This window comes from Schistocerca cancellata, chromosome 6 (genome assembly GCF_023864275.1).
Source record: "Schistocerca cancellata isolate TAMUIC-IGC-003103 chromosome 6, iqSchCanc2.1, whole genome shotgun sequence".
In the NCBI taxonomy this organism is placed as follows: domain Eukaryota; kingdom Metazoa; phylum Arthropoda; class Insecta; order Orthoptera; family Acrididae; genus Schistocerca; species Schistocerca cancellata.
In genome coordinates this window covers 706,494,242-706,566,330 of record NC_064631.1, presented here as the reverse complement: position 1 = coordinate 706,566,330, position 72,089 = coordinate 706,494,242, and positions in this window count along the sequence as shown.

The window sequence follows — 72,089 nt, the reverse complement described above, 5'->3', positions numbered from 1 at the left end:
AGAAAGGAGCCACATTTAATTGGTTAACAGAATGCAAAAAGGCAATGGAAGAACTTAAAACTGCTCTAACCACAGCCCCAGTGTTAGCATATCCGAATTTTGGTAAACCTTTCATTCTTTCAACCAATGCATTCAATTTTGCCATAGGTGCAATCTTGTCTCAAGACGTTCATGTCATGAACATCCAATCTCATTTGCTTCCAGACAATTAAACAAAGAAGAATGTAGTTATACTACTGCTGAGAAGGAGCTTTGTGTTTCTTAACAGAAAGAGAATTTACAGTTATTACAGATCATGCTGCACTTAATTGGTTATTGAGCTTAAAGGATCCAAGTTCCAGATTAACAAGATGGGCATTAAGACTGAGTGAGTACCAATTTAAGGTTATTCACCGACTTGGTAAACAACACGTGAATGCTGATGCAAAGAGTTGTGTTACAATAAGTCGAGAAGAAGAGTTAAAGGCAGCCCAAGAAGAAGATCCACAATGCAAATTATGGAAAAATGATCAATGTTTTGTCGAAATAGATGGATTATTGTACAAAATCACTAGTAAAGGAAACCGCCTAGTTATTCCAGAAAGCATGAAAGAGCAAATCATGAGAGAACAACACAATTCTTTATTATTGGGATATTGTGATAAAAAAGCAACAAACATGAAAATAGCTCAAATGTTCTGGTGGCCAAGCTGCAAAGTTGACGTTTTCAAGTTTGTTTCAGTGGGATTCCTGTAACAGACGGAATAATGTAGGAAAAAGTAGAGCACCATTGCAAGAACTGCCAGAGATAAGTGAACCATTTGAATGAGTAGGGCTAGATGTCGTAGGACCGTTGCCTAAGACTACAGATGGAAACAAATACATATTGACAATATTAGATGTTTTCTCTAGATACCTTCTCATCATTCCGATACCTGATCAGAGTGCTGAGACTGCAGTTAAATTTTTTGTGAAAGAATGGATTCTTAAGTTTGGATCACCATTAAGTATAATTAATGATCAAGGAATGAATTTTAGGAGTGTGTTACTTGAACAGACTTGTAATCTCATGCAAATAGCTCAGTTAAGGACTACACCAGCACACCCTGAAGGAAATGAAAGAGTCAAGTGATTCCACAGGACAATTATTAAAATGGTTAGCCATTATGTGAGCAGCAAACATGACAATTGGGATGTCTGTTTACCATACTTGGTAAGTTGTTACAATGCCAAAATGCACAGTTCAACTGGCCTAAGACCATATGAGAACGTCTACGGAAGAAGAATGCATTCACCCTTTGACTTTGCACAATCGATTGCCAGAATCAGCAATGAACATGTAAGGGATCTAGCACGCAAGCTAAAGGAAGCATGGAGGGGAGTGAAACAGTCAAATCGTCAATCCTTTCTTCAGCAAGCAAGATAGCATGACTGCCAAGTGGCAGTGCCACAGTATCGAGTTGGAGATCTTGTGTATCTGAGCAATGTGGTGAAACTTCCTGGCAGATTAAAACTGTGTGCCCGACCAAGACTCGAACTCGGGACCTTTGCCTTTCGCGGGCACACTCCGCTGCAGAGTGAAAATCTCATTCTGAGCAATGTGGTGTTAAAGAAAAGTCACGTCAAAAAGTGTAAGAAGTTTGGGAAAGGACTATATCCAATCTTGGAGATGTTGTCGCCAGTCACTCTTAAGCTCCAGCTGCCCTTTGGTTCGATTGTCGTTCATCTCAATCATGTAAAGCCATTTCTGGGTAGAGTTCCTGTAGTATCGCAAGACGACGAGGACCAACCGAGAGGCAGACCTTTTGTTCTCAAACCCAGGAAGCGAGAATTGCAAAGTCGCAGTCCAGACTTCGAGGCCGAGGCATCACATTCCAAGCGATCCTGTTCCAGACACCCCTACAATCTGTGTAGTGGGTGAGAGTGGAATGTGTGAGTTTATTTCAGCCATGTGCTTGTGTGAATGTGTTGTGAAAATTTAGTATTGGAGCTATTACAAGAGTGCACAAGTGAAACTAAACCTTTTATTCCACAGGTTACCACAAGAAACTCCTTTATTTTATGTTCATTGTTAACTCTAGTACTTAGAACTAATTAACCATGTTCATTTTTATTCTAATATTTGCTATAATAGTATATTCTATAATGCTGTAGTAATAGTACCACAGAGTACAGGTGTTTTGTTTGAACCATGATCAAACATGGTAGTTTCAACAAGTAATGAAAAACTTGTACTTAAGTACATTCTGAGTGAAATCCATCAACAGTTCAATTCTGTAAACAAGCGAATTGATATAATTCATTCTGTTAAGGGTAAAGATACAATTTTGGAAATGGGTACATCTTGGTATAATAACTGGGTCACAGCCAAAATGTAGGTAGAGTCTGCATTTGCTAATTATGAACAAGAGATTCACTGTTTTTTTATGCTTCTGCCACATAAAACTATAATTAGGTGTAAATGATTAATGGAAAATCTCATATAAAGATGTGAAACAAATACTAACAAAGAGATAGAGGGGCTGGCCAGTACTTACCTCAGCTCAGTACAGCCGATAGATACACACAAAACAGAACCGAAAATTTACGTTCCTAGCTTTCGGAACAAATGTTCCTTCATCGGGGAGGAGAGAGGGGAAAGAAAGGGAAGAGGGGAAAGGAGATTCAGTTACTCACAACCCAGGTTATGAAGCAACAGGAAAAGGAAAACGGGAGGGTAGCAAGGATGGATGCATGGTTGTCAGAGGGAGGCCAAAGATATTCTACTGTAAGTACTGTGCCAGCTTCAAACCAAAGAGGATGCATACAGAAGTAAAGAGGTATATAGTATAAAGATAAACACAACTATGTAGGATGAAAAGATGCGTGAATGGCTAAAGAGGAAAGGGAAAGAGGAGAAGACTGAAGAGTAAATGGGAGTGAGGTTGTTTAACGTAGGTTCAGTCCAGGGGAATGGCGGGATGAAAGGATGTGTTGGAGTGCAAGTTCCCATCTCCGCAGTTCAGAGGGACTGGTGTTGGGTGGGAGAAGCCAAATGGCACATACGGTGTAGCAGGTTCCTAGGTCCCTAGAATTATGCTGGAGGGCATGCTCCGCTACTGGGTATTGGGCATCTCCTAGGTGGACAGTTCGTCTGTGTCCATTCATGCGCTCAGCCAGTTTAGTTGTTGTCATGCCGATGTAAAAGGCTGTGCAGTGCAGGCATGTCAGTTGATAAATGACATGTGTAGTTTCACACGTGGCCCTACCTTGAATTGTGTATGTTTTACCAGTAGCGGGGCTGGAGTAGGTGGTTATGGGGGGATGCATGGGGCAGTTTTTGCAGCGGGGTCGGTTCAGGGGTAGGAACCGCTGGGTAGAGAAGGTAGTCTGGGAATATTGTAGGGTTTAACAAGGATGTTACGGAGGTTAGGGGGCGACGAAAGGCAACTCTGGGTGGTGTGGGGAGAATTTTGTCAAACTTCATTGAAGCAGCAAACAGAATTAAGTCCTTCGATTCATCCATAAATATTAATGCATATTTGATTGTCAGTATTGTGTTTTTATTGATTTTATTAGTTTGTCTTTTGTCAAAAGCATTTGTCATGTATGAAATAGTCATCCTGAAAGCACGCTTCTCTGTATCGAACATTACTGTGTCTGCAAATGAACTACATGGTGCAATGCCTTCTGATGCCACAAATGGCGAAATAGATTCATAACGCCCAGGAGGTCATTTTGAGCCACCTATGGTTGCTCTTTTTCTCTGGGGAGAGTGATGTAAGGGCCTACGAGTTGCATGCAGCCATACGGTACGTAACACGCGCTCGCCAGCCGACCTGTCTGGAATGCTGACAATTTGCTTGGTCAGTATAATGGCGTCTGGCTGCAGTGCGACGCAAGGAGTAAGCGACTGTCCGCTGTACATAGCGCGTGTGGTGTCACCGCCAGACACCACACTTGCTAGGTGGTAGCTTTAAATCGGCCGCGGTCCATTAGTACATGTCGGACCTGGGTGTCGCCACAGTCAGCATTTGCAGACCGAGCGCCACCACACGGCAGGTCTAGAGAGACGGACTAGCACTCGCCCCAGTTGTACGACGACTTTGCTAGCGACTACACTGACGAAGCCTTTCTCTCATTTGCCGAGAGACAGTTAGAATAGCCTTCAGCTAAGTCCACGACTACGACCTAGCAAGGCGCCATTAACCATATCTGGAGAGAGTCTCATTTGTATAGTCACGAGCGATGTACCACAAGAATGAATTAAAGTTAAGTAAACAGACGATACGTACTTTTCTTTATAGCATTAATTACGTATCCTGTTCCAGAATTCACGCCAGTCGGCGTGAGTTGACGCGCGCCCATTCGGTATCTCCGCCTTGTCTATAGACTGTCTTGTCTAGACACAGCAGCGCGCCGTATTATCTAGTGTGGCCTTGGGCACGAATATGTCTCTTTTCTTAGCTCACCTTGGAGCCTTTCGATACAACCATAATTAGGTTGTTAGACACATTGACAATGAGTGCACTTACTTCTTGGTGTTCACGTATTGCCGTACCTCAAGGACCCACAGAGATGGGGCTTATGGGGCATTCAGTGTGAGAACTTCCGGCATCTCATCTGTAACTTGACAATGTTTCCATCGATAAATGCAGTATTGATGATATCACATACAGTGTAGTGAGATGAACTTTTGCATTTTCAAACTCGCGTCCTCTTACAGAATGGGAAGAATACATCACATTTTTAATCTTGTGATCACTCTTTAAGATAACCTCCAAGTTTGTTTACAGTTGCACTTATGACTTGAATGACTACTGTTTTGTAACCATATGCTGCAAAGTCATTTCTAAAATCAGGCAGAATTCATACTAGCCTACAGTTGCTCACCTCAATTTTATCATCTTACTTGTGTAAAGATCTTTTTGTTGCATATTGTAACCTATTTTGGAGCTAATCAACTCAGAGTCATTTTATATGTTGTTAAGAGCTGAAATACTTGTTTCCTATAAAACCACTCATTTTTGGCTCTAATATTCAGTTTACGTAAAGACGAGAAAATGTACAGCAGTCAGCCACTAAAAGTCTGTTTATTGCAAATCTAGAATTCATTACAACAAGACACATGCAAGAATTGAAACATGTTGTAGCTTTATCAGATTTATACAGGTGTAGATAATAAAGTAACATACTGGTAAGATGCAAGCCAGATCATCACTATCACTTCCCTAAACAAATAGCCCCAGTTCGGCTATCCATATCAGTATTTCAGTTCACACTGATGCCACTGTTACAGTTATTGTGCACATAGCCTCAATGTATGTCATAATGGCCCACGGAGCTCGCTATAAATATTTAGTTTAGATTGCAAAATTTACTTGCCCTGTTCATACAGTGTTGGCTAATAACTGGAAAATGTCAAACACAACAGGCAAAAACATTGTTAAAATAGTTTAGAAATGTATTACTCAGAAGGCAGTCACAACCCATTTGCTCATCAATCTGCGCATGGAAGTTTCTGTGTGAACTAACAGTGGGTTGTACATACTGCTTTTTAAACACACAAAAAATAACAAAAATATACGATTAGTCTTGCATACAGGAATAAAACTTAACTAAAACGTTTTAGAACTAATTGATTCATTCCAATTCAGGTACCAAATAAAAATAAACTCTAGCAGGTTTAGAAACTACTATACCAGTGAAGAAACAAGAAATGCTACACTTTGCAACACATTCACACACAGAATTCACATAGGACCATGTAATTATTGGTTCAGTTTGGAGTGAAATTCATTGAGCCTTAGAGCAAGCTGGCTGTTGATGTAGATGTTACGTAATACTGAACATGTTTTCTTATGTGAGCCTGGAGGGATATTATCATGATAGGCCAATACAGACGCAGGGGCTAGGACACTGGACTCGCATTCGGGAGGACAACGGTTCAATCCCGCGTCTAGCCATCCTGATTTAGGTTTTCCGTGATCTCCCTAAACCACTCCAGGCAAATGCCTGGATGGTTCCTTTGAAAGGGCATGGCAGACTTCCTTCCCTGCCCTTCCCTAATCCGATGAGACCGATGACCTCACTGTCTGGTCTCCCCCCCCCCCCCCCCCCCAAACAACCCAATATAGGCAGAGTGATATGCCCAATGGCATCTGCTGTCACTAGCCAAGCCCAAGGTAGTTTTTAAAAATTTCCCAAAAATGGGAGTTCCTCATTGTCGCCTGCTCACTGAGCAGCATATTATGAGATAACTGCTGGTGGCAGAAAATTTCCAGCAGCACGCAAACGTCTGCCAACAGCAAAACCTGTCAAAGGTCTTAGGACGAATACTATGCAATACTTTATAACAACAAACTGCTTCCGATGGGCGTGACGTCACGACGGTTTATATTAGGTTCGTTTGAGCAATTGTCAACGGGCTTATGCGCATGCACAGTTGAGTCGCGTGTGGGCAGTACCTTTTCCCGCCTCTGGCTACTTGAAGCGCGGCTGTTAGCTGTATCAGCAATAGCGCCAAGCAGCCAGATGTTACCCAGAAAAATTTTTCTGGCTCGCCCAAGCTGTCAGATTCGCGCATGCGCAGAGCAGACTGAGTTGTAATGGGTTGAGGTGTAGTCTCCATGTGAACCGTGTTTACGTTTAGTGATTCTGCTGTCTCCTTTTGGCTTACATGTCTCACGTCAAATGAAAACAAAACGGATTTCTGTGACCGGGAGCTATAAAGTAAATTACAATACATTCACATAATTATGGCAGGCTAAAGTGGTTATTAGTTTCAGTTTGCTGATTGTATTTTGTTTTCAGGTTTTAGGCAGTCGCACATTAATTGCCTTGCAGAACAATGAATTTATTTTTGTCGAGTTGCTAAAAAAATATGCGTTCAATTGATCTTTCTTGTGGAGGAAACACTACTGCTAGCGTCAACTGTTCACGGAATATCAAGTGCACGTTGTTATCTTCTGGGACTTATGGCATTATGCCATAATAAAGAACTAAACATGAGATAATACAGAACTGGTACCCCAAGAAAATCTGCATCAGTGTGAATCTGGAAATGCGAATGTGTCCTTTAAGTTGATTTACGCCTTTTAGTATGGTTTACGAAAATCCGATACTTTTGGAGTATCCTCTGATGTCCTGTTTCATTTATGACGCAATGTAAGATCTCTTAATGCTATACACGTATGAATATACGGGCTACCTACGTCATTGTAGCTGCGCAGGCACAGTAACGCCGTTTTCTGGCTCTGACGATTGCTGAAACGAATTATAAAAGGTCGCGGAAAATATTGCAATTGGTGGTTTGAAAAGCGTTACTTTTTAAGTACATTTCATTTTACGCAATACGAGTCATGTTACGTGTGCGAACGTGTCTTGAGTTTCTTAGCTCACAGAGCATTTGACTCTCATTTAAAGTTTAACAGTTTTATGGCCAGTCACTTAGAAGAATGTCAATCACAGAAGACTAGACATTTACTTCATTACTTAAAATTCTACTGGCACATTTGTGTGATGTATCGAAGTGCAACACACGCAGAAAGATAAATATTATATGTGAAATCTTAGCTTTTCCTGTAGCTACACTATGTACATTAATTTAAACCTTTAACTTATTTTTACTTGTTTGTTCGCGCTACTTGACAGTGCTGTTGCTATAGGTTGACATCACGTATCCTATGCTCTGAATCACTACTTTTACATGCGACACATCTTCCGAAAGACGAAAACCAAATTTCGGAAACCATTTTTCGCTGCCGTATTTAAATGTTAAGGTCCGAAGCGAATTTGTTAGCCCGGTTGACCACGGCGCCTGGAAAACAGCTTATATAGTTTATGATCCAGTCAGCACACTCACTATTTCTCTTCAATTAGACGAGGTGTAAACAACTTCAGTCTAACATTTCGACTTACCCATCACTGTACTAAAAGCCACTGCGTCAATATTAGACGATTAAAAAAAAAAAAGACGAAACCAGACAATCCGAGTGAGTTTCAATACCGGTTGCGTTTACATGGGATCGAAAATCGATTGCAGAACTGGAAAACAGGCAACCAGAAGCGGATTTCCAGAATCGATTGTCAAGTGTTTATATGACCACTCAGAACTATTGGGAGATCAGTTTATGAAATCTGCGTTTGAGAGGCCATGTAAACGCGCTGAAGATTTGTAATCATCGGCTAGCGAGATCACGTGACATGAGCAATAATCGGCTTACAAAAAAGTACATCGCAGTCTCGATTTCAATGCTTCGGAAACTAACGTTCCCTGTTTGGTGGAATTTGACTATGAACTTCCGTAACACGAAAATATGTAGCCTACATGTTGCTGCAAATCAAAGATCTTTTGAAAACGCTTTTTTTTTCTGCGGTTCGTTTCCTAAAGTGGCGGGAGGTTCTACGCTGGTTTATAAAACCATAACCATTAAAAGCATTGATAAATTTTACGATTCTTAGGGAAAGTATACTGTCACATGACACGGAAAATGTATATTTTCACCCGGGGGAAAATGTATTTTTTAACTTCGAAATCCGGAAATTTTTCTTTCCTTGTCCACAGATGCACCCTGATGTAGCATCCCCACAATCGAAGACATAGGTGGAATGTTACATTCACTTGTTAATAAGTGCGCGGCAAAGTTGGATTTATCACTCACATTCTTCCTATGCAAAGCAACATGTTTGCTAAATCCAACATAAAGTCTCCTTCCAGTTCGTCCTACATACAAAGCTTCATTTATAAACACCCAATCTATAATTATTTTTGGTGACAAAAGCAGCCCTTTCTTTCTGATTTATAAAAACAGAAGCTACTATATCAATTACAGAAAGCTGGCTAAAGCCTTAAATAAGTTCTGCAGAAATTTTTACGAAATCTCAGACGGTGTTCAGGAAAGATAGATTAGGCAGAATTGGTGGTGGAGTGTTTGTGTCTGTCAGTAGTGGCTTATCTTGTAGTGAAGTCGAAGTAGATACTCCGTGCGAATTGGTATGGGTGGAGGTTATACTTAACAGCCGAACTAAGTTAATAATTGGCTCCTTCTAACGACCCCCAGATTCCGATGATATAGTTGATGAACAGTTCAGAGAAAATTTGAGTCTCGTAACAAATAAATACCCCACTCACACGGTTATAGTTGGTGGGGACTTAATCTTCCCTCGATATGTTGGCAAAAATACTTGTTCAAAACCGGTGGTAGGCAGAAAACATATTCCGAGATTGTCCTAAATGCTTTCTCCGAAAATTATTTCAAGCAGTTAGTCCACGAACCCACACGAATTGTAAATGGTTGCGAAAACACACTTGACCTCTTAGCCACAAACAATCCAGAGCTAATAGAGAGCATCATGACTGATATAGGGATTAGTGATCACAAGGTCGTTGTAGCTAGGCTCATTACCGTTTCTTCCAAATCCACCAGAAACAAACGCAAAATAATTTTATTTTAAAAAGCGGATAAAGTGTCACTAGAAGCCTTCCTAAGAGACAATCTCCATTCCTTCCGAACTGACTATGCAAATGTGGACGAGATGTGGCTCCAATTCAAAGATATAGTAGCAACAACAATTGAGAGATTCATACCTCATAAACTGGTAAGAGATGAAACTGATCCCCCGTGGTACACAAAACAGGTCCAAACGCTGTTGCAGAGGCAATGGAAAAAGCATGCAAAGTTCAGAAAAATGCGAAATCCCGAAGATTGGCTAAAATTTACAGACGCGCGAAATTTGGCACGGACTTCAATGCGAGATGCCTTTAATAGGTTCCACAACGAAACATTGTCCCGAAATTTGGTAGAAAATCTGAAGAAATTCTGGTCGTATGTAAAGTACACAAGCGGCAAGACGCAGCCAATACCTTCGCTGCACAGTGTTGATGGTACTGTTACCGACGACTGTGCCGCTAAAGCGGAGTTATTGAACGCAGTTTTCCGAAATTCCATCACCAGGGAAGACGAATGGCACGAACACCTGCTAGCATGAGTTTCTTAGAACTAGATACCTTAGGGGTTGCGAAGCAACTCAAATGGCTTGATACAGGCAAGTCTTCAGGTACAGATTGTATACCGAATAGGTTCCTATCAGATTACGCTGATACAATAGATCTGTACCTACAGATTGGAAAATTGCGCAGGTCGCACCAGTGTTTAAGAAGGGTAGTAGGAGTAATCCATCGAACTACAGACCTATATCATTGACGTCGGTTTGCAGTACGGTTTTGGAGCATATACTGTATTCAGACATTATGAATCACCTCGAAGGGAACGATCTATTGATACGTAATCAGCATGGTTTCCGAAAACATCGTTCTTGTGCAACGCAGCTAGCTCTTTATTCGCACGAAGTAATGGCCGCTATCGACAGGGGATCTCAAGTTGATTCCGCATTTCTAGATTTCCGGAAAGCTTTTGACACCGTTCCTCACAAGTGACTTCTAATCAACCTGCGGGCCTACGGGGTATCGTCTCAGTTGTGCGACTGGATTCGTGATTTCCTGTCAGGAAGGTCTCAGTTCGTAGTAATAGACAGCAAACCATCGAGTAAAACTGAAGTGATATCAGGTGTTCCCCAGGGAAGCGTCCTGGGACCTCTACTGTTCCTGATCTATATAAATGACCTGGGTGACAATCTGAGCAGTTCTCTTAGGTTGTTCGCAGATGATGCTGTAATTTACCGTCTAGTAAGTTCATCCGAAGACCAGTATCAGCTGCAAAGCGATTTAGAAAAGATTGCTGTATGGTGTGGCAGGTGGCAGTCGACGTTAAATAACGAAAAGTGTGAGGTGATCCACATGAGTTCCAAAAGAAATCCGTTGGAATTCGATTACTCGATAAATAGTACAATTCTCAAGGCTGTCAATTCAACTAAGTACCTGGGTGTTAAAATTACGAACAGCTTCAGTTGGAAAGACCACATAGATAATATTGTGGGGAAGGCGAGCCAAATGTTGCGTTTCATTGGCAGGACACTTAGAAGATGCAACAAGTAAACTAAAGAGACAGCTTACACTACACTCGTTCGGCCTCTGTTAGAATATTGCTGCGCGGTGTGGGATCCTTACCAGGTGGGATTGACGGAGGTCATCGAAAGCGTGCAAAAAAGGGCAGCTCGTTTTGTATTATCACGTAATAGGGGAGAGAGTGTGGCAGATATGATACGCGAGTTGGGATGGAAGTCATTAAAGCAAAGACGTTTTTCGTCGCGGCGAGATCTATTTACGAAATTTCAGTCACCAACTTTCTCTTCCGAATGCGAAAATATTTTGTTGAGCCAACCTACATAGGTAGGAATGATCATCAAAATATAATAAGAGAAATCAGAGCTCGAACAGAAAGGTTTAGGTGTTCGTTTTTCCCGCGCGCTGTTCGGGAGTGGAATGGTAGAGAGATAGTATGATTGTGGTTCGATGAACCCTCTGCCAAGCACTTAAATGTGAATTTCAGAGTAATCATGTAGATGTAGAAATGATTTAATCTTAGTATGGTACACAAATGTAATTCTTATTGCTACCATCAATTTATTTAAAACTGTTTTCTTTTTGCCTTTTGTTTTTTATGCTGTTATTAACGTTGTTTACGCTATGTTTTGGGTAGTTACTGTTTTTAGCAATGTATTTTAATCATTTGAAGTTTGGAATCAAGCTCTGCTCTTCGACATAATAACTGATAGATGGCAAAATTAAAAGATGCTATTTTTATGTTCACTAGAGTGGCTCAAATTGCAAACAACAATACCAACAGTGCATGTGCTTTTCCTGTGGATAACAAAGAAATGTTCTCAGTTTGTCTTAATTCTCAAATCTAAGAAATTAATGGATCTATTAGGTTGCACTTCCTATGTAAATTTCATTTTATCATCTTGCACTTACAACTAATTTCAAATCATCATCATTCTTCCTAATTAACAATAAAGTGTCAATGATGTATCTCAAATAGTGTATTATTTTACTTTTCAACTTGCGAATGTCCTGAACAAATATGTTCTCGCAACAGTTAGCAAAAGAGTCCGCCAAAATGTTGGAAAGGGAGCTACCCATACTTAAGCCATCCTTCCATAAATATAAAGCACCTTTGAATCTAAAGTAATTGTATTCCATGATTAATGTAAGCAATTTTATTAATCTCTTTTTTATACAACTTATTATGCTCTGTTAAATTTTCCACAATGATTTCAATGGTGTCAATAATTAGAACATTAATATATAAATTAGTTATGTTCAATGACTAATTTCATATCTGTTCTCATGACTGCCTTCAGTTTTTCAACTGATTTGTAACTGTTCTTTGCCAAATAATATGGTTATAAATGAAATGTTGTTTACAAAAAATTGAAACATTTCTTAACTACTTTACTTTTGCCATCAATAATTTATTAAAAATCCCAGTGTTAAAATCAGAGCAGCATGAATCTGAACTGCACATAATTAAATTCGTCGCTAAAAACATGTACAATAGCATGCAAAAATGTTTTTTGAAGAAATTGATTACAGCAACAGGAATTACATTTGTATATCATACTATGGTAAAATTAGCAGTGGGGTGCCTTCTGTTTTTAGAAATTAGAAGGGAGAGGTTGCTTTTCCCACCAAGACTAAACTGGGTAGACTATCAAATGAGTGTGTTGACAGTGGTAATATTTGTCATAGATTGAGGGTTTATAAGACAGTGTGTCCTCATTGTGACAGTTGTTATGTGGGGCAAACTGGAAGGCAACTTGAGGTTAGATATACTGAACATGTTGCTTCACGTAGAAAGAATGTAGATGATAAACCCAATTATGTGCCCACCTTGTTGCAAGTGAACATGTCAGTCCAGTGATGTCCTCACACTTGAGGATGCTACATTCATGTGAGAAGGAGAAATTTATTGACCAGTTGGAGGAGCTGGAAATTTTCTACTACCAGGAGTTGTCTCGTCGTACACTGCTCAGTAAGCAGTTGACAATAAAGAGCTCCCATTAATGGGAACTTTCTGCAAATTGCCTTGCGGTTGACCTGTGACAGCAGATACCAGCAGGGGCATTAGACTACCAGTACTGGCCTGTCATAATAACATCTCCCCAGGTCCACATATGAAAACATATTCGGCACTATGTAACATCTACATCAATATCCAACTTGCTCTAAAGCTCAATGAATATCAACCCACACTGAACCAATAATTATATGGTCCTATGGGAAGTCTGGGTATGAATGTGTTGTAAAGTGTAGCATTTCCCGTTCCTTACAATATGCCTTCACTGGTACATAAGTTCCTAAAGCTTTTAGTGTTTATTTTTATTTGGAACTGGAATTAAGATGAAGCCATTGGTTTTAATAAAGGGTTTTCAGTTAATTTTTATTCCTGTAAGCAAGAATAATTGTAAATTTAATTATTTTTAAATAGCAGTATGTACAAACTGGTATTAGTTCACGCAGCAACCACCACGCAGGAACCACCATGCAGGTTGACTGACATATGGGTTCTGACTGCCTTCTGAATATATATATCTAAGCTACTTTTAAAAATGTTTTTATGTGTTGTACTTGATGTTTCTCAATTATTAGCCAACTCTGTATGAACAGGGCCAGTAAATTTTGTAATCTGAATCACATATGCATAGGTGGTTCTTTACTCCATTACGACACATGATGTGCCTTCAAAAAGAAACCAGCCTTTTGAAAAAGCATGCCAACCAGCAGAGAGAGCGTGCTGTGGCTACTGAGTGCACTTAGCGACAGGTTTGGACAACAAACTGCCATTTGCCTCGTGTTGTTTGGACAATTAGAAATCAAACCACATCTGCTAAATTAAGCATGCGTACAGCCTGCTTTTCAGATTAGTGCAATGAAGGAGCTTGAAGAACAATGCATATGTTTTTGGAATTCTGCTACAAACTTGGCAAAACTTTCACAGAGACCTTCCAGATACTTAGCCAAGCGTACAGGGAGGACAGTATGAGTCCCACACAGTGCTACAAATGGTTTAAATGTTTTCAACAGGGCAGAATGTTGGTCTGTGATGATTTGAAGTCTGGACGTTCTTCCACATCAACAGATGATGGTCATGAGGATAGAGTTTTTGCTGTGATTTGCGGAAATCGTCGTTTAACTGTTCAGGAAGTTGCTTAGGAGATGAACATCAGTGTAGGATCATGCCATCAAATTTTGAGTGAAAAACTCAAGATACACCATGTCAGTGCAAAATTCGTACTGCGTTTGTTGACTGAAGATCAGAAACATACCACGCTGAAATGTGTGAGGAACTCCTTGCCACTGTTAATGACAATGTAAACTTTCTTAAGAACATCATAACAGGTGATGGGATGTGGATGTATGGCTATTATGCTGAAACGAAGACACAGTCATTGCAGTGGGTGGGCAAAAGGTCACCTCATCCAAAAAAAACCACGAATCAGTTGGTCAAAGATTGAGGTGATTTTGGTTGTGATTTTTGAATACAAAGGCATTATCCATCACAAATTTGTGCCACATGGTCAGATGATAAACAAGGAAGTCTACCAGGGAATCCTGGTGTGCATGAGGGATGCTGGGGCAAGAAGAGGCCTGAATTATGGGAAAACCAGAATTGGATGTTGCATCATTACAATGTGCCAGCTCACGCATCACTCATTGCTGCAGCTATTGAGCAAAACACCACATTCCTGCTGTCCTCCATCCACCGTATTCTCCAGACCTAGCCCCAGCAGACTTTTTCCTGTTTCCCAAACTGAAAAACATATTGAAAGGACATCATTTTCAAACCATAAAGGAGATACAGGCAATGCAATGAGAAACCTGCATGCCATGCCACAAAATGTGTTCCAGGAGGTGTTCCAAAACTGGAAGAAGTAATGGGAATGGTGTATTGCCAGTAGAGGGGATTATTTTGAAGGGGACAGAGCTTAAAATGTTGTACAATAAGCAGTAAAGCTGATACAGCAAAAGTTTGGTTTCTTTTTTAACACACCTCATGCACTGAAGGTATCTGAGTAATAATTGTAAATAGCAGCATCAGAGTGAACTGAAATACTTATATGGATAATCCAAGAAGGGCTATTTGTATAGGCAAGTGATAATGCTGGTCTGATGTGCATTCTACCGGTATGCAACGATACAACTATAAGATGTTTATATTCATGCTTGCCTTATTGAAATATATTCTTATACATTTTTAGCACTAATGATAGCCACACAGTGGCTGAAATCTAGATCTGCAATAAACAGATATTTAGTGACTGAATGCTCTACATTTCCTGAACTTAATGTAAACCGTATACTAGAGCCAATTCTATGTATCTATTCAATATCCTCTGTTAATTCTATTTGGTATGAGCATCACATACTTGAGCAATATTCTAGTCTTGATCATGTGAATATTTTGTATACTATCTCCTTTGTAGACTGACTGCATTTCCCTAACATTCTACCAGTTAACCACAGTCTGGCATCCCCTGTAACTTGACTGAGACTACACGATGTTCTACTTCATATCTCATAAATTATTACAAATGGTTATTTGTATGGCTTGACTGACTTCATCTGTAACTCTTTGATATTACTGTTGTAGGATGCTATGGGTTCTTTTAATATAAAAAGGCACAATTTTATTTTTGTACAAATGTTTGAAATGAGTTGCCAAATTTTGCAACCACTTTAAAATCTGCCTGAATATTTGTGAATCTTCTCTCAAACAGTTCTTCATAATAAAAAAGGTTTGAGATTAGTATTGTCCATGAGTTCATCAATGTACAACATGGATAGCAAGGATCTGAAAACATTTCACCAGGTCACACCTGAAGTTACTTCTACATCTGACTATAACTCTCAATCCAAGATAACTTGCTGCATCCACCCTCAATCCAGTCACAAATTTTGCTTGATAACCCCTACAATTGTACTTTTGATAATAAGAACAGATATGGTTCTGAGTCAAATGCTTTTTGGAAATTGAGAAATACTGCACCTACCTGACTGCCTTGATCAGTTTCTTTCATCACATCATGTGAGAAGAGTGCAAGTTGGGTTTCACAGGACTGACATTTTCAAAATCAATTCTGGTTGGCATGGAGGAGGTCATTCTGTTTGATATACCTCACTGTGTTTGAGCTCAGAATATGTTCTAAGAATCTACAGCTAATTGATGTAAAGGAAGAAACTCCTTTATTTCCATATATGATCACAAAATGTTAGGTCCTCATATTACCAGTTTTGGTCAGCAGTGGCCATCTTCAGATCTGTTTTAAAAACATGATCTAATGTAATGGAGCCATAGTGGCATCATCAAAAGGTAAACACAAAATCAGCTCTGCATCATTGCAAATAAGCGAAACATCACATAAACTAGTGTCATTTTGATAACAGCACTATTGTCCACGAGTTTCGAAAAGTTGCACTGTTAACAAAATGACTAGTATATACAATATTTAAACAATGGAAAATTCAGGATGGTATGTAACAATATTATGAAAGGGATAGTTGCTACTCCCCAAGTAGAGAAGATGCTGAGTTGCAGATAAGCACAACAAAAAGAATGTTGGAAAGTGAGCTTTCAGCCAACAACACCTTTGTCAGAAATAGACAACTCTCTCTCTCTCTCTCTCTCTCTCTCTCTCTCTCTCTCTCTCTCTCTCTCACACACACACACACACACACACACACACACACACACAACCAGTCTCTGACAGCTGAAGCAATATTTCTTTTATGTGTCATGACACTGAGCTGGTTGTGTGTTTATTTTCTGACAATGCCACTATGGCACCATTACATTAGGATAAGTTTTTAAAACAGATCTGAAGGTAATCATCACTGACCAAACCTAGTAGTCTGAGGACCTAACATTTTGTGGTCGTAGACAGAATTAAGGAAATTGATTCTATACTTTTTGAATCACTGTTTGATTTATGACTGTTGCAGCTTGTCATGTAAAGGATTTTGGACTGCAGTTTCATGGAGCATTTCTGCTACTCAATATTATGGGTAAATTTATTTTGCAGTTGACATGTAAACATGTGGGAATAAAACTTTACAGTAACCTGCCATCACTAATAAAGAACATCATGAAGCTAAAAGAATTCAGCACTAATAAAGCACCTGACACAATAAGCAACAGCTTGTCTGAACAATGTGAGGCATATGTCTTAAGTCAGTTCATCCACTAATGTTATATATGTACATGTGCGTAAATGGACAAATGAGGGAAAATTGATGGTTTAAATCTTAGAGCCTGAAACCTACTAAATAATAAGTTAATCCTTAGTTATTCATTTGCGTAGTGTATTTTTAAAAAATAGCTAAGTTATATATACTGTGAACTTTTTACTATGTACCTCATCTATGATTAATACCCATAAAGTGAAGCAATATATCTTTAAATGTATTTTCAAATACCTCTTAGTTATGTACCGTCTTAATCATTTAGTTTGTATTTTCCTCTCACAGTACCTCTTAAATGTAACTATCAAAGCACTCCTCCCCACGGCATCATCTGTCATTATATCATCCATTCCAAACTGTCTGATACCGTGATGTACTTTCTGTACAAATTTGATCTAAAGAAATAACAAAAATATTGTACAGTAGAACCAGTTCAGTACAAAACTAGTGCAGTACTTAATATTAAGATCTACCCAAGTACTCAGTACCTGCATAAAAAGCTTTTCTTATTGAGTGTCTATTATTTTAACATGCTGAAGTGTGTGCAATGCTGAAATATTTAATAATAGCAAACTGTTTTAAGTCACTATATGCTTTCTATTTCTTCAGACATCTGCATCTAATCTATACATTTTTTTATATCATACATAAATTAAAATTCACTGGTCAACCTAACAAGATAAACACAAAAGGTGTAAGAGGAAACATTTAGTCTCACATCAATAGAAATGCTAGCATCTCATCTGCTTGATCATTAGTTGCCAATGGCACAACAAAAATCAATAATAATCTGTGTGTTATATTGACAGGCAAAAAAAGTCTTCTGGTTTTGAGTGGAGGATGACCAGCACTAGAAAGCCACATGCCACAACAGATTACGAGTACTACAGTTCACATAAATATATATCCAATTAATAGTGGTGTTTCAAAATGTGTAGAAGAAAAACCCACACGGCTAGTCACCCATTCTGTTAAACAAAAGAATTATATTGAAAATAACTGGTGTTCTTAAGTGCAATTAGTATTTGTAGGTGTAGTTTTATCGATCATATCAATGCAATGAACTTTAAACTCCAAACAAATGCAGAAAAACACAGGAAACAAGGAGAAACACCACAATAAAAGCCACAAGGCAGCACTAAATGGGAACAGAAAACTGCATGCAGGTTATCAAATGCAGTGCTGCTTTAAGTCTTCCAACACTGAAGGTGACAATTACTGTAAAAACTGCTGACCATTAATTATTTTTACATCTTTGCTGCTTTAAGTCTTCCAACTCTGAAACTTAAAATTTATCTTGAAAACTACTTACCATTAATTCTTGTTACTCCTTAGGTGAGTACTATCACTTCATGATAATAGTTCTGTTAGAAGATGTCCTCCTGAATATTAAGTAGTGTGTTTTCAGATTCCAGCATTAGGTTTCAGTATTAAAAAAATGTATAATATACTAATTTAGAAGAAAGGAACAGTGAGAAACTATAAACTGAAAAGTAAAGAAACTTTCATGATGTATTCATAAAAATTAATTTACAATGTGTGTAGAAACTGTTACAGTTGCCACATTTGAGCAAACTCAAAGTCACGTGATGTCGAATAGTGCGTTATTATTGTGCAATTTGCTGTCTGTTTCATTAAATTGAACTGCACCCTCTGTTCCTCTTAATGAAAAGCAGTAAGTATTTTGAACAAAAGCAAGGAGAAATTTATCAATCGTGTATCTACTTTTTAAAATGAAAATTTAGAGTTTTATACGTATACAAATGTGTATTGTATGTCAGGACCCACATTGTAGATTTTCAGACAAATGCCGACTTTCATAACTACAATACCTGTAATAGCGCAGCACTCCATACTCGGAGAACATAAAGAACGAATACACAAAAGCATGTGAGCCACATCGGTGCAAAACTGTACAACACACTGCCAGTCAACATCAGGCAGTTAGAAGATAACAAATTTAAAACAGAACTTAAAAAATGTCTATTAGAACAATGTTTTTATTCTGTAAATGACTCTGTAGGTCAATAAATCTTTTCTGATGATATTTATAAAGGCAAAATAGAAAATACTCTATATGTACCTAATCATTCATTACATTTACATACTTAAGGAGTGTTGTGTATATAAGGACTTGCCGTTTAGGGAGGACAAAACTAAAGCCTTATGAAAAACAGACTATGCATTTAAAATAACAAGCAGGGATTTATATAGGCTATATTAATTTCATTGTATTATTATTAACTTCATTGTATTATTTTGTTTTGTACTCTTTTACGTATATATTGTTTGTGTCCCATTTCTTTGAAATGGTTTACATGTACCCTTGACAACATCCGTACAATATTTATTGTCAACGGATGGATAAATAAATAAATGTTCATTTCATACAGGACGTACTGAACTAGAACAACAGCATAGAAAAGACTAGACATCAAACAGTTATGTCAGGAGACAGGGAAATTAAATTTTAGAATAGATGCTAAAGGTAGATGAGTGAAATAATAAGAAAAAAAGAAACGACTGTAATTTGAATCAATATTTTATTCTGTACTCTGTGAAGACGGATACAGAACATGTAACAGTGCACACCACAGCGTCACAGTCCAATTCTCAGACACCGTACGCATCACGTCAAGAGTATCAGTCTTTGCTCACGAAGTACATCGGGTACGGAAGTCACACAGCCCCCTCATCTCTTGTATAGCCTGTCCCGCACTCGCGGAGACAGAGGCGGCTGAGCGGGGGCTGTTCTGGTGCGCATGCGTGTACCGCGAATCACCGACACGTCGAGATTCAATTGAGGCGACGAGGCCCCGTGTCCCACGGAACGGCGCCGATTCACTGTCGGAGGTTGAGGGCGGGCGTTGGCGGGGGGCGTGCCCGGCCGGGAGCCTCCAGAGCGGGCGGCCTCTTGCTCGTCTCTCGCTTGCTTGCGCGCCCGCAGCGCCTCCAGAAGCTGCTCGCCGAAGCTGCAGTGGCGGACGACGAAACCCCAGAAGCCCTCGTTCTCGCGGGCCCACTTCTTGAGCACCCGACTCCCACCCGGCGCGCGGCTCGTGCTCTTTAGGAGCTGCTCGGTGCAGTGCCCTGTCGCCTTCCGGAGCAGAGACAGCCGCCCTTGCACGCAGGCTGCGCGCCGTTTCACATCTGCCTCAGCGTCCGCGGCCGAGCGCTCCTGTCGAACAGAGGACGCGGTCAGACACACAAAAACGCACACATTGTACAAACGTGCAGTAAGAATTATATGTGGTGTGAACTCAAGAACATCCTGCAGAAGCCTGTTTATGGAACTAGGGATACTAACTACAGCTTCCCAATATATTTATTCCTTAATGAAATTTGTCATTAAAAATATATCACTTTTTCAAACCAACAGCTCAATTCATGGAATTAATACTAGAAATAAGAATAATCTTCACAAGGATTTAAAGTCACTTAGTCTTGTACAAAAAGGTGTGCATTATTCAGGAACACACATTTTCAATAACTTGCCAGCAGCCATAAAAAGCTTAACAACCAATGAAATTCAGTTTAAGAGAAGCCTAAAGGATTTATTGGTGGCCAACTCCTTCTACTCCATTGATGAATTTCTTAGTAAAACCAACTGATTTGTATATAAGTGCAACATAACTTCTGCACAATTTCAGTGCAGTAATGTGTTCACTTAAAATTTGTGTGTCTGTGTCTGTGTGTGTGTGTGTGTGTGTGTGTGTGTGTCTGCACCATTTCAGTGCAGTAATGTGTTCATTGTAAATAAGTATTACAGTAGTTGTATTACGTGTTTATTACCTTATAAATAAATAAAAAACTTTTTTATTTTAAATTCAGTGCATTAGTATTTGTAAAATGACTCTTAGTGTTCATTAAAAATGACGATCATTCCACTTGGGACCTGTGGAATGGTACATTAGCTTATTTGTTTTAGTTGTAAATATTTGTCATGTATTGTTGTTTTTCTGACATGTTCAACATCCTGGAGGACCTCCTCACTACGGATCAATTGGAATGAAAGTAAATCTAATCTAATCTAAAATCAAATAGCAGGCAGAGGAAAATTCAAGCAAGTTCCACAGAAAGTAAGGCTTCCACGACTGGTTTGAGGCAGCTCTCCATCCTACTCTACCCTGTGCAAGTCTCTTCATCTCCGAACAATTACTGCAACCTATATCATTCTGAGTCTGCTATATTTGTCTCTTGCCCTCCCTCTACGATATTTACCCCCCACCCTCCCCTCCCCTCCCAATTCCCTACAATAGTAAATTGGTGATCCCTCGATGTCTCACAACATTGCTATCAATCGATCCCTTCCTTTGGTCAAGTCATGGCACACATTTCTTGTCTCCCGAAATCTATTCACTACCTCCTCATTAGTTACGTGATCAACCCACCTAATCTTCAACATTCTTCTGTAGCACCACATTCCGAAAGCTTCTATCCTCTTGTTATCCAAATTGTTCATCGTCTATGTTTCATTTCCATACATGGCTACCCACCAGACAAATATCATCAGAAAAGACTTCGTAACTCTTAAATATACATTCGATGTTCGTTTTGTTTGCAGATGACACAAGTATTGCAATAAATAGTATGTCGAATGTAGTTCTAGAAAGATCTGCTAATAATATTTTCATGGATATTAATAAATGGTTTAAAGCCAACTCACTGACATTAAACTTCGAAAAGACGCACTATATGCAATTCTGAACCCGTAAGAGGTTTCCACCCAGCATATGCATAAAGTATGAAGAAGAGCATATAGAAGAGGTTGACAATCTTAAATTCCTGGGATTACAACGTGATAATAAATTCAGTTGGGAGGAACACACCACAGAACTGCAGAAACGCCTTAACAAATCTGTATTTGCAATTCGAGTGTTAGCTGACAAAGGCGACATAAAAATGAAAAAGCTTGCGTACTTTGCCTATTTTCATTCCATAATGTCATATGGTATAATATTTTGGGGTAGCTCTTCAAGTTAAACAAAAGTTTTCAGAGTCCAAAAGCGTGTAATACGTATTATTTCTGGAGTAAACTCACGGACGTCCTGTAGAAACCTCTTCAAAGAACTGGGTATACTAACTACTGCCTCTCAGTATATTTACTCCTTAATTAAATTTGTCCTAAATAATATATCTCTTTTTCTAACAAACAGCTCAGTTCATACATACAATACCAGGACTTAAAAGCACTTACTGTAGTTCAAAAAGGGGTCCACTACTCAGGAACACTCATCTTCAATAATTTGCCAGCAAACATAAAAAAATTTAGTCAGTTTAAAAGGAGCCTGAAAGACTTCCTAGTGGCCAACTCCTTCTACTCCATTGACGAACTTTTTAATAGAAACAAATGAAGTATTGTATATATATTCATACTATTAGTATTGTTATTTCAGCTTTTTATAAAAAAAAAATTGACATGTTCCACATCCACGAGGATCTATGGAACGAAAAACTAATCTAATCTAACCAATTTCTCTTCTTTAGAAATTGCCATTGCTAGTCTACATTTCTTATCCTCTCTACTTCGACCATCATCAGTTATTTTGCTGTCCAAATAACAAAGCTCTTCCACTCATTTAAGTATCTCATTTCCTAATCTAATTCTCTCGGCATCACCTGATTTAACTCGACTACATTCCATTACCTTCGTTTCGTTTTTGTTGAAGTTCCTCTTATATCCTGCTTTCAAGAAACTGTCCATTCCGTTCAAGTGCTCTTCCAAAGTCTACATCTACACGGATTCTCTGCAAATCACATTTAAGTGCCTGGCAGAGGGTTCATCGAACCACCTTCACAATTCTCTATTATCCCAATCTCGTATAGCGCGCGGGAAGAATGAACACCTATATCTTTCCGTACGAGCCCTGATTTCCCTTATTTTATCGTGGTGGTCGTTCCTCCCTATGTAAGTCAGTGTCAACAAAATTATTTCGCATTCGGAGGAGAAAGTTGGTGATTGGAATTTCGTGAGAAGATTCCGTCGCAACGAAAAACGCCTTTCTTTTAATGATGTCCAGTCCAAATCCTGTATCATTCCTGTGACACTCTCTCCCATATTTCGCTGTCATTTGCTTCAGTGTCATCGCCAAACCTCAAAAGTTTTTATTTCTTCTCCCTGACCTTTAATTCCTACCCCCAATTTTTCTTTAGTTTTCTTCACTACGTGTTGAATGTACAGATTGAAAACATTGGGGACCAGCAACACTGTACAAGATGTAAATAGCCTTTCGCTTCCTGTATTTTACCCCTGCAACCTTCATAATTTCAAAGCGAGTATTCTAGTCAACATTCTCAAAACCTTTCTCTAAGTCAACAGATGTTATAAACATAGGCTTGCCTTTCCTTAACCGCTCCTACATTCCTCTGGAATCAAAACTGATCTCGAGGTCGGCTTCGCTTATTTTTCCATTTTTGTATAATGACACAATAGAAAATATTTCCAATCTGAACAAGTAAAATCTAGGCTCACAATCAGAACTGAACATTACGCTATGGTAAACAGATTAACAACTAGTTGTCTCTAGAAACAAAATAGCTTTTAAAATTTTAAAGTTAGATTGAATGCATATTTAACTGATTACTGCGTCTACAGCTACTCCTCAGGAAGTACCAGAAACAGATATTTTTTATACACAGCAACTACAGCTTCTTTGATAGACCTACTTGCACGCATGTAATGCCAAGAAAGTAGCATGACATATGTTATTTGAGTGTAAAATACGTACCTATAATATTCTCAAATAAAACCTATGCCCCCAATACCACGTCTCAGTTGACTTTTACATTGTGCAAAACCAGATTAATGAACGAATAAGAAACAAAAAAACAAAATCGAAAACCAGACTGGCGGTGGGATGCAGACGAAGCAGTGACCAAGTCATTCAAAATAGTCGTTTTAATTGGTTTCATTTATTCAGACTCGTAGATTAGCACGGAAAGGACGAAACTCTAGTTCTACAAATATTCGATCGCTGGAACATTATTGCGTTTCCACAGACATGGCAAGAATATGGCGTGAACGTAATAAACGTGCGCCTTGTAGAAACTTCAAGGAACTTGGAACCCCTGCACTCAATACTAGAATGCTTATCTCTTAAATAGATGTGGTTGCTAAAAATAAAGTTGTACATGAACTGCACCTCACAGAACCACAATCAGAGATACCAAATTCTGGTATCAAGCCCTCCAACTAGCTACCATCATTCACAAAGAAAGCAATTGGGAATCCCCACAAAAGTTCAAAGAAAAACACAGCTAAACGTAACTGAGGATACAAGAGATAACGGTGCTTCGTTGAGAGTTGGCTGAATAAGCCCCAATAGACCAACTGATCAATAAATGAATTTTTCTTATCTGTTTATTTATCCTTTGATCACTTTTGGTAGTGAACATACACGGATGTGTTACAAAGTATTTCGTGCGTACATAAAAAAGTAGATATACACTAATTTTCAGGCATTTGTAAAAGAGACTTGGAGATTACACCACACAAAATTATAAACATACGCGCTCTTAGCAGGATCAGACAAAGTTAAGTAAAAATATATTCAATTGTGCATAGATAAGATGGGCAGCGCAAGGTCTTTACATCATTCACGCGGAATACGCAGAAGACTATCTTATTTAAGAAAGTTTTGTACTTGCATCTACGAGCTAAATATCGTACGTGGACTGAATTTCAGTTTGAAGTATAAAGTGCGTAAAAAAAATGCACATACGCATCGAATTCTCGCGAAATTAACACGAACAGTATCTAAATTGCTCCCAGTAACAGGATCTTCAATTTTAGGAGAGACAATTATAAACTTGTCAGTGTACGCGAAATATCTATCAACGAGAGAGAAAGCACTTTATCACGTTTATGTGGTTACTAGGAAATATTTTGTAGCGATCATCTGTAACAGTAAAGATTCATACGAGAGCCTACTATCTCGCGTAATATCGGGCGGCTGTTGATAGCCTGAAACTGAGAATCGTACCATCGGCAAAGTTTAGTGTCTGTAATAAAGACGGAATTCATTTTTTTAAATGCAACATGTTGTCGTTAGCAAAATTGTAAGTGCCGCACTATCAAAATGGAGAATAAAGGAAGATCATTAAAACGGCACATGACAACAGATCCCAAAGTAAAAATGAGTGAATAGGTCAATATTTTGCAGGAAATAAACATTTTTGCTTTCGTGACGAAAACTCAAGAGTTCATCTAAATTAATATAAGTAAAGACGCACAAAATATATAGTTATTTTAATATGTCCGACGTTTCTGGTAGAGCTTTCGATCTAGCAGTCATCGAAAGAAAACCACACAACTATCTCGAATATTATAAACACCGGCACCTAGTACCGAAAAAAAACTACATTTTCAGATAATTTATGCCTTCGACACGAACAATGAAATGTACTGAATTCAAGAAATCGGCATGAACGATGTCTATATTGGTTCCAGTAAACATTAAAGATCTGATAAAAGATAAAATAAACACGTTTCAACCCATAAATTATCTCCAATTCTAGGAGACAACTACACACTTGTCAATACATGCGATGTACGTATCAACTAGCACTGGTCGAGGGGAAAAAAAAGAGTGAATAATCAGGGAGAACAAAAAATTATGGAAGTAAGAAATGATATCAATAGCCGGATGAAGCCGCCAAATTCAGGTTGCAGAATTTCTGTAAACTTCTTCTGAGTTATAGACTGCGTCAAGTTGCAAAATGATGAGATAGTGACCTAAAACGCTGGGTCTCAATTTATGAGTGGACGCGCTCTGCAGCCCAGAAGAATTTTATGGAAATTTGCTTCTGGTCTAAGAAAAAGGTTTCGCACCAACGAAGGTACATCATTGATTGGAATACTATTAAAACAACCAGGGGAAGTTAGCAGCAAACCAAGAAAAAAATGCTATGACACACGTAGGGGTAGTGGAAAGCGGGTTCAGTTTACCTTAGGTCTGATCTCGTCCTTGAAGCACTTGCGATCGGCAGCAGGTGAAGTCATCTTGTCGACTTGCTGGCGCGGCGTCAGAGCTACAACTGAGGAGGCAGGCGGCTTCGCCTAGTCAGCCATCTACCCCCTCCCCCTCCACTTCACCTAGCTGGAAAAGCTCACCCCACCCAAAACCACCCCCTCCTAAGGTAATACGCACCAGCGTTCAGTTATAGCCAACTATCTACCCCCTCCACCTCTGCTACTACCCCTCCCTTACCGCTAGACAAGCTCACCCCCACGCCAACCCACTCCTTCATAAGGTATTTCATCATCACTGCCGAAGCAGCGACACAAAGCTATTTTCTACGTTTTGCAATATGATTCTGCCTTGAATAAACAATTTGTCTGCTGTCCACCTTCATCAGAGGATTTTTAGATTTTTTTCTATTCCTTACACATTACAACATGAATGATAAAGCACGTCATGTGCTGGCCTCGATACACTGTATTGTTACATGGCATACATTTGAAGAAATACAGCATGTTGGTGATGTTGTAAGATTCAAAGAACAGAAAAAGAATTTAAAAGAAAACGGATGATGGCGCAATATTGCCGAAAGTACTTTCGGGTTGTCAAACAAAAGCAGGCTCACAAATCCTAAATTCATTTTTTTTTTTTTCTGCATACACCGATCAAACAGGAGAAGAGCTGAAGTGTACACTGACCACTCCGCCAATTATTGTACGCTGCAGTCACTGTATGTACTGTTTATGGCCGTAATTTTATAAAAGCTCTAGTATCAATGTTTTTATCTGTAGAAAATTATCGCTCATAAGAAAAGCCTCGTTGCCGGGATAAGCTGAAGAAAATCGCCGATGGGGATGTATACATACGACACTTTTTTTTTGAATGGCCATCCTTCTGAATGATGGTCTGCAGGACTTCGACCGTTCACTTACAGAATAAAATGAAGCACCTCTAGCCGCCGTATCGGTGGTTCAGTACACCATCTTCAAGTCTGTAAGCATAAACAATAAAGACAGCATCATCCACTTATCAACCATGCACATATAGAGACATACTAAAACCAGACTAAGAATCGAGTACAATACTATAAAAGTGAATTTACAGTAATCATTTGATAAAATCATCTAACACGTCGATTGTCACATACCTAAAGTAAAATTATATGTAGTATACCATATAAATTTCCACTCTATTCGTTGTACAAATGTACTATTTATTAATAAAATTACTAATTAAACAGTTCACGATCAAAATTTGTCAGGTCATTCATTAAACTGCAAAATCCCGAAGTAAGCTACTGATCTACAAAAATAACGCTTAGAAAATAATAAATTTATAAAATAAACATCAGAAATAAGTAAACCAAAGAAATATGTGTATGTGCAAGTAGTCGTTGCAAAAGGACAGCATCAACAATATCTAAGTGTCAATGTAGCTAAAGCCATCAAAATGACAGTTTAAATATATCTAACATATCTATATGTCACATCAAAATCATAAAACGCTGAGCTGAAAACTGTATATAGGTATATTTATGTCATACATAAAGTGAATGTCCAAGAACGTGTCAAAAGACCAAATGTAGAAAACCTATGCCATACCACACGCAGAATATACTCCGTGTTATATGGTTGTATATGACTAGGTTCTGAAATTCACACAAGTTAGATAGTGGTTCTTGTTTGACATTCGTTTTACAGTATTACATGATATATGGATGCATACCCACATGAACGTTGTTCACACTGAGTAGCATTTTGTGGGGGGGGGGGGGGGGGGGAGGGGGAGGGGGGCTGAAGTGTTCTTCATATGTTATGATATAGGTGGTTTTCTACTTTTGGACTTTTGACACGTTTGGGACACTCATTTTATGCATATGACATAAATATGCCCCTCTACAGTTTGCAGCTCAGCATTTTATAAATTTGGCATGATATATAGATATACTGAAACTGCTTTTTGATAACTTCACTTATTTTGATACTTAGATTTTATTGAGGCTGTCCTTTTGCAAGGGCTACTTGCACATAGATAATAGACCTGTATATGTTGTTCATCCTGAACATTATCTTGGGTTTTGTATATTCTCTGTATGGTATTACGTAGTTGGTATTATATATTTGGTATTTTGACACTTTCTTGGATACTTATTCTATGCTTATGACATAAATATGCCTACATAAACTTTCACCTCAGCATTTTATAGCTTTGATGTGATATATAGATTTATTTATCCTACCCTTTGCCCTATACTGGCAAATATTCTTTATGTTGTCCTTTTGCAAGGACTACTCGCACACACAGATGCACATTTCATTGGTTTACTTATTTCTGATGTTGTAATTTCTTTCATGAATCCATCATTTTCAACAGTTATTTTTGTAGATTAGTAGGTTACTTCAGGATTTTGCAGTTTAGTGTATTAACTAATTGAAAAATTTTAATCATGGTTCATTTGCACAACGGATAGAGTGAAAATTTGATACGGTGTACTACATAAAATTATATTTTAGGTATATGACAATGGATGTATCAGATGGTTTTATCAAATTATTACTGTAAATTTACTTTTCTAGTACTGTCCTCGACTCTTTTATTCTGGTCTTTGTATTTGCATGGTTGCTACGTTGATGATGCTATTATTACTATTTATGCATGCAGGCGTGAGGATTGTGTAGTGAATCACCAAAACTGGTTACAATATAAAAAAAATTACACCAAAACGACGGCTGCGGGTGTTTCATTTTATTAAATACACGACACTTGTTGCTGAATCAGACATTTGTTGGGCAATGTGCGAACAGATTTCAAGTTCCATTTTTCATATGTCGATAATTTTAATGCTAGAGATGGATCTGCCATAAGGACGCGTTATATAACGACCCTACTATAATAATTAAAAGTGCTATCGCTCTAAATTCGTAAACCGACATATGAAAAAGTAGTGCTGTCCCGTCTTCGATCCCTCGGTTACATGTCTCCAGCCAAATATCAAACTGTAAATTATAAAATGAAGAATACAACCAGTTTTCAAAACTTTCCATTAAAATACAAAAATATGACGGGACCGGTACGCCCGCTAAAGTTCCAGATCTTAAAATTATTGTTCATTGAGCATTTACCAACTAAATCGATGGCCCGGTCATCCTGTAAAACATGCAAAAAAGCTTCTTCCTAATCGTTTGAAGGAATTTCAGTCCTTGAAAATTCCGTTGTAGCACCGAGATATGCCGATCGTTGTATGATCAGTAATCGCCTACCGAAATGTGTCGTACTGAAATTTGCTTGCCACAAGCTTCGCATAAATGACTGAAGTTCTCGCCGGAGGAGGAGGAGGCCTTGCGTTACTGAGTAGTGTTCGAGCTCTTACACCTTTTCAGATAACAACACACCGCCTAGGATTTTAAATAAGTTTACTGCGTGAAATGTTCGGTTGGTAGCAATATTCTTAGTTTCTGCCATGAAAGACGGTTGTTCAAGTTTTCCAAGTAGCGTCTTGCGTTGTATATGCCACCTTTCCTACAATTTCTGCCAGTAAAGATTCTTCAACATTTGTCCGCCATGACCTAAAAAGTTCCATGTGAGGTATTCATGTAGAGTTTGGAAATTACCCTCGTGTCTGCTAGGTGGCATGAATTCACATCATTATTTTCAACACAAATGTGTAATAATCTAACCGTATCTGGACTTTTGAAGCTGTCCACTTATTTCTACGTAGCAAGATCTTCATTCTGCAAGTACTGATCATGACACCCCTGCAAGGTGAGCAACGATTTATGAGTAATCTTACTTTGTTTGTTGAATCGCCTTGCATTAAAAATAATTAAAAAGCTTTTACGGCGCGAATTCATTGCTCACACAGCTGCAACATATTAACTTGTTTTTCGTATGCAATTCAGACATCTACACAAACAATATCTGACATTTCCTACGCTCATTTTACCTGTTTTGTGCGTAATATACAGTGATCATTTAATTTATTTACTCAGAAGGTGATGATTTTCCTCACATTCCATTGCGAGTGACTAACAGGGATCGCTAGAAGAGAATTACAAATGTGTAGGAACATGTATGGCTATAGTACAAGTAGATGCGACATACAGGAAAATTAAATAAACCTTTCGAGAAAAAGAAGCAGTTATATGAAAATAAAAGATCTCGAATGGGAAGAAACAACTAAGGAAACAATGGCGCACGAGTAGTGTTCTGTACCACGCCGATGTGGATAAAGTGGCCGGCCGGGATGGCCGAGCGGTTCTAGGCGCTTCAGTCTAGAACCGCGCGACTGCTACAGTCGCAGGTTCGAATCCTGCCTCGGACATGGATGTGTGTGATGTACTTAGGTTAGTTAGGTTCAAGTAGTTCTAAGTTCTAGGAGACTGATGACCACAGATTTTGAGTCCCATAGTCTCAGAACCATTTGAACCATTTTTTGGATAAAGTGAAAAGCGTATTCTCTATCACAAATTACTCGACAGGAAAAGATACGGTATAATCTGGCAGGTCGAAATAATGTTACTGCCCAAAATGTTGCATTTTTTACGTTTTACGTATACGCTGTATATCTGGGACCGAGGCGTGTCTTCTGTGATCAACGACGGTTGCGGCTACCAAGAGGAAGGCCCCGAAACGACTCCACATTCGTAGGCGACGGACGCACATATAGGCCCCACTGCCAGACACAAAGGAAAGTGGAGCACCTAGACAGGGAGGTGGGAACGGAATGAAACTTAATGGATTAAGAAATGATAACAAAATCGAGTCAAATTAGCAAAGAACTTGACTGTATGAGCCTTCGTATTAGAATGACTTTGCACTCCTCTGGCCTACATGTGTGCATTGATTCGTTTGAGAAGGGTGTCATAAAGTCTTTGTACCCTAAATGAGGCAAGCTCACCCACAACATGGGTTTAGAAAACATCGTTCCCGTGAAACGCAAGTAGCTCATTATTCACATGAAGTGCTGAGTGCTATTGACAAGGAATTTCAGATTGATTCCGTATGCCTGGATTTCTGGAAGGCTTTTGAGACTGTACCACACAAGCGGCTCGTAGTGAAATTGTTATGTGACTGGATTTGTGATTTCCTGTTAGAGAGGTCACAGTTCGTAGTAACTGACGGAAAGTCATCGAGTAAAACAGAAGTGATTTCTGGCGTTCCCCAAGGCAGTGTTATACGCCCTTTGCTCTTCCTTATGTATATAAACGATTTGGGAGACGATCTGAGTAGTCGTCTTCGGTTGTTTGCAGATGACGCTGTCGTTTATCGTCTAGTAAAGTCATCAGAAGATCAAAACAAAGTGCAAAACGATTTAGAAGAAATATCGGAATGGTGCGAAAAGTGGCAGTTGACCATAAATAACGAAAAGTGTGAGGTCATCCACATGAGTGCTAAAAGGAACTCGTTAAACTTCTGTTACACGATAAATCAGTCTAATCTAAAAGCCCTAAATTCAACTAAATACCTAGGTATTACAATAACGAACAACCTAAATTGGAAGGAACACACAGAAAATGTTGTGGGGAAGGCTAACCAAAGACTGCGTTTTATTAACAGGACACTTAGAAAATGTAACAGACCTACTAAGGAGACTGCCTACACTACGCTTGTCCGTCCTCTTTTAGAATACTGCTGCGCGGTGTGGGATCCTTACCAGATAGGACTGACGAAGTACATCGAAAAAGTTCAAAGAAGGGCAGCACGTTTTGTATTATCGCGAAATATGGGAGAGAGTGTCCCAGAAGTGATACAGGATTTGCGCTGGAAATCATTAAAAGAAAGGCGTTTTTCGTTGCGACGGAATCTTCTCACGAAATTCCAATCACCAACTCTCTCCTCCGAATGCGAAACTATTTTGTTGACACCGACCTACATAGGGCGGAACGATCACTACGATAAAATAAGGAAAATCAGAGCTCGTATGGAAATATATAGGTGTTCATTCTTTCCGCGCCCTATACGAGATTGGAATAATAGAGAATTGTGAAGGTGGTTCGATGAACCCTCTGCCAGGCACTTAAAATGTGATTTGCAGAGTAGCCATGTAGATGTAGAACTGTTGTGCTCGTAAATGATCTTTGGCATCCTGGATATTGGCACTGAGACAGTGTTGGCGTCTCAGCTGGTTCCACGCATGTTCAACCGGGACTACATCAACACCACGTGGACAGTTCACAGAGAGACGTATCATGTCTGGACGCACATTGTCCTGTTGAAAAATGATACCACGGTACTGTCCCATGAGAGAAAACACACGAGGTTACAGGATGTCCACGACTTATCGTTGTGCCGTCAGAGATCCCTCAATCACTAAAAGCCGCGACCTGAAGTCATATCTGATAGCTCCCGACACCACAACGCGGTGTCTCTCCAAAATACTGAAAGAGTGGGATTTCTCTCCGGTTCGGCACCATACTCGCCGACTACGGTCATCCGGGGTAGTGCAGAGCCTCGATTCCCCGCCGAACACACTGCGACACCATTCACCAGCTGTCCATGCTCGTTGACCACGGCATCGCTTCAAACACAAAATTATAGATGTTGTGATGAATTGCACCAAGCTTTAAATGTGGAGAAATATAAGCTAATGCGGATGGCTATGGAGAACAAACGTATAATGTTCGGATTCAGTACTAGTAGTGCCCTCCTTGATACAGTCAAGTCGTTAAAGTATCCGGGCGCAACGTTGCAAAGCGGGATATGAAACGGAACGAACATGCGAGAATTGTTGTAGAGAAGGCGAATGATCGACTTTGGTTTATTGGGAGAATTGTAGGAAAGTGTGGTTCACATATAAAGGAGATCGCATATAGCACACTGGTGCGACCTGTTCTTGAGTACTGCTGGGGTGTTTGGGATCCGTACCAGGTCGGATTGAAGGAAGACATCAGAGCATTTCAGAGGCGAGCGGCTACATTAATTGCCGATAGGTTCGAACAACACGTAAGTGTTACGGAGCTGCTTCGGGAACTCAAATGAGAACCCCTGGAGGGAAGGCGACGTTCGACGCAGACTACTGAGAAAATTTAGAGAACCGGCATTCGAAGCAGACTGCCGAACGATTCTACTGCCGCCAACATACATTGCGCGTAAGGACTGCGAAGTTAAGATACGAGAAATTGGGGCTCATACGGAAGCATACGGATAGACGTTGCTCCCTCGCTCTATTTGCGAGTGGAAGAGGAATGACTTAGTAGTGGTACATCGTACCCTCCCGCCACGCACCGTAGGCTCGCTTGAGGAGTATATATGTAGATGTAGAAACGCAGCCGTTTGTGTTGTGGTGTTAGCGGCAGCTTGCACATGGGCCGGTAGTTATCTACTCCGACTTCTGCTTGTCTCCGAACAATGGTGCGGGATGCGCAGAATGTCGCAGGCAGCCCATTACTTGCTCTCGGATGCCAGGTGCAGATATGAAAAAACTACGATGTTTCCAGGATGAGATTTTCACTCTGCACCGGAGTGTGCGCTGATAAACTTCCTAGCAGTTTAAAACTGTGTGCCGGACCAAGACTCGAACTCGGGACCTTTGCCTATCGCGGGAAAGTGCTCTACCATCTGAGCTACCCAAGCACGACTCACGACCCGTCCTCACAGCTTCAATTCTGCCAGTACCTCGTCTCCTACCTTCCAAACTTCACAGAAGCTCTTCTGCGAAAGGTACTGCCAGAACTGAAGCTGTGAGGACGGGTCGTGAGTCGTGCTTGGGTAGCTCACATGGTAGAGCACTTTCCCGCGATAGGCAAAGGTCCCGAGTTCAATTCTCGGTCCGGCACACAGTTTTAATCTGCCAGGAAGTTTCAAACTACGACGTGCTTGGTGCAAAATATGGCAATAGTCCCTTGTTGTGCTCAGATGTGATCGACCGGAAGCTTGACGAAGAATCTACTACCCTAACATTCTCATGCAATCCAACATCGGGCTATTGTCACGCCCGGATGCCCCAGAATCTGAGCCGGCCGAAGTGGCCGAGCGGTTCTAGATGCTACAGTCTGCAACCGCGCGACCGTTACAGTCGCAGGTTCGAATCCTGCCTCGGGCATGGATGTGTGTGATGTCCTTAGGTTAGTTTGGTTTAAGTAGTTCTAAAATCTAGGGGACTGATGACCTCAGCAGATAAGTCCCATAGTGCTCAGAGCCATTTGAACCATTTTTTTGAACCCAGAATCTGAATACTGCACAATGCTACGACCCGGCCAAATTGAGACTAACGATGAGGCGCATTCAAACTGTCAGCGCCAATAATGCTGTCTCACAATTGTGCCGTTATCTATACGTACATCACAGTTATCATTCAACATCTGACACTGTTCCTTCTCCTTTATACCCTACCATGTCTGGTAACGACACTATACATGAACAACATAAACACTCTGGTGTCCGTTCGGCCAGTCACAGAGAAATACAGCTCTAATTATTTACTTGCCTGCCGATACTGTGTACATGTGCGAAGCTACACTTACATGTCTTCTGGGTGCTTCACTTCTTTGGCAGGCAGTATAGATGTAAACTCGCTGTAGGGCCACTTCGGAGATCGGAAGGAAAGCAGAAATTATGCTGTAATAATGGCATGTTACATCATGTCTGAAGCATACAAGGTGAGATATGTAAGATATGTAACCATAGATGTTTAGAGACAGCTTTTCTCGTGTTGTGGAGAAAGTATACGCTGATTCATTACAACAGACGACACGTTTTATTATCAAGATTTAATAATTTATTTAGTGTCGTCTAAGATATACAGCAAAAACTTCTAGGTGATGAGGCGACAAAAGATCGCTGCATCCAAGCCGACGTTGAAGTAAGTGATGACATATAACAGCCACGTCACCGTAATATTTATACTGCCGTTACAACACAAGACAGGCTTGAAAAGAACTGTTCATGGTTTCCAGGATATATATGAGTGGGCGAAATACCCTCAGACATCAAAAAGAACGTAAAAATCTCAACAGCAAACAGGACAGGTGCTGACAGGCGTGAGTTTTATTAACAGTTATAATTACAAAATACTGACAGAAACTATCTGCAGGAGCTGACATAGGGGAAGATCAGTCGGGGTTATGCAGAAAAGGCAGGAACACGCAATGCTTATTTTTTCACACCGTGGCTGTCGATTTGATTCGGGCAAAGGAATGCGCACCTGGGTACAATCTAGGTTCCGTACGCAACCAGCAAACGTTTTTCCATGAAGACATTGACCGTTTTGCGTCACAGTGGGATAAATATATTAACAGTTCAGAGATTACTTTTGAAGTAATAAATACTTTATTTACTTATTTTCCATATGTCTCGTTTTCATTTGGATGATAGATTGGAAGGAAGAGAGTACGAGGAGATGAAACAAAAACATCGAACTTTGTCGATGACACTGTAATTCTGTCCCAGACAGTAAACGACTCTGTGTATCAGTTAGTTAGTTCATTACATGTTCCATTCATCAGTCTCACGGTGACCTTAATGACGTGGAACGTGTCAAATGCATAAGAAATGCACACATGAATCGAGTTTTTTTTTTTTTTTTTAAGCTTAAAATTTCTATTTCCTACCCCACTGCCTTGAATGGCAAAAAAAGCATATATTACACCTAGAGATTTATCTATTGCTATTCAAGAATTCATCTACGGCGTAGAAGGAGTTGTAAAGGAGATAGGATTTCAATTTATTTTTGAAAGTATTATTGCTGTCTGTCAGGCATTTTATTTCATCTGGTAATTTATCGGAAAGTCTTACAGAAGCATATTTTACCCATTTTCTGTGCCAAAGATAGGTTAAGTAGAGGATAATATAAGTCTTTCTTTCACTCTTCTGGTATTACACACATCAAAAAAAGTTTTGCACCACCTCGGTTCCGAGAGTTCCGGAACCTGTACAGAAAAATGGAATAGAGATCAACATAAACATTTCCGCCTTTTTTATTGCTCATGAAAACCACACATTGCATTTTGTACCACCATACAGCGAAACCTTCAGAGGTGGTGGTCCAGATTGCTGTACACACCGGTACCTCTAATAACCGGTAGCACGTCCTCTTGCATTAATGCATGCCTGTGTTCGTCATAGCATACTATCCACAAGTTCATCAATGCACTGCTGTTCCAGATTCTCCCACTCCTCATCGGCGATGTGGCGTAGATCCCTCGGAGTGATTGGTGAGTCAAGTCGTCCATAAATAGTCCTTTTCAATCTATCCCAGGCATGTTCGACAGGGTTCATGTCTGGAGACCATGTCGTTATCCTGAAGGAAGTCATTCACAAGATACGCACGATAGGGGCGCGAATTGTCGTCCATGAAGACGAATGCCTAGCCAATATGCTGCCGATGTGGTTGCACTGTCGGTCGGAGGAAAGCATTCACGTATCGTACAGCCGTTACGACGCCTGCCATCACCACCAGCGGCGTACGTCGGCCCCACATAATGTCACCACAAAACACCAGGGAATCTCCACCTTGCTTCACTCTCTGGGCAGTGTGTTTAAGGCGTTCAGTCTGACCAGGTTGCCTCCAAACATTTCTCTGACGATTGCCTGGTTGAAGGCACTCATCGGTGAAGAGAACGTGATGCCAATCCTCAGCGGTCCATTCGGCATGTTCTTGGGCCCATCTGTAACGCGCTGCATGTTGTTGTCCTGGTTGCAAAGATGGACCTCGCCATGGACATTGGGAGTGAAGTTGCGCATCATGCACCCTATTGCGCACAGTTTGAGTCGTAACACGACGTCCTGTGGCTGCACAGACAGCATTACTCAACATGGTGGCGTTGCTGTGAGGGTTCTTGTGAGCCATAATCATTAGGTAGCGGTCATCCACTGCAGTAGTAGCCCTTGGGCGGCCTGAGCGCGGCAAGTCATCGACAGTTTCTGTCTCTCTGTACCTCCTCCATGTCCGAACAACGTAGCTTTGGTTCGCCTTGTTGAGAGCCTTTCGCAGCACAAAGTAACAAAACGGACGCGATCGAACCGCGGTACTGACCGTATATGCATGGTTGAACTACAGACAACAGGAGCCGTGTACCTCCTTCCTGGTGGAATGGCTGGAACTGATCGGCTGTCGGACCCCCTCCGTTTAATAGGCCCTGCTCATGCATGGTTGATTACATCTTTGGGCGGGTTTAATGACATCTCTGAACAGTCAAAGGGACTGTGTCTGTGATACATTATCCACAGTCAACGTCTATCTTCAGGAGTTCTGGGATCCAGGGTGATGCAAAACTTTTTTTGATGTATGTATAATCATGAATATCACTGTTTCTAAACTGGTCCATATTGTTGAGAACGAATTTCATAACTGAGTAAATGTACTGTGAGGCTGTTGTAAGAATTCCTAACCTATTAAACAGATGTGCGACTATGAGCCCCACACATTATTCAAATCACTTTCTTTTGAAAGGAATGGTCAGCGTCTTGAAAGCAGGTTAAAAGATACAAATAAAAGTAAAATAATGGCCAATGATTTATAAAACAAGGTAATGGAATGTAGCCGAGTGATGTCAGCTGATACTGGCGGAATTAGTTTCGGAAATGAGACATTGAAAGCAGAAGACGAATCTTGCTGTTTGGGTAGCAAAATAATAAAAGACAGCAGAAAAAATGAGGATACAAAATTTCCAATGGTAATAGTAAGAAAAGATTTCTTGAAAAAGAGAAAACATTAAGGGGCTCCGGAAAGGCTCAAAATCATGAAAAGTTCAATTTTTACTTTTTTGCGTTTTCTGAATCTGCAGACTATTACCTTTTAATAGATATATAATTTATTCAATTCCGAAGACTACAACTAATTTTTTTTTTTTATGTGTTCTACATGGGCGTGACCCACTGTGGCGCTGTTAAACTGCTGTCAAATGTTGTTATTATTAACGTCCGTGTTCATCAGGTACATTTTAGTGATGTGAGATAAAGTATGTGTTGTGGCTAACCTGTGATGGTTCAATATATATCGCTGGTGTGATTGTCGATTGTTTCATGTTTATTTACTCTGTCGTTATCTCGAAAATATTCGTAATTAATTCTGTTTCTTGAGTCTCTGTTTTGTTGAAGTATAATAATGAGTAAAAGTAAAGTTGCTGTTGCGACTTTCAATGATGGCAACATTGTAAGGTGCAAGGTATTTAGAAATATGGGAATGAAGATAGGTTCTAACATGGTACGAGCGATGCTTGCTTTAGACAAGGAACGCCTTCGGGCTGCAGACAGGGCTGTAAAGAGTCTAGAAATACAAGCAAGAGTAAACAGGAGGAGGAACAAGAGGAAGCTGGAGGAGGAGTTTGCAGAGGATGAAGATAATCCATCCTATGGACCTGGAATGCACTAAAAAGTTAATCCAATCTTTGTCGCTCGATTCCCAAAACTTTTATTTTCTCATACTAATTACATGTTTTCTAAGAATCTTCCAAACATATTTGTTTCAAACTTTCAGTAAATGTTACACAGTACCTTCTGCATAATTTAACACAGCCTTTTTCCAAAAAACTGTATATTTTTGAATATATAAATAAAAAATTGCAAAAAAATGTGAATTTTCATTACAATTGAAAAAAAATCGTCTTTAATAACTGAACTAAAATTTTGTAAAATCCCTGTGTTAAGTTGTAGCCCATATTCCAATAAATAATCTGTAAAAAGTTCAACTTCCTACCTCAAATACTTTGTGAGGAAAGATGTAATTTATAAGCGTTATTTTAACATTGCAAGTATAGGGCGTTCCGGAGCCCCTTAAAATCGATTCTTCACATAGAAATGACGTGATCTGCACAGGATATACTGTTGTGTTGAACTGCACCAACGAAGTCTTCTGAATGAAGACTGCAACAACTTTGAGGGTGGAACGCCTGATAACAATATGACCCTTATCTTTGAGCTTTGAAGGTGAACAGACTTAACAGACAGCTGTGAATACTCAAATACTCTCACACATAACATATGTTTGTTGGAATCCGATAACGTGAAATTACAGCACCTGTGGTTAAGAAATTGTTTTCATAGGCATTTCCGCTGCATTTATGCCGAAACTTGAGGAGACTCTCGCCGTACAGCGTAAGCAACAGCTCTAACGTAGTGTTACACATTTTATATGACTGTTTTAATACTGCATGGTCCCTGTACGATAGAGTCCATACCGAACGATGTCCTTTCCATTTATTTTATGACAAACTGACATTGTATGAAATTATCCGTTGCAAGTCTTTAGATGACATCTTAACCGCGGAAGCAGTACAGCTGCAGAAAACAATATATCCTTTGGTAAATATGTTGTTCGCTTTTATATTTTTAGCTTGTTTTCGACTCTTATCTCGATGACCACTGCAGATGTTCTTCTATAACACGAGCAACCAATTATGCAGATGCTCTCACCGTTTCGAGAGGCTGTTCTCCTACAGCATGTACCAACGAGTCAACCTTACCAAGCGCGAAAGAGCAAAGTACGGTGTATCTTCAACTAAGAAGTGATATTTTACTACAAAGAGCAAGTAAATCTGATATTTCTGTGCAGGTCCTTTGCAAAGATTTTGATCAAGAGGAAGCGGAATGCTGGAGAATACTGCGTGTTGCGCAAAGTAGAAGTAACAATTTACAAAAAATGGCTCTGAGCACTATGTGACTTAACTTCTGAGGTCATCAGTTCCCTAGAACTTAGAACTACTTAAACCTAAGGACATCACACACATCCACGCCCGAGGCTGGATTCGAACCTGCAACCGTAGCGGTCGCGCGGTTCCAGCCTGTAGCGCCTAGAGCCGCTCAGTCACCCCGGCCGGCAACAATTTACAAATAAATTTTTAAAGAAGTTAGAAAAAAGACAGAGGAAAGAGAGAGATGCACACATTTCAGTATGCGAAAATTGTTTTGATTGTCTAGTTATACACGCTGACAGTGAGTCTTGCGGGTTTTACATGACAGCCTAAGCAAAAATGAGCACATTTCTGTCACGAAGGTTGAGGAAATTTCTCTTCCCCCTGTTTGTCAGTACCTCCGATACCTGCGGGAACCCCTGTGCCGCTATAACGGTAAATGGTTATCAGCCCGTGGTGGTGCGAGCGCAGTTGGGGGAGGGGTGTGACCCTTGTTTTCCAGCTTCTGATTTCCTTAGGCCAGGTAGGTACTTATTCCATGGGACATTTGTACGATATCAGATATTGGCGTAGAAGTTACTAATTCGAACGCTGTTCAACGTAATTCGTGTTTTGTTATGTCTGCAAGCTGGCCGTTTACTCTAGTTATACACCAGTGGAAAAATTTGTTTAAAGATAGAATGAAATGCATAGCTGTTACGCAATGCTTTAAGATACAAGAATGCTGAATAAATATTATCAAATGTAACATTAATCGCTCAGAAGGAACATGTGTAGTCTGTAGATTTACCTTTTGTGTCTGTCAGGAATTTGTTATGATGTGCGTGTGTAAGGGTGGCTGAGAAGTGCCCCATTACCAAGTCGCAGTTCTTTCAATTCGTTTAGCAGGCGAACTGCTATTAGGGCAGAGGATTTCCCAACTGGGATTAATTGGAAGGAGATTACCAGTTTTGGTATTTGCCTTGGACAATATTTTAAGGAATCCAAATGAGAGTCAGTATTACATGAAAACGTCTGAAAGCAACAAAGTGTGAAAATATGAAGTAAAGATCTTCAGTTGTAGGTAAAACAAACGGAAGGTCCCAAGTTATTGGTATAACGTAGCATCACCTGCAGTTTGTCCACGAAAGAAATCCCTACAAAACGATTGGCTGGGATACTTCTCGAGACAGGCAACAAAGTAAGAGCCTACGGAATATCAGACCAGCTGTGTGGCTGGATTGAAGAGTTTTTAGCAAACAGAACACAGCATGTTGTTATCAACGGAGAGACGTCTACAGACGTTAAAGTAACCTCTGGTGTGCCACAGGGGAGTGTTATGGGACCATTGCTTTTCACAATATATATAAATGACCTAGTAGATAGTGTCGGAAGTTCCATGCGGCTTTTCGCGGATGATGCTGTAGTATACAGAGAAGTTGCAGCATTAGAAAATTGTAGCGAAATGCAGGAAGATCTGCAGCGGATAGGCACTTGGTGCAGGGAGTGGCAACTGACCCTTAACATAGACAAATGTAATGTATTGCGAATACATAGAAAGAAGGATCCTTTATTGTATGATTATATGATAGCAGAACAAACACTGGTAGCAGTTACTTCTGTAAAATATCTGGGAGTATGCGTGCGGAACGATTTGAAGTGGAATGATCATATAAAATTAATTTTTGGTAAGGCGGGTACCAGGTTGAGATTCATTGGGAGAGTCCTTAGAAAATGTAGTCCATCAACAAAGGAGGTGGCTTACAAAACACTCGTTCGACCTATACTTGAGTATTGCTCATCAGTGTGGGATCCGTACCAGATCGGGTTGACGGAGGAGATAGAGAAGATTCAAAGAAGAGCGGCGCGTTTCGTCACAGGGTTATTTGGTAACCGTGATAGCGTTACGGAGATGTTTAACAAACTCAAGTGGCGGACTCTGCAAGAGAGGCGCTCTGCATCGCGGTGTAGCTTGCTCGCCAGGTTTCGAGAGGGTGCGTTTCTGGATGAGGTATCGAATATATTGCTTCCCCCTACTTATACCTCCCGAGGAGATCACGAATGTAAAATTAGAGAGATTAGAGCGCGCACAGAGGCTTTCAGACAGTCGTTTTTCCCGCGAACCATACGCGACTGGAACAGGAAAGGGAGGTAATGACAGTGGCACGTAAAGTGCCCTCCGCCACACACCGTTGGGTGGCTTGCGGAGTATAAATGTAGATGTAGATGTAGATGTAGATATATAACCGAAGTCACATCTGGTGTTCCCCTACAAAGTGTTCCCTCTGCAGTTCTCAGTCTACGTGGACGACTTAGATGACAGTCTGGGTAGCCCACTCAGATTTTTTGCAGATGATGCTGTCGTTTACTCTCTATCAGAATCATCTGAAAGTCGAGAAGAATTACGAAATAATTTAGACAAGACTCTGAACTACAAGAAGTGTGAGGTCATCCAGAACCAAATTCCGCACATACCGCTTACACAACGAATTACACAATCTCTAAGACTGTCCATTCAACTAGATACTTACGGATTTAGTAACGAACAACTTAAACTGAGACCATCACACACTAGGTGTTGTGGGGAAGGCGAGCCACAGTCTGCGTTTTATTGGCAGAACACTTAGAAGATGCAACAAATTTACTAAACATACTGCCTACTCTACACTTGTCGAACATCTTTTGGAGTACCGCTGGCCGATACGCCATAGTTACCAGATAGGATTGACGGAGGAATCGTAAAAGCTCAAAGAAGGCCATCTCGTTTTGTATTTTCATGAAATAAGGTTCAAATGGCTCTGAGCACTATGGGACTTTACATCTGACGTCATCAGTCCCCTAGAACTTAGAACTACTTAAACCTAACTAACTTAAGAACATCACACACATCCATGCCAGAAGCAGGATTCGAACCTGCGACCGCAGCGGTCGCGCGGTTCCAGACTGAAGCGCCTAGAACCTCTCGGCCACATCGGCCGGCATGAAATAAGGAAGAGAGTGTCACGAATAGGTCAAGCGAGTTAGTGTGTCACTCATCGAAACAATGGAGTTTTTCGTTGCGGCGAGATCTTATAATCACCATAGGTAGAAAAGATCATTTTGATAAAATAAAACACAGGTCGCACGGAAAGAATTTGGTGTTCATTTGTGCAATGTGATGTTCGAGAATCCAACAGTCGAGGAATAGTCTAAAAGTGCTTTCCTGAACCCTCTGGCAAACGCTTAACTGCGAATTGCAGAGTATTCATGTAGATGTGGATATCAGGTCAGAGTAAGACGAACATAGAGCGCATGCAGGGAAGGATAGCGCGAACGGTCCCAGGCTTCTTCGCATGAACGAAGAGAGTAACGGAAGAACATCGAATGGCTTCAGTGTTACAGCACACATACATTTCAATAAGCACCTACACCTATGAGGATAAATGCAAGACAATGCCCATGACAAATAAAAACAAGCCGACAGCACAGGATTACAAGAGTGGTGAAAGCCTTTATTCATCTTAACCACATATCTCGAAGTGTTCGAGGCCTTATGAGTAGTACGAAATATTTGGGATTGCAGCCGAATGATTTTGACCAAATGCATCGATATGTCGGCTTGAAATCGGGCAGCCACTATCTGGTGAATTTTAAAACTGGAGAATAGTAGTGCGCGTCGCTGTTTTGTACCAAAACTTGGCAGGAAGACGCATGTTTTTAAGGATCTCTCTAGGAAAACAATGAAATTATACAGACAATTTAGAATATTATTTATTTATTCGTTCATGCACATGAGCAGTTCGAGATATTCAATCTCATTATCATAGATTGTGTAGATCAATACATCGGTCAGACAAAAATTAAACGAAGCTACACATTGCAACTCAACGTACTCTTTTCGTACATCACGACTGTTAATAAAGCTACAGTAACCAAAACGTACTGTGTCTACATTCTTTGACGAAGCGTGTATGTAACGGGTGGGTTTCAGTTCGTTTCATATACCGTAACACACAAGAAAAGCGCATTCAGCTGTGTTGTATCACTCAGTCTAATTTTGAGTTTTTCGACGTAATGGTCCATGTTTTTAACATCTCGAAACCATTCGTGTTAATAAGTAATTAAAAACTGTTCTAACAGTGGCTATGATAGTATTATTCATTGATGTCGTGAACTCGTGGCAAATTTTTGAAGTCAAGTACTGAGGTGGAATACCAAGAAGCGATATGAAACTGTACAAACACGTAAAACGAGTGGTACGAAAGGTGACTGTAGTCTGACTTATTGGGAGGATTCGGAAAAAGTGAAGTGTATATGTAAAGGAAGCCGGAACAAAACACTAGTAAGCCAAATTCTAGAGTACTGATGCAACGTTTATAGACCTTATCAAGGGAGGGAGATCAGGTTTTAACGTCCTGAGGCAACAGGGTCATTAGAGATGGAACACGAGCTCGGATTGCGCAAGGATGGGGAAGGAAATCGGCCGTCCCGTTTCAAAGGAACGATCTTGGTATTTGCCTGGAGCGACTTAGGAAAATCACGGGAAACATAATGTGTATGAAACTTCCTGCCAGATTAAAACTGTGTGCCCGACCGAGACTCGAACTCGGGACCTTTGCCTTTCGCGGGCAAGTGCTCTACCATCTGAGCTACCGAAGCACGCTTCACGTCCGGTACTCACTTCTGCCAGTACCTCGTCTCCTACCTTCCAAACTTTACACTGCGCTGCAGAGTGAAAATCTCATTCTATAATGTGTATGGTCAGACGCAGGTTTTTACCGTCGTCCTCCCGAACTCGGATCCAACCTACTGACATGCCGCACCTCCCTCGGTTGACTTTCTCACGTAGTCAAGACGGCAGTCGCGGGACGAATTCAGAGAAGCGCTCTTAGGAGCGTAACGGGCCGGTACAGTGCATACCAGCTTGAGACAGAGACGGCGAGGAAACCTTAATGGGAAACATTTGGAGAAAGACGACGTTGTTCTCAAGCAACAGTGCTGGATAAATTCACAGAAGCGGTATTCGAGGAAGAGAGCGCGACACTTCTAGTGCCACACCATAGCATGTCTCGCGTACAGACCGTGAAATGAGAGGGAGCATTGTTCCCTCGCTCAATGCGCTAATGAAATAAGAATAGAAAATCATCTGTTCTTATGGTCCAAATGGCTCTGAGCACTATGGGACTTAACTTCTGAGGTCATCAGTCCCCTAGAACTTAGAACTACTTAAACCTAACTAACCTAAGGACGTCACACACATCGATGCCCGAGGTAGGATTCGAATCTGCGACCGTAGCGGTTCCAGACTGTAGCGCCTAGAACCGCTCGGCCACTGCGGCCGGCATCTGTTCTTACTTCTCCATGTGTTTCTCTTTGCTGAAACTAAATACTCTCTAATACGGCGTCTTTGTATCATTGTTAAAATCGTAACAAGTCGACGTAGAAAGTGGAACGTAGATGCTCAGGGGACTTGGGAAGATATGCGTGAGATCGATACTTGGTGCGGGGGCTGGCGGTTGACCCTTAGCTTAATTAAATCCAACATATTGTTCGATTCCGCTATAGGTGATAAACAGTAACAACGTTAAAGATACCGGGGCCTATGTCAAAGGAGCGACCGAAAGTGGAATGACCACGTAAAAGTAACTGTTGGCAAAGCAGATATGAAGCTGAGATTCATTAGAAGAGTACTAAGACCATTTGAGTCATCCACTAAAAAATGGTTCACATAACACTTGTAACACGGATTCTTGTATTAATAGAAAAGAGAGACAAGATATAACGAAGAGTAGCGCACTTCGTCACGGGGTCGTTCAGGAAGAGTTACGAAAATGATCGACAAACTCTAGTGGTAATCGCGACAAAGAAGGTGTTGCATACCACGGAGATATTTATTGTTGAAGTTTCAAGAGATTACTTTGCAGAAGGAGTCGGGCAACGTAATGAATGTGTGACGCTGCAGCACTATTTCACCGCGTAGCTGGCAAGAATAGTTGATAGTGGATATGACGATAGCAGGGCATAAGTCTTTGCGAAAGTCGTTCTGTGTACTCGGAGAGTAACTATGCCTCGCAGACATCCGCGTGAACAATACAGGGTGGTCCATTGACAGTGACCGGGCCAAATATCTCACGAAATAAGCATCAAACGAAAAAACTACAAAGAACGAAACTCGTCTAGCTTGAAGGGGGAAACCAGATGGCGCTATGGTTGGCACGCTAGATGGCGCTGCCATAGGTCAAACGGATATCAACCGCGTTTTTTAAAATAAGAAACCCCATTTTTTTATTACATATTTGTGTAGTACGTAAAGAAATATTAATGTTTTAGTTGGGCCACTTTTTTCGCTTTGTGATGGATGGCGCTGTAATAGTCACAAACGTATAAGTACGTAGTATCACGTAACATTCCGCCAGTGCCGACGGTATTTGATTCGTGATACATTACCCGTGTTAAAATGGACCGATTACCAATTGCAGAAAATGTTGATATCGTGTTGATGTATGGCTATTGTGATCAAAATGCCCAACGAGCGTGTGCTATGTACGCTGCTCGGTATCCTGAACATCATCCAAGTGTCCGGACCGTTCGCCGGATAATTACGTTATTTAAGGAAACAGGAAGTGAAACGTGAACCACGACCTGCAAGAAATGATGATGCCCAAGTAGGTGTTTTAGCTGCTGACGCGGCTAATCCGCACATCAGTAGCAGACAAATTGCGCGAGAACCGGGTATCTCAAAATCGTCGGTGTTGAGAATGCTACATCAACATCGATTGCACCCGTACTATATTTCTATGCACCAGGAATTACATGGCGACGACTTTGAACGTCGTGTACAGTTCTGCCACTGGGCACAAGAGAAATTACGGGACGATGGCAGATTTTTTGCACGCGTTCTATTTAGCGACGAAGCGTCATTCACCAACAGCGGTAACGTAAACCGGCATAATATGCACTATTGGGCAACGGAAAATTCACGATGGCTGCGATAAGTGGAACATCATCGACCTTGGCGGGTTAATGTATGGTGCGGCATTATGGGAGGAAGGATAATTGGCCCCCATTTTATCGATGGCAATCTAAATGCTGCAATGTATGCTGATTTACTACGTAATGTTCTACTGATGTTACTACAAGATGTTTCACTGCATGACAGAATGGCGATGTACTTCCAAAATGATGGATGTCCGGCACATAGCTCGCGTGCGATTGAAGCGGTATTGAATAGCATATTTCATGACGGGTGGATTGGTCGTCGAAGCACCATACCATGGCCCACACGTTCACCGGATCTGACGTCCCCGGATTTCTTTCTGTGCGGAAAGTTGAAGGATTTTGCTATCGTGATGCCGTTACACGTACTGCCAAATTCATTGAGTTTGACGGACACCATTTTGAGCATCTATTGCATTAATGTGGTATTTACAGGAAATCACGCTGTAACAGCATGCGTTCTCAGAAATGATAAGTTCACAAAGGTACATGTATCACATTGGAACAACCGAAATAAAACGTTCAAACATACCTACGTTCTATGACTGTTTGTGATTATTACAGCGCCATCTATCACAAAGCGAAGAAAGTGGTCCAATTAAAACATTTATATTTCTTTACGTACTACACGAATATGTAATAAAAAATGGGGGATCCTATTGGAAAAAACGCAGTTGGTATCCGTTTGACCTATGGCATCTAGTGGGCCAACCATAGCGCCATCTAGTTTCCCCCTTCAAGCTACACAAATTTCGTTCTTTGTAGTTTTTTCGTTTGACGCTTATTTTGTGAGATATTGGGCCCGGACACGATCAATGGACCACCCTGTATACACAGATGTCAACATTTGAGAGGGAACGTGTAGTTGGGCTCAAAGAAGCCGGCTGGAGTAATCGGCGAATATCTCAACATTTGAATAGGTGCGATGCCACTATTGGATGGAGTTGGCAGGAATGGGTGAACCATGGCTGAAGGCAGCGTCAAGAAGAGAGCGGTCGATCTAGTGAGACGACGAGGGACGAGCAATCGTCAGAGAAGCACCCGGGCGGCGGATTCAGCAGATTGATACGTTATCAGCATGGTTTCAGAAAACATCGTTCTTGTGCAACGCAGCTAGCTCTTTATTCGCACGAAGTAAGGGCCGCTAGCGACAGGGGATCTCAAGTTGATTCCGTATTTCTAGATTTCCGGAAAGCTTTTGACACGTTCCTCACAAGCGACTTCTAATCGAGCTGGGGGCCTATGGGGTATCGTCTCAGTTGTGCGACTGGATTCGTGATTTCCTGTCAGGAAGGTCGCAGTTCGTAGTAATAGACGGCAAATCATCGAGTAAAACTGAAGTGATATCAGGTGTTCCCCAGGGAAGGGTCCTGGGACTTCTGCTGTTCCTGATCTATATAAATGACCTGGGTGACAATCTGAGCAGTTCTCTTAGGTTGTTCGCAGATGATGCTGTAATTTACCGTCTAGTAAGGTCATCCGAAGACCAGTACCAATTGCAAAGCGATTTAGAAAAGATTGCTGTATGGTGTGGCAGGTGGCAGTTGACGCTAAATAACGAAAAGTGTGAGGTGATCCACATGAGTTCCAAAAGAAATCCGTTGGAATTCGATTACTCGATAAATAGTACAATTCTCAAGGCTGTCAATTCAACTAAGTACCTGGGTGTTAAAATTACGAACAGCTTCAGTTGGAAAGACCACATAGATAACATTGTGGGAAAGGCGAGCCAAAGGTTGCGTTTCATTGCCAGGACACTTAGAAGATGCAACAAGTCCACTAAAGACACAGCTTACACTACACTCGTTCGGCCTCTGTTAGAATATTGCTGCGCGGTGTGGGATCCTTACCAGGTGGGATTGACGGAGGTCATCTAAAGGGTGCAAAAAAGGGCAGCTCGTTTTGTATTATCACGTAATAGGGCAGAGAGTGTGGCAGATACGTTACGCGAGATGGGATGGAAGTCAGTAAAGCAAAGACGTTTTTCGTCGCGGCGAGATCTATTTACGAAATTTCAGTCACCAACTTTCTCTTCCGAATGCGAAAATATTTTGTTGAGCCCAACCTACATAGGTAGGAATAATCATCAAAATAAAATGAGAGAAATCCGAGCTCGAACAGAAAGGTTTAGGTGTTCGTTTTTCGCGCGCGGCGTTCGGGAGTGGAATGGTAGAGAGATAGTATGATTGTGTTTCGATGAACCCTCTGCCAAGCACTTAAATGTGGATTGCGGAGTAATCATGTAGGTGTAGATCCTCGATCCGCCCTGCAACGGGTGCTTCAGTGACCACAAGGACCATGACTAGGCGGCTCACAGAAAGGATGCTGGGCTCACCACTGCCCTTGCGTCGACTACCATTGACGTCTGTACACCAGAACAAGCCCGTTTGCACTGGTGTCGACCACATTCGGCCTGGAATGTCATTGACTGCAGTATAATTGCCTGGAGTGATGAGTGTTGCTTCGAACTGAGCCCCGTTGTCCAGCGAAGAGGTGTCTGGAGACGCCCTGGACAGCGGTGGGATGCCGATCTGACCGTTACCAGCCATAATACAGCCCGACATAGCGTTCCATTTCATTCCACAGCAGCACCCCTTTGGCTGTCGTCCGCAGCATTAGGTGTGAAGGGCTGTTCGTGGAATTGGAAAGTTAGACAACCTCGCAGGTATAAGTTCCGGCTGACAGGGAATACCGGGGAGTGCGATTAGGGCTTTGTTTGGTACGCGGGAAGATCGCCGCCCGCCATAGAACGGGGCAGCCCTTGCGATAAGAGAACCGGCTTTCCCCCGCCCGCTCTATCCTTTTCGCAGTGGCACGCGCCAGCACAATGAGCCAGAGTCGGAGCGCGCGCCAGGCAATGGAATATTTTCCCAAGGTCATTTAGGTCCTACTCAAGCATAGAGAGGAAGGCAAAACACAGACGAGGCGAAATTCTCTCAAGGAAGGAATACTACCTTTGCTCCTCCTATACACTGTTGCGCTTTTGACTTAGAACAGGTCCCGATCCTTAACTCTGCAGGCCAGCATACTTCAGAGATCATTTCTGGCTCATTTGGAAACAGCCTCAATTAGGATCTGACATCTTATCTACAGAAAAGAGTTTAGTTGCGATGTGGTCAATTCCGTTAGTGAAGCGATCTTGGAGATGGCGAAGAGTTCTCGGGCTTCCAGCCGGGTGGCGGTTTCTTCAAACTGCGACGTTTCGACGAGTGACATACTCATCATCTTCTGGCGAAGTTCCGAGACTTTGCGGATGCCGGCCCTTTATATAAAGGGACCGGCATCCGTAAAGTCTCAGCACTTCGCCAGAAGATGATGAGTATGTCACTCGTCGAAACGTCGCAGTTTGAAGAAACCGCCACCCGGCTGGAAGCCCGAGAACTCTTCGCCAGCTGTATACGCCGGGAAAGCATACATTCAGATCTTGGAAATGTTGCGTCTCATAGAAAAAAAGTTATTAAACGTATTTCAATAAGTCAGTCACAGAAACGTACAGCTGTAGCTGGGTTCGACTTAAATGTCTTCATTAGGTAGCTCACAACGAGAAACTGTCACATCAGAGATCAGCTGAAGGCACGATGTCTACATAACACTTCGCGATTTTTTTTTAGTAATAATAATTCATAATTCATAATTTTAGTAATAATAATTCATAGCCTTCCCAAGTGTAGCCATGTATGGAAATGAAACATGGACGATAAATAGTTTAGACAACAAGAGAATAGAAGCGTTCGAAATGTGGTGCTACAGGAGAATGCTGAAGATTAAATGGGTAGATCACGTAACTAATTAGGAGGTCTTGAATAGGATTGGGGAGACGAGGAGTTTGTGGCACAACTTGACAAGAAGAAGGGACCGGTTGGTAGGACATGTTCTGAGGCGTCAAGGGATCACCAATTGAGTAATGGAGGGCAGCGTGGAGGGTAAAAATCGTAGAGGGAGACCAAGAGATGAATACACCAAGCAGATTCAGAAGGATGTAGGTTGCAGTAGGTACTGGGAGATGAAGAAGCTAGCACAGGATAAAGTAGCATGGAGAGCTGCATCAAACCAGTCTCAGGACTGAAGACCACAACAACAGCCTTCCCAAATAAACAGTTCCGTCAAGTGGCCATCTTCCGAATAAACTTGGTTTTATCCCCTGATATAGTAGTTCGTCATGTGTCTAATACACATACCCTGTTCAAGTGCTAAACATAATATGTCGCGAACGACGTATCGCGCCACAAGCACGAAACTAAAATAACAGTTAAACTAAAAATGTTAGTTGGAATAAACCAGTAAATGAGCAAATAATCAATCGCCTTTTCTTTACCACTGACATCACATAACCTATTTTATGGCTAATTTTTAGTTGCGAAAATTTTAGGTGAGGGTTACGGTACTTATGAAAGTCACTTAAAATGCACAAATAACTGTAACCAGTCACTTTTAAGTAGCTAGTTGCAATAATCACTATGTGGACGATGTAGCCTATTCTACACCTTATTTTAGATCTATGTGACGATGCTATGCTGATTATATTTATATGTTTTGACGATGCCATTATGGCCGTATCACTTTGGGACATGGTGTAAAAAAGATCTGAGGATGGTCATTACAGACTGAAACCGGTCATCCTTTAAAGAATTCATATTGTGATCAGAGACTGGAATAAAAAAGCGTTTTACTTTTAAGGAACTTCCAAAACTGTATTTGGGCGCATTATGCGCCCGCTATATGAGGGTAATGCAATCCTTTGAGAGTTACGGCGGCTCACGTCAAGTCACAGCTCTCCCACATAACGACATTATTTTGGAGTACAAACAATCCTGTTGGTAGAACATCCGCAACTGAGCATTGTAGCAGAGGTTGAAAATACCGCTTCAGTTGTAAATTACTTTATTTTCGCACGGCCGGTTTCGGACTGTTATATGCTCATCGTCAGGTGTCGTAGCTGTGCTGTAGTCCCCGAACGCCGCGTGTAACAGGCGCGAGGAGCTGCCCATGAGCGCAGAACTCCCTGTTCAGCACAGCTACGACACCTGAGGATGGGCTTATAGCAGTCCGAAAACGGTCGTGTGAAAATAAAGTAATTTACAACTGAAGCGGTGTTTTCAACCTCTGCTTTGGAATACAGCTGCAATGTAGCCTCAGGTCTCCCTACAAGGCGAGAGATTTGTACACCATCCTTCTGCGGGCAGTTGCGCGAAGAGTGGTAGAAACCAAGTACCCAAATGTTAACTAGCCACAAGGGTGGATAACGATACACCACCACTTTCTTCCAACCACCGTACGTGCGATGTGGTATCAAGTTGTCCTGACTGCGTGCAGACAAACGCAGAGATTTCCATACACACTGTTTCATCTACTGCCTTATAAATGTACACTGTCCCTCATACCTCTCCTCGTCCTTAACGCTTATGTCGGAACAACATGACAGAAACACACGTTCCCATCACAATAAAATCCTCTCTGTTCCACTGCATCGCTCAGTCACCTTCTCCAAGTCCTTTACAGTAGCGGGAACCAGACTCTGGAATAACCTCCCTCGTTATATTAGAGAACTTAAAAACATGTCCGGTTTAAAAAAAAAAACAGTTAATGACGTATCTACGTAAGCAACAGTAATGCCTTCCTCTGTACATGAATGCACTTCACCCCATTACTTCCCTCTTTCCCCCTCCTTAAATCTCCCTTCCCCAAAACTCGCTATACTAGTAAACATCTACTTTACACACCAAGATATTAATGTACATCTGCACAAATCCTCATTACTATTGCCAGTTTTTCTCATGTTTATCATTATTATTTGATTTTTTTACTGTTATTATTATTACTTTTATCATAATTTGTATGTATAGCACCTGTTGTAAAATACTGCCAGCATTTACTTTATTACGTCTTACTCATTACTCTTTATTCATATTGTCACTAGAGTAATCTAATTTTATTATTTAAACTATTGTCATGATGTAACTCTGATGTGTGAAGCGCTGCATGTGTGAAACACTGGTCCGATGTAAGAGAGGGCCTGATGGCCCTAATCTGATCAGGTTGAATAAACAAATAAATAAATCTTCGACGAGACACCGGCTCCACACAATCGGATTAGCCTACTCCCCACTTTGCCCCGACTGCGGCCTCCTGGACAATGATGGACATAGATTCACGTGCGTGTCGTCCGCGTCTGGCGACCGACACAGAAGATCTTAGCTTGTTACATACGTGTTCCACCTGACGAGGCTAGTCCGACCCTGGTAGCTGAGGGGTCAGCGCGACGGAATGTCATACCTAACGGTCCGGGTTCGATTCCCGGCTGGGTCGGAGATTTTCTTCGCTCAGGGAATGGGTGATGCGTTGTCTTTATCATCATCATTTCATCACCATCGTCACGCAAGTCGCCGAAGTGTCTTCAACTCGAAAGACTTGCACCAGGCGAACGGTCTACCCGACCGGAGGCCCTAGCCACACGGCATTTTCATTAGGTTACATTAGATTTTCGTTCCATAGATCCGTGCTGAGGAGATCATCGTGGACGTGGAACTTGTCGATTTTTTTTTAAGCTGAAATAACAATACTAATAGTATGAAAATATACTTCATTTCTTTCTATTAAAAAATTCGTCAATGGAGTAGAAAGAGTTGGCCACTAGTACGTCTTTCAGGCTCCTTTTAAACTGTAAGTTTTTTTTATATTTGCTGGAAAATTATTGAAGATGAGTGTTCCTGAGAAGTGAACCCCTTTTTGAACTAAAGTAAGTGCTTTTAAGTCCCTGTGCGGATCATTTTTGTTCCTGGTATTGTATGTATGAACTGAGCTGTTTGTTGGAAAAAGAGATATATTATTTAGGACAAATTTCATTAAGGAGTAAATATACTGAGAGGCAGTAGTTAGTATACCCAGTTCTTTGAAGAGGTTTCTACAGGACGTCCGTGAGTTTACTCGAGAAATAATACGTATTACACGCTTTTGGACTCTGAAAACTTTAGTTTTACTTGAAGAGTTACCCCAAAATGTTATACCATATGACATTATGGAATGAAAGTAGGCAAAGTATGCAAGTTTTTTTCATTTTTATGTCGCAAACCTGACGAGACTGAGCTTCGATTCCTCCTGTGTCTGAATCACTGTTACTTTCCCCTCGCCACAATCACGCGCTTACGTGGCTCGAGGAAATGACAATCGCGTACATCTTCGGCGATCAGGAGAAAGTGGAACTTGATTACTGGTGGTATCCGCAAAACGCTCACACCGCTCTTGCACGCACACCGAGATAAAGTACGCTGTTTGCAAATTCTTTACTCAGCGTTTTCGTAACCCCCCCCCCTACCCCCGCTCCCATGCTAGTTGGGGAGTTCCAGACTCAGTGTAACGTATGGCGCAGCATCTCATGGAAGACAGAATTACCTGAATTGCAAGCAGTGCGAAAGGAAAGCGATTAGTTGATTCCAGGAATGCTGCATTCAGTGATGCATTAGTAATGCAGCACGAGTTTGTTGTAGCTCTTTTAGACGGTATTGATGAACATAGAAAACGCTAGTGGCAGTGGACAAGAAAACTCCAGTTGCACCATTTCTTGAAGAAAGATTCTTATCGCTAAAGTTGCGCAAGCAATACACAAAGCTATTTTACCTTATACTTTGAATCGCATTTTATTGTAACATTTTGTTGTATAACATTTCCATTTGTACATATTTACTAATTATAATTATGTAATTATGTGAAACAAATAAATTAATTAAAAGAAACAAATCATTGACCCTTGGGAGAATTTTTGGGAACAGCTAGGGTCAACGCCTGAAAGGGGGAGTCCATTTCTTTTTTTATGGTAGAGTTTAAGTGGCGGTGCCAAGTAGGGGTAGATTCGATTTTTGTTTCTTTTATTTTCAGAGGTAAAACTTAGCTAGATGAGAGATAGGTCCACGAAAAAGTGGTAAACATTGCGCAGTGTAGCCAAGAAGTCACGAGACCGAATCCACTTCATTCCTTTTTAACTTGCATTTCGGTTGTCTGCGAAAGAAGTCAGTCTGATGGAGCTTAAAAATAATTCCCTTCACTTTGTGACCCACTTGTAATACCAGAAATCTCCACAAGACGCCCGCCATACAGGTGGCGGCTGTGTCAATTCCAGGTTTACGCTCGGGAGTTTCTTCGCCTTATACAGAGGCCCCTTCATCAGGCTTCGTATGACAAGGTGTAGGCGATGCTGTGATTGTGTTAATCAACCGTCATTTTCTAGTTTGAAGTTCTTTTGTATTGCAGTTATATATTGGATTTTGCATGCTCGAAGCTTACAATTTTGTTCAAGGCTTGTAAAATAGAGTCGCAAGTGGAAAAAAGTCTAACATTTGCAACGTGTTGTTTGTCCTGGGTTAACAGAGGCGTGAAGGCAGCGAGGCAGGTTGGAACACTCGCATTGTGTGAGGGGCGAGTGCTTTTGGACAAAACATGCCAGTAAATAAATGTACTGTTTCTTGAAACTTCGCTTGTCCTCTGATGACTCATTTTCTGTATTCAGGGAGTCTCGATAACTGTGATACGTGATGAGCCGCGGCCCTTTAAGCACTGAATGCCATTTTAATTCAATAGGTAAGGTTCAGAAGTCGGGTGTAGGAGTACAACGGGCTCGTAACTGAAAGCAACGAAATCAAAGGGGTGACTATTTCTGCATTTTAGTTTGAACGCAATAATTTCGCTCATTGTGAATTTCTATGCAGTATTGTTAGTTGTATCTAGTTATGACGTCTTTATGGTAACCTCTTAAGAGGAAATTGATGGCTGAGCAGTAAGAAAGGACATCTCTTCGAGCAAAGGATAGTGTGGACATAACATTTTGCAGCTGGTGGCTCGATAAGAATGTTGTGCACTACGAAATCCTCCCCAGGGCCGTGTCTGAAGAATATGGCGTTTTGTTACCAACAATTGAAACCTGTAACTCAGCTTACCGCGGTAACCTTACGATGGGAGTCTATTGAGGGTGCTTACAACAGCACGAATGAATAAGATATTACTCATTCTGAACTTCGAAAGGACCTGTGTTTATTTGCTGATCTATGTCAAACTGGAATAGTATGCAAATTCGGCATTTCATAGTTATAATTCATTTATTTGTTTATTTTGGATCTGCCTGCCTGTAGCTCCGTCACGAAACGGCTAAAAAATCTGACCTTCGGCGAGACTGAAACCGTGACCAAAAGCAGTCTTTGCTTCAGAAGCAAATATGTTATCTTTCTTGTATTTAATATCTAATTTTGTTCGTTATTGTTCGTTCCATTTGTTCGATGCGGACGTCCCATGATCTCCATTCAAGTTCATCGTTTCAGTCAGTTTTTTGTTACAGAGAGCGAGTAGCCCTTTGACCGAACACGCTGAGCTACCGTGCCGGCTACCTCAATGCCACTGAATCATTGCTGTAATTGCCTCTTCCTTATTCTCCCAGTGGAGGCTAGAGCTGATAAACTGCAACGTAAAAGATTAGATTAGTTGCAATTTGCGCATGGAATGACCTTCCCGGACTCAAACGTATAAAGTGATATGCCGATGTCATACCTTTCACTCAGATTATTCAATCGAACTGACAAGGAAATATCAAGCGAATTTGTCAGTATATTTATATGCCATCCAGGAAGTAACTCGGTTGTTATACCGTTGCCAAACATATTCTACGTTGTTGCCAAGTTTCATAACACTACTAGCAGTAAGGATTAGTTTCACCAGACGATATGAAAGCTAGCGCGGAAGTGAGCACCTCTTGTGTCTGAAAGACGACGCGAATAGGGGGCCTGAATACCGAAAGTATATGTCGATGGGTTTAATTCGCGTTTCTGAACTACAGTGTGGTTACTAATGGTATTCAGATGCTGCGTATGTATATTAAACATCATAAATCAGTAACTGTCACAATTATTTCTGTTATACTGTCGTAAGCACATTGAAAACTGAAAATCTAATTCACCAAACGCGACCCACATGTCTGGAGCGTCTCGGTTGGTTTTGTTGCATACATTATGACAAAGTAACACGTCTTTTGATCGTCACAGACTTTGAAAATGTTTCTCTTAAGAATGCTGTCATTGGCACCGACACCCAAAACAGAGGAACACAAATGAAGGGACAATTCAGCTTTCATTGCAAAATGTGAACATCCAAGGAGAATCTTCATAAGCTACGAATAACGTTATGTTCCAAACCAAGAATTGCCTGAAAAGTGGGCTCAAAGAACTGTGTAAAATTTGACACCAGCGAATTTGTGCACTGTAAGTTCGATTCGAGCTGCTGCTAACTTGAAAGGAGAAGCAGTTGTCATCAGGGCAAGGAAAAAGGAACGCAAAATGCAGATAGTAATGTCTGGAATAAGTCATCCTTAAGCAAAACTGTCACTAAGCCTATAAATACTGAAAGAATGACAAGTATCTACTCGTAATGACTGCAGTATAGCCACTGCTGATGTTTTGCCAGTAAAAGCGAAGAGCATCCATGTTGGAGTGCTTTTCAACTTGCATTGTTTTTAAGACAGAGAGACATCGAGACAACAATACGTTCACCATGCTTTGCGTTTGCTAATTTTCTATGCAGTGCTTCACAGTCGGAGCACGGAGTTATTAACTGAGTCCCTGGTGGTATCATTTATGAACGACGCCTCTGTTCTGCTACAACACTCAGATGAGAATTATCAGAGTGTAATACGACGGCAGAGATGGGCAGACAGTTCTAGTACTTGCAGAGACTCTCTTTACGCTGCTGCTTCGTGACGCTAAACGGATTGTAGCTCCAGACGTATTTTCTCCTCATGAAAGAGCTGCTGAGCAGTCGGTGACTAGTATCAACACCCTGGTACCACACATACCACAGACTCATAACATGCCAATTAATCGCAGTGAAATGCCAAATGCTTGCGTCTTCCTGCAAGCTTCTTTTTTTCTTCTTTTGCAGCAGACAGTCATCTCGTTTTGGAAGCTCTAAACGACTGTTACAGTCTACCACAAAATAATTCACACCTAGTCCGTCCCCGCCCAAACACAACAACAACAACAGCGTATGTTTCTTAAAATGGTATTGGATGCAGTTTCATGCCAACCTTGTTGTTGTCACATTTTCTGAGTGGTTATTTTGCTGTGACTTTGAAGATGAATACGCAAGATAAATGATAATATTTTTTTGTGGTGGACATCCAATGTCTCCATTCTTCCAGCTCCACCATTCAAAATGCAGTGAAAATGAGCGACATAAATGCTCTTAAGGCTGATAAACAATATTATAGTCGAAACTGGGAAAGCGTGGCGGACTCCATCAGTTATCTGACGATTGCTTTAGTTGACTTCGTTGTAGTCGTTTTCATTTAAAATAAGAGGAAGACGAAAAACAACTAACTTTAAATATCTGTTTGTAGTGGGATCTGAATTTGTGGCTACAGTTCCAACAGCAACAGCTAGTGAGATATCATCGACAATGTGAACATTCTCTCATTACTTTAGTACAGGCCAAGGCAGATCAAAAATGGTTCAAATGGCTCTAAGCACTATGGGATTTAACATCTGAGGTCGTCAGTCCCCTAGAACTTAGAACTACTTAAACCTAACTAACCCAAGGACATGGCACACATCCTTGCCCGAGGCAGGATTCGAACCTGCGACCGTAAAGGCATCGCGGTTCCAGACTGAAGCGCCTAGAACCACTCGGTCACCTCGGCCGGCTCCAAGGCAAATATTAGCTGTTATAATCATTTATTTTATGTTTAATTTAACATATTGCAACCCATTTCAAGCCTGTATTGCTCATCATCAGGCGTTTATGCATACTAAAGATTGTTTCTTAAAGATAAAGTGTCTTAACACAGAACTGTTTTGTTCACAGTTCGCCGCTCGAGTGGCCATTGGAGTATAAAGGAGATGTGGCGCCAGTGCGTGGCCAGACACTGATTGCCGGAGACGTCTTCTGTTGGCGTGGAGCTGTGTCTAGTCGTGCGTCGCGATTGACATAACGGCCTGTGCGGGTTGGGAATATTTCTTCAGCTGTGGTGGGGCGATATTGTGTGATACACATAAAATAAGTCAGTTGTTCACTTACATTTTTGGCATTGCACGCTTTATCTGCATCCGTATTACTTGACATTACACTTCAGCACTGCTTAATCTGACACTGATTGTGACGTAATTATTCCACACAGTAGCGGTCTTTAAACTTAGCCAACATGGCAATAATGAATTAAGAAAAAGAGGTTTTCCATACAGCAAATTACCACCTTGTAGGCTAGGCGAAAAATGTTGATTTTCCAATGCTGTATTGCTTATTACGCACAAATTATTCAGGCATCAGAATTCCAAACAAATATCTAGTGAAGTACCATAAATCAGCTCCAGTCCTGAAAATCCGTCGACTATCACTGGGTTGCCACACACTTTTCAAAGGGCATTTTATATATAGCTGTTTATCAGACAATACATGTAATTGTTTTGGGGTGTGGTTAAAAGATGTCATATACTTACATTTTTGGCATTCCACGTTTCATCTGCGTCCATATTACACTGGATGAGTAGTTTATGACATTACACTTCAGCACTGCTTAATCTGACACTGATTTTGACGTAATTATTCCACACAGTCGCGGACCTTAAACGTAGCCAACATGGCAATAATGAATTAAGAAAAAAAGGAAGTTTTACTTACAGTAAATTACCACCTTCTTTCACCTGAAGTGAAACGTCTGTTGATTGTAATAACTAAGGGGCAGTATATTTCATAACAGTATCAGCAATACTACAGAAAACTGGTTACTTAACTAACTGTAACATACAGAACCCGTGTAATGGTAGTTATTTCAGCACACGGTAATTTGCCTAAGCAGTTATATGCAGAATTAATGTATTTACCATAGAATTAATTCTGTGTCTGCTTACTAATAATGAGATAGGTGCCTCGCATATTGGACTGAGCAGACTGGGGGTGTTTCCCTTCAAGTGTTAACGGTTTTCGGTTCTATTGTCTGCTTGTTCTTGATGAAAACATGAGGCGGCATAGTAGCGAAGGTGTTCGATTTGACACAGCAGTGTATAGCTCGTGGAGAAGGATGGTAACAGGCAGAGCCTCACAACAGCTGCTTGGTCATAAGAAGGGAAGAAAACACCACGCTGTCTTCATTCAAGTAATCAGCACTAGATTAAATGCACCAACACTAACGTCATGCAAAGCTGGTGGATAGCGCGACGCTGCCACATTGTCTGAGCAACCGTACCATTCTGATTATACAGTTGTCACTGCCATCTACTAGCGATAGGTACAATGTAATTGCTGCTGATGCTTTGTCAAGAAACGTGTAAGGTGCCTTATACATGAGAATTTATATTTTCAGTGTCGCTCGTTTCTTGAGTTTGATCTGAATAAATTCACGACAGTTTCGCACTAACTGGCCCTTTCGGCTATCATATTATTCACATGGGTATTACCTAAGTTTTAGTCGCTGGAACACTCTACTGCTTCGAGTAATACTCCATTTGGGGATGAACATGACACAGAGAGCGACGTTAATTTGATTTTCAGTGCGTGTCCTGTCGTCTGAATGCTGTCTGAATGACCTGTCAATTGTGTTGCCTCATGTATGAATTCTGTTGAGTGTTGTGGCAAATGTGATCCAGTAGAGTCAGTGCTGAATGCAGCATATGCAGAGATGTTCACTGCGGTAAGGGGAGACGAGATTGGGGTACTGACCATCCTTAAGGATCCCGTATCCCCGTACCATAATGAGTAAAGTAACACAAGGTTCAATCACAAGAAAACCTTTGTGTCCGTAAATCTATAAAGAAGAGTTTTTGAGCAGCAGTTCTGTATGAAAGAAAAGACTCTTGGGTCTTATAATGTTTCCGATCGGGACTGCAATCAGAGTCCGGTACCTTATTATGCTTCACACCCTAAAATGTTTTTCTCACTTCATACTAAAACTAGTGCCTCCATACGAGAGAAGGGAATAAAGTATATGCTTTTCGGAAAAGCTATTTACTTGTGCACTACTATCGAGTGCAAAAAAGCTCCTTAGCTTCGTCTGTGAATGTTGCGCAAATTTTGATGAGACCTCATGTTCCTTTGCGAGTAGGGTCTCTTCCTGTTGGGATAAGAAGAGAGTCGGCAATCACTGTTTAATATTCTGATGACCTACAACATGATACTGGTTCCATATGCTCCATTGGATCTAAGAACAGAGTTTTACTTTGGCTACGCGGAGAATGTGCATATAGTGAGGTCGGCACACTGCTTTCAGAGTCAAGGCGATGTCTTCCTGTTTGTATCTTTGCGTGTGCTGGAGTGTCCGCCAGTCAGTCAACCTAGCAATAGTTTTGTTTTTGCAGAGGGCAGCCAGGCCACTGATCTAACACGAAGAGCTACCGTGCCGGCTTCGCTAGACCACGAGCAGTTACAGCTTTACAGCCTCTCGAGGAAAGGACAGTACACTGGACACTTCAGCATTCTACAGTGTTGCCAGATCGTGCATATAGCTGCCTTAGAATTTTGAGGGGCGATCGACTTTACTTCGCTATCTTAAATCAACGACTCGGACAGCAGCCTCTGTGGCGGCCAGCCGGCAATCACGTTTTTTTTTGTTTGTTTGTTTGTTTTTTGTCTAAGATTGTACATCTCGCGGAAAGACTATGAAGACAAAATTAGAAAGATTCGAGTCCATACGGAGGCTTCCCTGAAATCGTTGTTCCCGCGAGCCACAAGCGACTGGAACAAGAGAAATGGCAAAGAGACAATGGTATACAAAGTACCCTTCGCCACACACCGCAAGATGGCTTGCGGAGTATAAATGCAGATATAGAGATAGATGTAGTGAAGGACACCACCATGGCGCACCGCAACTGTTCGCTGGTTCAGATGACTCTGAGCACTGTGGGACTTAACATCTGAGGTCATCAGTCCCCTGAACTTAGAATTACTTAAACCTATGTCACCTAAGGACATCACACACATCCATGCCCTAGGCAGGTTTCGAGCCTGCGACCGTAGCGGTCCAGAATGAAGCGCCTAGAACCTCTCGGCTACAACGGTCGTCAACTGCTCGCTGATTTGACACCATTGTCTTCAAGGCACGAAGGAATTTAAGTCATTAGCTACCAATGGATATTATTTAAATCAATGGGGATACTTGAAAATTTGTGCCGGACCGAGATCCGAACCCAGATCTCCTGCTGACTAGGCAGATACTCTGGCCGCTACGCCGTATGGTGAAAGTGGTCATCTCAATAGCATGGAGTACCCTACTATGCCTCCCGTGAGACTCAAATTATCAGTTGTGCTGATGTGCACCTTGTCCATTGTCCTCATTACTCGTGACATTTCGCCGATTCTCGTAAGAGATCGAGCTTGGTGTGCGTCTGCATTGGAAGGATCATTGGCCGTCCTCGCCTTAATTATATACGTGGTGTCCGTTCTTTCGAGCTTGTCCTAAAGAACAGAAATCACATATACAGAGTGAAAAGTATTTAAACCGACAAACTCTGGGAGGTTGTAGGGGACATCAAAACAAATATTTTCCCCTAATGTCATTTTTTCCTATGAGGATTATTTAAGGGACTCTGGAAAGGCTCAAAATAATGAAAAGTTCAATTTTTACTTTTTTGCGTTTTCTGAATCTGCAGACTATTACCTTTTAATAGATATATAATTTATTCAATTCCGAAGACTACAACTATTTTTAAATTTTTTTTGAAATGTGTTCTACATGGGCGTGACCCACTGTGGCGCTGTTAAACTGCTGTCAAATGATGTTATTATTAACGTCCGTGTTCATCAGGTACATTTTAGTGATGTGAGATAAAGTATGTGTTGTGGCTAACCTGTGATGGTGCGATTGTCGATTGTTTCATGTTTATTTACTCTGTCGGTATCTCGAAAATATTCGTAATTAATTCTGTTTCTTGAGTCTCTGTTTTGTTGAAGTATAATAATGAGTAAAAGTAAAGTTATTAGAAATCCTCTGAAGGCTTTTAAGAAAAGGAGAAATGTTGGAAAGCCAAAGGTATTTAGAAATATGGGAATGAAGATAGGTTCTAACATGGTACGAGCGATGCTTGCTTTAGACAAGGAACGCCTTCGGGCTGCAGACAGGGCTGTAAAGAGTCTAGAAATACAAGCAAGAGTAAACAGGAGGAGGAACAAGAGGAAGCTGGAGGAGGAGTTTGCAGAGGATGAAGACAATCCATCCTATGGACCTGGAATGCACTAAAAAGTTAATCCAATCTTTGTCGCTCGATTCCCAAAACTTTTATTTTCTCATACTAATTACATGTTTTCTAAGGATCTTCCAAACATATTTGTTTCAAACTTTCAGTAAATGTTACACAGTACCTTCTGCATAATTTAACACAGCCTTTTTCCAAAAAACTGTATATTTTTGAATATATAAATAAAAAATTGCAAAAAAATGTTGTGAATTTTCATTACAATTGATAAAAAAATCATCTTTAATAACTGAACTAAAATTTTGTAAAATCCCTGTGTTAAGTTGTAGCCCATATTCCAATAAATAATCTGTAAAAAGTTCAACTTCCTACCTCAAATACTTTGTGAGGAAAGATGTAATTTATAAGCGTTATTTTAACATTGCAAGTATAGGGCATTCAGGAGCCCCTTAAACCGGTGGAGGCCGTATTACGCTCTTCAGTTGTTAGAGGCCGTATTAGAATCTTCAGTTGTTAGAGGCCGTATTACGCTCTTCAGTTGTAGGAAACCTCTGTCCACCAGTGTAGCAGTGCATTGTCTCTGTTTTCTAATGGAGCGATACACCTGGAGTGAGTACACTGAAACGGTTGGTGCGTACTACGTAGCGCACCACAACGGACGAGCTGCACAGCGTGTTTATCAACAACAATATCCTAATCGCCGTATCCCGCATCATACGACCTTTGCTGCTGTGTACCAACCTCTGCTTGAGACCGGGTCATTTAGCACATTACCTGGACAGGGACGCCGTCGCACGGTAAGAACGCTGCAATTTCAGGAAGCAGTCTTGGAGCACTCGTGCAATTGCACGTAACATGGGGACGAATCAGACCAATGTAAGAACAGTCCTTCGAGAGCAATTGTTATGTCCATTTTACTTACAGCGTGTACACAACCTGGAACCAGTTGATTATCCACCCAGAGCACAGTTTTCGCAGTGGTACCTGGAACAGTGTAAAATGCATCCTACATTTCCATCCTCTGTGTTGTTTACCTAGGAAGTAACGTTCGGGCGTGATGGAATCTTCAACATGCACAATTCGCATGCTTGGACTGAGGGAAACCCACATGCCACAGTTACCAGCGCTCGTCAAGTGTGGTTCTTCGTTAATGTGTGGGCCGGTGTTGTTGGGGACTGTTTAATTGGGCCGTATCTGCTACATAGGCCATTAAATCGCCGGCACTATTGGAATTTTCTCGCCAGAGCTTTGCCAAAATTGCTGGAAAACGTCCCGCTCCCTACAAGACAACGTATGTGGTTCCAACATGACGGGGCGCCGGCACATTTCAGTCATCGTGTGCGTCGATTCCTGGACCGACGGTTCCCAGAAACGTGGATTGGCAGAGGCAGAGTGTTTGTTGGTTTAATTAATTTGCCGCCAGAGAAATCTTCCTCTGCCGGTTTAAGTACTCCTCATAGGAAAAAATGACATTAGGGAAAAATATTTGTTTTGATGTCCCCCACAACCTCCCAGAATTTGTCGGTTTAAATACTTTTCACCTTGTATACACGTCTTTTCCAGTTGCTTAGTTGGTTCAGTTACGTCCTGTTGCGGGGCCGGCCCCATTTGGCGTTATAGTCATGTTAACATCACGCCATGTCACATCCAGATTTCTGTGAGCTACCGGGAGACCTCTGGCAACATGCTCACGCACATTGATTTTTTTCCAAAGAGTAATTAATAAGTTATGTTACTTTATATAGCTCGTACCTAAGTTTTGCGGGACAGTGTAGTTTCGTCGACATTTTGTGGAATACCGAGACAGCTCGCAGCTAGTTCACTAGCAGCTGTGATGACACACGGCTGGTTTACTGGCTAACCATCCATACGTCAGCCGGGCTGTCAACTTTTTTCGTACATTGTTTACAGTCTGCCAGTTGGCTGTTGAACACGTTTACACGGGGCGAGCTTACTATCGGACAGTGCATTCGCCGGCTAGTAGCTATTAAACTCGCTCAGTGTCATCATCTTTTCATCATCATCATCGACGCGCAAAGCTCCTTGTGAGTAGCGTCATGGCCGGCAGCTCTGGCCGAGCGGTTCTAGGCGCTTCAGTCCGGAAACGCGCTGCTGCTACGGTCGCAGGTTCGAATCATGCCTCGGGCATGGATGTGTGTGATGTCCTTAGGTCAGTTAGGTTTAAGTAGTGCTAAGTCTAGGGGACGGAACCTCAGATGTTAAGTCCCTTAGTGCTTAGAACCATTTGAACCAAATAGCGTCATGCGATGTGCCAGCAGCGAGTAGCGAGGCTACAGCATAAACGTACCATAAATGAACATTCATCTGAGGGCCCGCCGACTGGTCCAGTTCGCAAATGTGTAGCAGAGTGCTTACGACGCGGTAGTTGGGAGACATACCTATAGAATGCCGCAGGAAAGGCACAAATACCGTCTGCGCCTCCAGAACGGACTTCAATGGGAGATGCCTTTAATAGGTTCCACAACGAAACATTGTCTCGAAATTTGGTAGAAAATCCGAAGAAATTCTGGTCGTATGTAAAGTACACAAGCGGCAAGACGCAGTCAATACCTTCGCTGCGCAGTGCCGATGGTACTGTTACCGACGACTGTGCCGCTAAAGCGGAGTTATTGAACGCAGTTTTCCGAAATTCGTTCACCAGGGAAGACTAATGGAATATTCTAGAATTTGAAACAAGAACAGCTGCTAGCACGAGTTTCTTAGAACTAGATACCTTAGGGGTTGCGAAGCAACTCAAATCGCTTGATACGGGCAAGTCTTCAGGTCCAGATTGTATACCGATTAGGTTCCTTTCAGATTACGCTGATACAATAGCTCCCTACTTAGCAATCATATACAACCGCTCGCTCACCGATAGATCTGCACCTACAGATTGGAAAATTGCGCAGGTCGCACCAGTGTTTAAGAAGGGTGGTAGGAGTAATCCATCGAACTACAGACCTATATCACTGACGTCGGTTTGCAGTAGGGTTTTGGAGCATATACTGTATTCAAACATTATGAATCACCTCGAAGGGAACGATCTTTTGATATGAAATCAGCATGGTTTCAGAAAACATCGTCCTTGTGCAACGCAGCTAGCTCTTTATTCGCACGAAGTAAGGGCCGCTATCGACAGGGGATCTCAAGTTGATTCCGTATTTCTAGATTTCCGGAAAGCTTTTGACGCGTTTCTCACAAGCGACTTCTAATCAAGCTGCGGGCCTACGGGGTATCGTCTCTGTTGTGCGACTGGATTCGTGATTTCCTGTCAGGAACGTCGCAGTTCGTAGTAATAGACGGTAAATCATCGAGTAAAACTGAAGTGATATCACGTGTTCCCCAGGGAAGCGTCCTGGGACCTCTGCTGTTCCTGATCTATATAAATGACCTGGGTGACAATCTGAGCAGTTCTCTTAGGTTGTTCGCAGATGATGCTGTAATTTACCGTCTAGTAAGGTCATCCGAAGACCAGCATCAGTTGCAAAGCGATTTAGAAAAGATTGCTGTATGGTGTGGCAGGTGGCAGTTGACGCTAAATAACGGAAAGTGTGAGGTGATGCACATGAGTTCCAAAAGAAATCCGTTGGAATTCGATTACTCGATAAATAGTACAATTCTCAAGGCTGTCAATTCAACTAAGTACCTGGGTGTTAAAATTACGAACAACTTCAGTTGGAAAGACCACATAGATAATATTGTGGGGAAGGCGAGCCACAGGTTGCGTTTCATTGGCAGGACACTTAGAAGATGCAACAAATCCACTAAAGAGACAGCTTACACTACACTCGTTCGTACTCTGTTAGAATATTGCTGCGCGGTGTGGGATCCTTACCAGGTGGGATTGACGGAGGACATCGAAAGGGTGCAAAAAAGGGCAGCTCGCTTTTAATTATCACGTAATAGGGGAGAGAGTGTGGCAGATATGATACGCGAGTTGGGATGGAAGTCATTAAAGCAAAGACGTTTTTCGTCGCGGCAAGACCTATTTACGAAATTTCAGTCACCAACTTTCTCTTCCGAATGCGAAAATATTTTGTTGAGCCCAACCTACATAGGTAGGAATGATCATCAAAATAAAATGAGATAAATCAGAACTCGAACAGATAGGTTTAGGTGTTCGTTTTTCCCGCGCGCTGTTCGGGAGTGGAATGGTAGAGAGATAGTATGACTGTGGTTCGATGAACCCTCTGCCAAGCACTTAAATGTGAATTGCAGAGTAGTCATGTAGATGTAGATGTAGAAACAGTCAGGTCGACATTATGCAGGGCACTGATGTATACACTACGATTACCAACATGGGTTCCTAAATTCGGTTTTCCGTGAATCACGTTCCCAATACTGCTTATTGCTGGTCTTGTAAACACTCCTGTATGGATTGTGGAAAGGCTCTACAGCATTTGAGCTGTGATTTGTCAAGCTGCTATGTGTCTTTAATCTATTGATTACTTGGATGAAGTGATTTTCTGTAGAGTGAAGGAAAAAAGAATTGTACTGATAATGAAAACTTTTCTTTGCTAATTTAAGGAGAATCACATTTTAACTTTATTTGTTGATTCTAGATACAAAAACTACGAAATATTTTCTCAGTTGTGTTGTTGTTGTGGTCTTCAGTCCTGAGACTGGTTTGATGCAGCTCTCCATGCTACTCTATCCTGTGCAAGTTTCTTCATCTCCCAGTACCTACTGCAGCCTACATCCTTCTGAATCTGCTTAGTGTATTCATCTCTTGGTTTCCCTCTTCGGCTTTTACCCTCCACGCTGCCCTCCAATACTAAATTGGTGATCCCTCGATGTCACAGAACATGTCCTACCAACCGATCCCTTCTTCTAGTCAAGCTGTGCCCCAAGTTCCTTTTCTCCCCAATTCTATTCAATACCTCCTCATTAGTTATGTGATCTACCCATCTAATCTTCAGCATTCTTCTGTAGCGCCACATTTCGAAAGCTTATATTCTCTTCTTGTCTAAACTATTTATCGTCCATGTTTCACTTCCATACATGGCTACACTCCATATAAATACTTTCAGAAACGAATTCCTGACATTTAAATCTATACTCGATGTTAACAAATTTTTCTTCATCAGAAACGCTTTCCTTGCCATTGCCAGTCTACATATTATATACTCTCTACTTAATGGTAGACTGTTATACTCGCTTTCTCTTACTGCCAAATGCTCTCGTCCACTAGCATTTGCTTGTAAAGTTGCATTCAGTGCACAGAAGAAGAAATGTGTCTGTAGCCATTCAGAATGTTTTTAGCCATCCGAGTTGCCTTAATTCCTAAATTGTTTGATTACTGCAATGTTCAACCAGTGATCATTTCGCACATTTTTTCGTAGTGTGTGTGATCCAACTGCTCTCGCGTTAGTAAGATTTTTAAACGTCTTTTCTTTCACTGACTCCTGATTGACGTAATACACTCGTGTTAGACGAGTGATACTGGGAGACTGACATTTAATATGGTTATCAAAATAGATATAGGGTTGGGTTGTTTTGGGGGAAGAGACCAGACTGCGAGGTCATCGGTCTTATCAGATTAGGGGAGGACGGGGAAGGAAGTCGGCGGTGCCCTTTCAAAGGAACCATCCCGGCATTTGCCTGGAGCGATTTAGGGAAATCTCAGAAAACCTAAATCAGGATGGCCGGACGCGGGATTGAACCGTCGTCCTCCAGGATGCGAGTCCAGTGTGCTAATCACTGCGCCACCTCGATCAGTTAATAGATATTGGCCTAACATACAAACAGAACAGCGAACATAGCATTCGGATTTCATACTAATTTTCGTCTTCCGCAAGTTTTGTCACTCGTAAACGTGGTGATAGACGGTGGCGTGTGACAGCGCTCCACTTGAATAATGGAGCGTGCTCCAGTTCTTTAAAAAAGGACGTACTACAGTTCATACCTTCGTAAAGAACAAAGTTACAAGAGAGACAATATTGCTGGTTAGTGTCCCGCTGGTACCCACACAATATGCGCGCAATACGTGTTTTACATTGCTTCTGGACATAAAAGTTATTTGGGGTTGTCAACACAAGTGGGACACCCTTCATCTGCAGATACAAATGCAGGACGCGAAACTGTCCCTCACGCTGTTCTGTCTCCATATTGTTCTGCTATGGCCTCCGAAGTTTCATGTATTCGCGCTCTACCCTTATCTCATTAGATTTCGAATGGAGAAAGCCAAAAGAAAAGCGTTCCTCGACAACTCGAGTTTCACAACACTTCACGGCACACAACGCTTTTTGATAAGCACGGCAAACGGTAGAACATTCACCTCCACTTGGAAATGCCGAGACGCTGATGCTTGTAAAATACGCGAGGCGATAAGTACGTTTTTCCACTGACACTAGACTGCCTTATTCGTTGTGGCTTGTGCGCGGTTCCGTTATTTAGAAGACATTAAGAAAACCAGCTGAACAGTTCGAGTGAGCAGTGAGTCATACAATTCTGCTAAACTGGACTGTCAGCGCCGCAGTCATCTGCGCCGGACTCTTCGCGAGTGCTGTTGCTTTATCGCTTCAACCCGAGTTCTCCGAACAGCAGATAACGAACCTCCACCTCGCACCTATCAGCTCTTTGTGATGACAGCTACCTGAAGCGAGGAATGTCGACAGCTCGTAGCGTCGTGTAAGGGTTCTGGACACACACACCCCGATGCCGCCAGATGTGACCGTGTATCTGCTTCTTCCTGCGTGTACGGCGGGAGGGTTTGACAAAAAATATGGATACACCAAAAACTCAACACATAAAATGTCAGTCTGCTTAAATCCATCCTTTACACAAAAAAGGCGATAAAAATAATGTCAATAGCTATAGGGGCATCTCATTAGTATATGTTCCACATAAGATTCTCTCGAAAGCGATACGGAACAGAATAGGTCATCTTGACCAACTGAGTGGGGAATGTAATGTATTGCGAATACATAGAAAGAAAGATCCTTTATTGTATTATTATATGATAGCGGAACAATGGCAGCATTACTTCTGTAAAATATCTGGGAGTATACGTACGGAACGATTTGAAGTGGAATGATAGCGTTACGGAGATGTTTAGCAAACTCAAATGGCAGCCTCTGCGAGAGAGGCGCTTTGCATCCCAGTGTAGCTTGCTGTCCACGTTTCGAGAGGGTGCGTTTGTGGATGAGGTATCGAATATATTATTCGCCCTACTTATACTTCCCGAGGAGATCACGAATGTAAAATTAGAGAAATTCGAGCGCGCACGGGGGCTTTCCTGCAATCGTTCTTCCCGTGAACCATACATCTACATCTACATCTACATTTATACTTCGCAAGCCACCCAACGGTGTGTGGCGGAGGGCACTTTACGTGCCACTGTCATTACCTCACTTTCCTGTTCCAGTCGCGTATGGTTCGCGGGAAGAACGACTGTCTGAAAGCCTCTGTGCGCGCTCTAATCTCTCTAATTTTACATTCGTGATCTCCTCGGGAGGTATAAGTAGGGGGAAGCAATATATTCGATACCTCATCCAGAAACGCACCCTCTCGAAACCTGGCGAGCAAGCTACACCGCGATGCAGAGCGCCTCTCTTGCAGAGTCTGCCACTTGAGTTTGTTAAACATCTCCGTAACGCTATCACGGTTACCAAATAACCCTGTGACGAAACGCGCCGCTCTTCTTTGGATCTTCTCTATCTCCTCCGTCAACCCGAACTGGTGCGGATCCCACACTGATGAGCAATACTCAAGTATAGGTCGAACGAGTGTTTTGTAAGCCACCTCCTTTGTTGATTGACTACATTTTCTAAGGACTCTCCCAATGAATCTCAACCTGGTACCCGCCTTACCAACAATTAATTTTATATGATCATTCCACTTCAAATCGTTCCGCACGCATATTCCCAGATATTTTACAGAAGTAACTGCTACCAGTGTTTGTTCCGCTATCATATAATCATACAATAAAGGATCCTTCTTTCTATGTATTCGCAATACATTACATTTGTCTATGTTAAGGGTCAGTTGCCACTCCCTGCACCAAGTGCCTATCCGCTGCAGATCTTTCTGCATTTCGCTACAATTTTCTAATGCTACAACTTCTCTGTATACTACAGCATCATCCGCGAAAAGCCGCATGGAACTTCCGACACTATCTACTAGGTCATTTATATATATTGTGAAAAGCAATGGTCCCATAACACTCCCCTGTGGCACGCCAGAGGTTACTTTAACGTCTGTAGACGTCTCTCCATTGATAACAACATGCTGTGTTCTGTTTGCTAAAAACTCTTCAATCCAGCCACACAGCTGGTCTGATATTCCGTAGGCTCTTACTTTGTTTATCAGGCGACAGTGCGGAACCGTATCGAACGCCTTCCGGAAGTCAAGAAAAATAGCATCTACCTGGGAGCCTGTATCTAATATTTTCTGGGTCTCATGAACAAATAAAGCGAGTTGGGTCTCACACGATCGCTGTTTCCGGAATCCATGTTGATTCCTACATAGTAGATTCTGGGTTTCGAAAAACGACACGATACTCGAGCAAAAAACATGTTCTAAAATTCTACAACAGATCGACGTCAGAGATATAGGTCTATAGTTTTGCGCATCTGTTCGACGACCCTTCTTGGAGACTGTGACTACCTGTGCTCTTTTCCAATCATTTGGAACCTTCCGTTCCTCTAGAGACTTGCGGTACACGGCTGTTAGAAGGGGGGCAAGTTCTTTCGCGTACTCTGTGTAGAATCGAATTGGTATCCCGTCAGGACCAGTGGACTTTCCTCTGTTGAGTGGTTCCAGTTGCTTTTCTATTCCTTGGACACTTATTTCGATGTCAGCCATTTTTTCGTTTGTGCGAGGATTTAGAGAAGGAACTGCTGTGCGGTCTTCCTCTGTGAAACAGCTTTGGAAAAAGGTGTTCAGTATTTCAGCTTTACGCGTGTCATCCTCTGTTTCAATGCCATCATCATCCCGGAGTGTCTGGACATGATGTTTCGAGCCACTTACTGATTTAACGTAAGACCAGAACTTCCTAGGATTTTTTGTCAAGTCGGTACATAGAATTTTACTTTCGAATTCACTGAACGCTTCACGCATAGCCCTCCTTACACTAACTTTGACATCATTTAGCTTCTGTTTGTCTGAGAGGTTTTGGCTGCGTTTAAACTTGGAGTGAAGCTCTCTTTGCTTTCGCAGAAGTTTCCTAATTTGTTGTTGTACCACGGTGGGTTTTTCCCGTCCCTCACAGTTTTACTCGGCACGTACCTGTCTAAAACGCATTTTACGATTGCCTTGAATTTTTTCCATAAACACTCAACATTGTCAGTGTCGGAACAGAAATTTTCGCTTTGATCTGCTAGGTAGTCTGAAATCTGCCTTCTATTACTCT